Below are 72089 nucleotides of genomic sequence, written 5' to 3'. Positions count from 1 at the left end.
TCTCCCTCCCTTCCCCTCTTTCTAAAACCATTACGCATGTCCTCCACTGAGGATGAAAAAAAAATCTAAATATATCAGACATTTAAAAATCAGTTATTTGTTTACTATTTGGCTTAAAGTCACCTTTTATAAATTGTTCTCTTGGGATATCATCTCTCTCAGTATCATCCACTGCTTTACTCTTTTTCTTTTTAATATTTTTTATTTAAAAAAATATTTTATTATTATTTTATTTTTAGAGAGAGGGGAAGGGAAAGAGAAAGAGAGGGAGAGAGACATTAATGTGGGTTTGCCTCTTGCGCGCCCCCTACTGGAGACCTGGCCTGCAACCCAGGCATGTGCCCTGACTGGGAATCAAATCAGCGGCTTTTTAGTTCACAGGCTGGCACTCAATCCATTGAGGCATACCAGCGGGGGCGGTTTACTTGTTATTCTTGATATAGGCTGGTATTGTTCCAGTCACTAATTATTATGTTATAGAAATTAGACATAGAGTGAAGAGGTACTTAATTACTGAGAATCATGAATCTCTTTTTTTTAAATCTTAAATTCTGGAGAAAATCTTTGTTTTTAACCTGAAAAATCATAGAAATATAGGTTAACTTCTTTTTTTAAATATTTTATTTATTTATTTTCAGAGATGGAAGGGAGGGGGATAGAGAGAGAGAAACATCAGTGTGCAGTTGCTGGGGGTTATGGCCTGCAACCCAGGCATGTACCCTGGCTGGGAATCAAACCTGCTACACTTTGGTTCGCAGCCCGTGCTCAATCCACTGAGCTACGCCAGCCAGGGCTAGGTTAACTTCTTTGAACCATCAGGGCAGCAAGTAAATTTCGAATGTTTAGAAAAAGTTGATAGCAATAAATGAATTTATATAAAAAATAATTGCAAACAATTTAAAGTCACTTCTGACATTAAAGATGGGCCTTATTACTAGGAAGAAAATATGGTTATTGATCCTAACTTAATTGACTTTTAAATTGACATGTATATCTCATACAATCCAAATATCTGGGATCACTTTTTTCCAAATGATTTCCAATTAATGTATATATCATATAAATTTAATTATATGCACTGATTTTGAGGTTGTTAAAAGTCTGTGTCAGAAACTGTTATTTGTCTCCCAAATGCTCTTCTCTTCCTCTTTCATGTGGACCCCTGATTTTACCTTATCACTTTGCAACTTGCAGCAAAACTTCATTTTTTCGGGTTCAGTTGTAGCCAGGAAGACTCTGTGACTAAGCTGAGAAATTTAAGGTGGTTCTTCCTGGCTGTCTTCTTTAAAATGAATATATTCATGCCCTTCTTTTCGCCTTCCTTCTAGCTTCCTGGAATGCAAATGGAGCTCTGGTAGCCCTCTTAGATGAAGAGGTGAAGGCAGTTACTAGCATTAAGATTGTCAAAGAAGAGCTGGAAGGTACTTGGGTTGCAGAAGAGTTCATGAAGCAACTATCAGTCAGGACTTCCCACTTTTAGTTTTGTTGACAGAATAAAATCTTGTCTTTGTAAATCACTATTTTCCTGGTCTCTTTTAATTATAGCAAAATTTGACTCCTAATAGGTAAAATAAACACCATTCATTCTCATTTTGTTCATATGGCTTTTTATGAAAGTTTTCTTTTATTGACTACTCTTTTGAAACCTCCTTGTTTTTCTATAACATCTTAGGAAAACAAAAAAATTTGTGTTTTCCATTCCCCCTAACTTTATTAAGACACAAATGCCATATAATGTTGTATTAGTTTAATGTATATGACATAATAACTTGACATATGTGTGTATTATGAAATGATTTAAAATAATAAGTTTAACATCTAACACTACACATAGTTACAAATTTTTTTCTTGCAATGGGAACTTTTAAGACCTATACTCTTAGCAACTTAATATACACACAATACAATATTGTTAACTATAGTCACCATGCTGTACATTACATTGCTGGGGCTTATTTATCATAGAAGCAGAAGTTTATACTGTTTGAACACTTCCACTCATTTCTCCTACCCCCGCTTTTGGCAATCACCAATCTGTTTTTTGTTTTTATAAGTTCATTTTAAAAAGATTCTCTATATAAATAAGATTATACAGTATATATTTTTCTATGACTTATTTCCCTTAGCATAATGCCTTCATGGTCCATCCATGCTGTCTCACGTGGCAAAGTTTCTTTTTATGGAGACATATATCACATTTTCTTTATCCATTAATGGACATTTAAACTATTTCCAAGTCTTGGTTCTCGTAAGTAATGTTGCAATGAACACGGGGTGTGGTTATGTCTTTGAGGTAGTGACTTCATTTCCTTCAGATATATATTCAGAAGTGAAATTGCTGGAACACATGGTAGTTTTATTTTTAATATTTTGAGGAACCTCTCTGTTTAATATTTAATGTTTTCCACAGTGGCCGCACCAACTTGCATCCCATGGGGCATTGTTTTTATTCACAAGGTTTCTAGACTTGGTCTTCCACATCTATGACAGCAGTTCAATCTTATGCGATTAAGTAATAGCGCAAACAGTAGTTCTAAATGAGGATGAGGGTGGGGGAGTTGCAGAATCAGTGTGGGGAGGTTTTCCAAGCCAGGCATTCCTAGCTCCATTATCTGAGATGCTGATATTCTCCGACCAACTCCCATTTGAGAACCACTTATCTATAGCACATCCGCAAGTTTTTATTTGCTTCCAATTGGCAAAATTTAAACTAATACTTAAAAATCAAGAATTTTGCTAAGTGAAAAACTGGAGTGTTAGAATGTTGTATAAAAGAGGTATTTTGTTCTTTATATTTTGAAATTCACTTAGTGTTTCACAACCTTTTCACTTAACAGTATTTTGAGTCTTAGTTCAAGAAGCCCAGTCACGTATCCATAAGCAACTATAATTTTTTCTCCTCTAAGTTCTTCCTAGAGTCCCTTCTCCAGGAATATGGGGAGGGAGTATAGGGGGAGAAACTGTGCATGCATCTGTCAAACCACTGTTTTTCTTTTTTGCTCTCATGCTGTCAGTAATACTCACTAAATATTATGGCATGTGCTGCTGTGCTAGGCACTGTTTGCACTTGCCAATGGCAAAACACAATTATCTCTTGTTTCCATCCAAAGCTCTTCCAATACTCCGTGGGAGGAACCAGTGTCTTCTTTTTCACTTTCTTGGTGGGTGGCCTGTTGATTTGAGCTGACACCATGCACCATGTACTCATTTAGCTAAGCTGTAGTTAGCCCAAACCTGTGTTATTTCTTGCTTTGTCTAGAATAAGACTTAGTGATAGAGAAGGCAAAGAATTGATCACAAATCTGTCTGAAATATTTGATGGAGAAGTAATATGTTGGAAACAGTGAAAGCCCCTTGCAATAAAAGCAATCCAACAGGAAGCCAAACAGAGAGAAAGAGATCAGGGTTATATGTAATAAGGAATTAAGTTTAGCTCAAGCATATATTCAGTAGCAGCAGTACTGCAGATTTTAAAACCGAGGAAGAAGTTATATACTGCCTTGTGTCACTAGTTATATTTCTTCTCCAACTAGAGAGAAGACTCTTTGAGGTTCAGATGCAAAGATTACACTAGCTAGGCTTTTCCCCCTATTACTTAGCTTTAAGTAATGGCTTTGACAATCTTTGGAGAAAGAAGTCTAAGGCGGCCACAGGCAAGACTCTTTGTTTTCACAGGAGAATTCTTTTTTATCAGTAGCAACATTATTTTGATTTCGTCTTCACTGACTGCTCTACTCTCTGCAACTACACCATGTTGGCACTGTCTTTTTTAGGAAACATCCTGACTCTAGCTAGTGCCCAGCTCCTGGCAAATCTGGATTTCTCCGTGCATTCAGTAAGCAAGCATTGACCAGGCCCAGCAGGCTGAGCATGCAGTGCCTCACTTCTCCAGTAGGGGCACTGGTCACACTATGTTTGGTTTAATCAGAAATTCCCTTTGGGTCCAAGATTCAGTTTGTGAAGTTATTTCTGCATGAACTCACTCTTTTTTTTTTTAAAGATTTTATTTATTTATTTTTAGAGAGGGAAGGGAGGGAGAGAGAGAGAGAGAAACATCAATGTGTGGCTGCTGGGGGTCATGGCCTGCAACCCAGGCATATACCCTAACTGGGAATCGAACCTGCAACACTTTGGTTTGCAGCCCGCGCTCAATCCACTGAGCTACGCCAGCCAGGGCTGAACTCACTCTTTAATTGCACTTTTATTTTACATTAAATCCTTACTTTATTTATACCACAAACTTATTTTATATATAACACCCTTACAATAGTTAGCAGTTTTCACGTGAACAAAGTAGTTCTTAGGTTTCGAAGCTCTTTTTTATTTTTATTTTTATTTTTCCATCCCCTGCCCTGAAGTTCTTAACATATGATTCAAGATACAGGCCCTTCAGAATCAGACTAGTAATTCTTAAGAACTGTAGTCATCCTTGCCTAAGAATTTGTGGTTGCCCTGTTGGCCTGACTCTGCCTGCACCCCTCTATCTTTGCCCATTTTTAAAAGGGCATTTATATTTAATGTGTTATGAATGAAGCATTTTCCTTTCTTTTTTAGCCGAGGGAAGTACTGACATTACAATGAGGTTACCCATTATACACACAGCACCGGGTGGCCCTTCCCCCCTCCCACTGCCAACTCACTTGGTATGTATACAGTGGGCCGCCCAGGTATCCAAGGCTCATTAAATACACAGTGAGAAGCTGGGAAGGAGAAAAAAGACGTCAAAATCTATGTGAGCCCCTTCCAGGGAAGCTAAAAGGCAAAAAGGTCGAGGTTTCCTTGTGTGTGTTTAAAATTTTTTTTAAATGTAAGAAGACACTGTTTTTATGTTCTATGTGTCCAAGTGTTGTTAAAAGGATGAGAAACATTTTTTGTTCACACTCCTTTGCAACCTTGAACTGAGAATGTTGAAGTTCTTGCCTTAGTTTTTCATTGCGTCCCACAGAAAGGTTATTCCAAATTCACTTGGCAATATTCAGACAAGCTATTTCCTAATCCTCAAAATAGCTTTTGTTTTGAGTGTTTCCCAAAAGTCTTAAAATATGTTCATGAACTGTATATATACATCATTTACTAAGCTTTTGGATTTAAAATCCTTAAAGGAAAAATAAACCTTGAAGAACAAAGACTTTTAAATATTGTAAATCTGGATGAGCAGAAAAGGACATGCTTCCTAATAAATATAAAGTAGTATAAATTCATACTTAAAAGGGAATATCACCAATACTATGAAGTTTAATATTTCTTGTTCCTGCTGTGCTTAATACTAATTTTTAAAACTTTTAAACCACAGAATATTTTTATTTAAAATAAGATTACTTATTCAGTAACAAATAAGAAGCAGTATTATAAAGTGATTCACATTTGAAAACCTTTTTCCAAGGGTGTGGACTGTTCTCCCAAGGAAACATATTCTACTTTCTAAAATGGCAAACTCATTAATTTCCTCATTCAACACAAACCAGTTGAGCGCCAACTGGCATTGTGTTAACATTGGTAATACAACAGTAGAAGAAATAGACATGAATCCAATAATCACACACATGACTATACAATCACATATAGTGTTGTGTTAAGTGGGAAAAACATGGGGAGTCTTGAGGGACCTGATTTAGGCTGAGTGATGGGGAAGAACCTTGTTAAAGGCAAGCTGCGACAGCATGTGTGAGACCCTAAAAGAAGGTCAGTGTGTCCAGGACTGAGGAGTTGAGAGGAAGGAAATGTCCCACCAGAGAGGCTGGGTCCTGATCATGCAGGGTCTAAAATCTTGTTAAGGACTTTGATCTTGATGCTAAGGCCAGAGTAAGCTCCTTCTGTGTGTTAAGCAAACAGGTGGCAAGACCATATATGAACATTTAAAAAATCACTCCTGCTATATCGTGGAGGATACATTAGAGAGGGAAATAAGACTAGATGAGGAAAGATCTGGTAAGGGCTTATTAAAATGGCTCAAGTGAGAATTGATAGCTGTGGTGGTGGAAAGAGAGCAAAGTAGAGAGGTTCAAGGGCCTTCTAGAAGATAAAATCAATAGGAAAGTTCCTGGAGTTCTCATCCAGTGAACCTTAGAATTATGGGCAACAGCCCAAGCTGATGAGAAGCCCATCTTCTTTACTGTGGAGGGGCAATGGCATTTATGCGATGTGAGCCGAGGTGACTGCTGAAGAAGGTAGACAAGTAATAGGCCATCACATGGTAAATGTTTTAGTCAGAAACAGGAAAGCCAAAGTTTCTGCAAGATAGCAGCCAAGCTAAGGTCGCAGCAACAGCTGGGAGTTCTCTTGGGAAGGCTTGCTGAATGAAGCAACAAAGAATGACATTCAATACTGGTTATATATGGAGTGGCTCATGATTTCCCAGGCAGCTCTGCTTATGCCCCAAAGTAACCCGAGAAGCTAAATCGGCCAAGTCACCTGGCTTACCTTTATGGCAGTCCCCTATGTTCTCAAAACATCTCTCTCCTTTACAACACAATAGTCAAGGTTCCTCATCTTTCCTCCACTAAATAGAAGCTGGTGTTCTAGAAGGATTTTGGAATAAAGACTCAGAAGACCTGGGGCTAACTGCCGGCTCTGAACTTGTCTAGTGGTGTACATTTTAGAAGCACAGTTTCCCTCCTAATTAAAATATGCTTAATAACATCTACAGCCTTGCAGGGGTGTTGTGAAGATTAAGTGTGTACAGGTACTCCACAAATGGTAGCAACAACAATAACAAAAAGAACTTATTGTTAAATATCTTTTTCTCTTCCTCCTTTCTTTTATACAGTTTTTTGGAGACTTTTTTCACAACCGTAGCTTCAGCTCTACATGTATTTGATAAACATTGTAAATGTTTTAGGTGTCGAACACCAGAGAAAGTAATAGGTGTCGAACACCAGAGAAAGTAATGGAAATGAGAGGAGAGGACCAACGTTATCTCTGTCCTCACAGACCTTGAAGAGATAAAGGCTGGGTTTACCTTGTGGCAGAGACAGCCGGCTCTTCACCAAAAAGCTGCATCCTTTTTTTTTCTGAACACATGGTAGATTATATTTGTCAGCCCCCCTTTCAGGTGGCTGTGTGACTCCTTCATGGAATGTGAACGGAAGTAAGATGTGTCTCACTCTGGACCAAGGTTTCTAAGAGGTAGGTGTGATTTTTCTGGATGGACACAGATGATACTGAAGGATCACAGGAGAAAGGCAAAGTTGAAAGATGGTGGGAACCTAGGTCCCTAATTTACTGTAGAGGAGAGTCATTTTCTGCCCAGGAAAATTGACCTTAGACTGTTTTATAAACAATAATAACAAAAATACCTTCTATTGTGTTTGAGTCATTAATTTTTTTGTGTGCTTGTTATAGTAGTAAGCTGCTCTGCTACATTCTTCTTCAGTCCCAGTATTTTTGCTCTATTGTAATCAATGGCCTTAAGATATTTCTTTATTGTTGTCCAGAAAGCATCTTAATCTCAAAATGTCTAAAACTGAATTTATAATTTCCCAAAGAATTTCCTGACTTAAACCTCTTTCTGATAGTATGGCAGTGCCATTGTACAGGCTATTCAGGCACCACACAGAGGAGTGAGCTCTGACTTTCTTTCTTTTCTAAATGGGTAAGATTTCATTACTTACCCATTTCTGTACCTCTTCCCTTATGATCCATCTGAAATTTGACCCTTCCTTTCCGTTCCTTCCTGTACTATCAACAGCACTAAAAAAGGTGTCTCTGTCAAGAGGTAAAGAAGCCAAAATTCAGGTCCTGCACTCTGACACAACAAGGCTGTGTTCACCTGAAGGAAGGGGAGCTTTTTCGTAATTTGCATAACAATGTCAAAAATAGTGCTTCTTTCCTAATCTTCCATAATCTGTTTTTGAGGGTTAGAGAAGACCCTGGGTCTGACACATTTATTGAGCCTGTAGTGTTTCATGCTGAACCAATGACGAGCGTCTACTAATTTACAACATTCTCACCAGTCTCCTCCACTTCCAGTTCATCCAGAGAGCTTTTGCTATATTAACTTTCCCAAAACATTGATGTTGTTACCTCCTCCTTAAGGTTAGTGGCTCCTCTTTGTCTACAAGACTGCACTCTGTCATCTTGTATTCAAAGCTTACTGTGCTCTAGAATCAACTCACTTCTCCAACCCTTTCTTCTATAATTCTCTCCTGTACTTCTCAATACACACAATATTTGCCCTTTGGGAAGGAACATTCTTCATTGTACTATAATGTCTTAAGAATTACAGACCACTTAGCTACCCTGAATCCATCTGCTGAATGCCAGGAGAACCTTCCAGGCCTAGTGGCAACAACTGACATGTCCCTAAGTGCTGGAGGGACTGCTCTTGGTTGATAACTTCTAAATCTGCACCATCAACAAAAAACATGATGTATTTATTGAGAGTCTGTACCACTCTGTTTTTCTCTTATTCAACCTAATGACTCTCTTAGGTAAGTGCTATTTTTCTGATTTTATAAATGAGAAAACTTTGGCCCTGGGAAGTTAAATGATGTAATCAAATGATGTACATAGTTATTAGTGAAAGAAAGCTGGTTCAAAATGTACACTTGTATACTCCATCCAAACTGGGCTACTTGGTGCTCCCTAATATGCTTTGATCCTGATTTTTCTCATTCTGTGTATTATGAAAGAAACCCCAAGTTTCTTTCATAAAATTCTTTTTTTCAAGCACAGGTTGAGATACTGTCTCCTTCAGGAGCTCTTCTCTGATCACACTAACCAGGGATCACTTCTGAATTCCTGTGGTGCTTTCTCCTGTTGGTTGTTAGCTTATTTCCCAGTCTGCTTTGGACTGTTTTATGTGCATGTTCCTTCTCTCTCATGTTGGACCATATGCTTCCTAAGGACAGGGCTTTATTTTATTGTTGGCCATAATTTCTAGCACTGTTTCTTACATGTGGTTAAATGTGATAAACATACATGAAAAGGAAGAATAAAGGTCCAACAATATGGCTTAGTGGAAATAGCATGAGGTTTAGAGTTATTTTTAAATCCCAGCTATGCCATTTGCGGCTGTTGGCCTTGCATATGTAATATATGTTCCTGAACTTTCATTTATTTGTCTGTAAAATATACTAATAATATTGAACACAGTGGGTTGAAATAAGGAGTAAATAAGAATGTATAAAATGTTGAGTACATTGTAGGACAATTAATGGGAGCTATCAGTAAAAACAATAATGAAAGAGTTATATAGCAGACCTTTAAAACAATCAACAGGAACATATTTCAATGTTGACCTAGTCATTTGCCTGGAAGTTCAGGATTGCATTATCTATTTGTGACCATGCCTGGGGCTGGTGTTTATTAAATGGTTTTTGTTTGAACCCTCCCTTTTCTCATACCATTCATGTTGTTTCTGAGCCTGGGAAAGCTTAGAGATAGAGAGGAGGCTTTCCCTAATACTTCCCATTGAGCTTTTGTATAAAACTGGTTATCTAGACACTGGGAAAGTTGGGAGAGAAAAACAGTATGCTCATTCTGATCCTCAAGGACAAGAATCTCACTGGGTCATTGCACATATTACTACAACTATGAAAAATTGTGACATTAATACAACAACTATCCATTTATACATCCATATATCCACTTCTCCCCCCGCTCCCTGTCTCCGTCAATCCCTCCCTCCCTCCATCCATCCATCCATCTGACATTTTGAAGTACTATCAGTATATCCATGCTACACTAAGAAGATACTAGAGAGATAATGAAGAAGATAGTTTCTCACCTTAACAAAATCATAGTCAAAGAAGTCAGAGAGAGATGTAACAAATAAAATGAATGCAGTTATCAAGTCAATTAAATAAGCATGTATAAAATCCAAACTCTTCTTGGATCTTGATCTTTCTGAGTTGAGTACTACCTAAAGTCTTTTAAAAAACTGATAGAAAAGAGCTTGCTTTCTTTAATAAAATAAAGGCAAAACAGGACCGCCCATTGTGAAAGCTAATGGTAAAATTAGAATAGTCCACACAGGGTCACCTTCATTTCCGACACCAACTTCAAGTTTAGGGGTTTCCCAAAACTACCCTCAGGTTTGATGACTCACTAAAAGGGATCAGAGAACTCACTAAAAGCGTTTATGGCCATGGTTATGGTTCATTACAGGGAAAAGATACAGATTAAAATCAGCTACAAAAAGCAATGCATGGGGCAGAGTCCAGGAGTTTACCAAGCATGGAACTTCTACTTGTCTTTTCTCCATAGTATCTGGACAGAATTATACCCCCATATTGATATGTGACAGTCGACAGTAAGTTTGCCAGTGAGTGAAGCCCCTCTGATGGCGGTGTCCAGAGTTGGTACTGGGGGCTCCATCATGTACGAATGATTGATTGCCCACGTGGCTAATCTCAGGCTCCAGTCTCTCCAAAGGTCAACTGATACCACATGACCCAAAGCACCCACTCTAAATATATTATTACTTCATGGTGTGGCCAGCCACCACTCTAAATCACATTGTGAGACCATTCAGTGTGACTGAAGATCCAAAACAAACAAATACACTCATATCAAGGATGACATCCCAAGACCCTGGAGATTCCCTTTGAGTGGACAGAGGCAAAGGCCAGATCTCTCTTTGGATAAGGTGAAATTCTTTACTGTAAATCCATTTATAGTATTTTTAATGAAAAATTGTAGCATTTATAGTAACTTTTAAATTTTATTGACTACCCCAACCATCTATCTAAATGAGTTTTTGAAGCTCTGCTCAATAGTTGGGGATAAAGGGACTAAGATGAGTTTAGTAGATTATCAGGTATATTATTTGGGATGTTAGTTGTGTATAATAAAAATATACTAGGTCTGGCTTAAGCAACAAAAGGAGATTTATTTTGAGGATAAGGGGTAGTTCATGAAATTCAAGGTCAAGAATTTATCCCTCTTTGTGTATGTGCTTTTTTGTTCCTCAAGTCCAGAAGGAAAAAATTAGCTAATCAATGATTCAGGATATATATATATATCAATATCATTATAAAATAATATATATATATCATTTAAGTCAAGTAAAGCAGACATTGATGATTTCTTATTCAGTCTTGATTCCAATTTTTTTCCAGAATGAATCTGAGATGCTTAATTTGGAGGATCTACTTACCCCTGACCAATCAACTTTAACCAGGGGAGGAGGGTCTCAAAGTGCAAACATGTGGCTAGGAGCCGAGGGAAATATAGCAGGAGAAATATCCTACTAGCTGTTGAATATAGAGATCCATGTAGACTGCAACGGAAGACCATTTATTAAATGGAAAGTAAAGAAAGGGTTTATGATAAGCTTAAAAGAAAGGTAGTGGATAAGACTAATGAATAAATGTTGGGATTTCAAAAAGGCTGTTCACATTCTATTTAGTGACACATTTGCCGCATTGTATTATGTCCAATGATGCATTAGAGTTAGAAAGACATGGCATTTAGATACAGAGGAACTATGTCTTAGCCTCCTACTGATGTTGATGTGAAGTATCTTCTTGGAGTCTTTGTTAACTTAGTTATCAAATAGGGAAATTCCCCAATCATGAAGTTATAATGAATAACAAATGAGATCATGTATGTGAAAACACATTCTAAAATGTTGAGCACACATCAATTATTATTTTTGTAAATAACCCCCAAATTTTTATGTTTGTATAATTGAGAAAATATACACATTTAATCAAGCTATTGAGTGTTTTGAACTTAAAATTGTATATGGTTCTAAGTACGCAGATTAATTTTAACGCCACAGAAGTGTTTCTTAGGGAACTACAAGACTTCTTCAACAATGTCTCACCACTCCAGATGACAAATTGTTTTCAATGCTGAATAGGTAGTTAATTAGGGATACTGTAACATATTTTGACAATTTATTTAAAATGCCAGAATTTTTAAATTTGATTCTAAAAGTTGAGTGCTCATTATGTGCTAAGACTGAGAAAAAGGCAAATTGATTTAATACCATAATTCAGGAAGTTGAGCTACGTCTTTAATACTCCTCTGGTGTATTACAAAAGTTAGGCAGAATTTATTTAGAGTAACAAATGTAACTGATATATCTTATCTCACCTTGGAGTACATAGCATTTAAATTAGATGACCTTGAACACCAAGTCTACTCCTAAAAGAATGTCCTATGTCTTTCCCACGGTTCTTCTTCCATTGATAACCCCGACATCCTCAATGGGAGTTTTACGCAGTCCAGTGGGCCTTGGTCACTTGCTGTCATCCCAACGAGAGAACAGGAGAGCTCAGGAGTCCCATTCCTGTGACTTCCACTGAAGCTCGGATGTTTTCCTCTTTCCAATGGTAACCTCACTGCCTGTTGAAGAAAAACCTTTCCATGACTAATAGGCACCACTACCATGGCTGGTCCACTCACAGTGTCTCCAGATGTAAAGAAAATCCAGGGAGTCTGACTCCTCTGTGCTACTCTCACTGGACCTCACTGCACACTTACGAGGTCATTGTCTCTTGGGCAGATCTAGAAGGCCGAGAACGCTGGGTCTAAAGGGCTTGCCAGGCTCAGCGACGTGCTATGTCAGTCCTTTTGCAAACCTTCACATGCCAGCACTGGAATGTGTGACATCCAGTACAGAGGAAAAACTCCATCTTGTCACACAGAGACGGAGAAGACACTTTATTTCTTCATGGCAGTTGGAAGGTATATTTAGTATTATGTGGTATGCTTTAAAGCTAAAATAACTGTCCCATCTCATTCACAATGAACAAAAAGCACTGTGCTCTACAAATTCTTATTCTTTATTACTACTCATATCCTTACTTTCTCTTTGCAACTGTGACTATTCATACTTGGGACAGCTTGGTTACACAAAGAAGATAACGAATTCCGTGAAGAAACTCAGAAACGGAAAACTGACAAATAGAATAAACAAGTTTATCATATTTCCAAAGGGAAAACATGAGGAGTTTGCCAAAGGGACTGAAGGATTTACTAACTTCAGGCTATGTGAGTGTGTAAAATAGCTTCTAGGAATTTTGGTCATTTCCTCATACAACACTGCTGAGTTACACAGGGATCAGACAAACAAAACATTTACAAATAACTCAGTTCACATTTATAGGTCTTCTGCTTTATCTACCATCTTCATGATTGCTCCTCACCTCAATTTGTTCTTTATTTCCTGACAGAAGACTATTGTATCTCTTTATTATTTAATCCAGGCAGATTTCCTCTAAAGGCTACATTCTCACATATCTTCGTGATACAATGGATATACTGGTTTATTTCAAAACTGTGCAAGCAAAGCACAAGTAAAATAATGTAAAAAATATTAATCATATCACTAGCTATCTTAGACTCATTTGCCTGAATGGTTCTCTGTGTAAAAACTTATTTTGATTCTAACTAAATTTGATGTAGTTACAACTCCTTGGGACCCCCAAAAGTCTGACAAAATATAGTGCTGTGGTTTAATCTGCTCTTTCTGGAGTTCTTGAAATTGTTTTGAGTGCATGTTTTTTAAAAAAACAATATGTCAACAATTGGGAATCAAGTTGTGACATGCCTCATTAGTGAAACTTCCTGGATGAGAAGTTAAAAATATGAGAAACAAGACTTTAAATTGCTGGTGTTAATATCAAAGAGATTGTTTCATTTTGTCCATGTTATCTCTCTAGTGAATTCCATGCAGAACGAGAAGGCTATTTCACCTATAGATACGGGACTGGATTTGTCTCACCTCTGTCTAGGACAATAGAATACAATTCTGCTTTGAAGAGATTTCACATTTGTTACTCATATTATCTATCAGTCTACTTTCTTTTTTAAGGTGGGAAGAAGCACATTTTCTATGCATATGATTCAAGTGAGTGAATTGAGTCCTATGGTTACAACAAAGTACATATCAGTTTTGAACAATATTTCAAAGTGTTTCTTTAACATTCATATTTCTGGGGGAAGTAGTGGGCAGTCTGTGTCCAGGATTGCAATGGAAAGGTGGAGGAAAAGTGATCTTAACGAGGCCTCCTGCATTTCCCTGGTGTATCTGCTTTTCCCCTTTCTGAGAAAGCAAATTTATATCGTGTCTTCTGTCATCAAAATCTCAACTCCACCTTCCCCTTCTGCATTATCAGCTGGTGACCTCACTTATTATTTCACTGAGAAAATAGAAGCATTCAGACGAGAATGACCTCATCTTCCTAGAACCAAACTGACCAACCTTTACATATGCTTGTGTGTCAACTTCCCTCCTGTTACAAAGCTCAGCTCTGTCCTCCTATGCGGTCTCTGATCCCATCCTTCTCCTGCAGCTATCTCCCTTCCCTCCTGCATCATTGTTTTATCTCTCCCAACTAGATTATTCCCACAGACTTCAAGTATAACGGCCTCTGTCTTAAGTAAAAACAAACTTTCTCTTGTCTCCCCAGACACTTCTAGCTCATTTCTTTGTTCTTTAGCAAAATCTTTTGGATAATTTGTGTATGCTCAAAATATCCTTAGTATTTAGAATCTACTTCAGTAAGATTTTCACTTCACCACAAAAAATGCTCTTGTCCGCAGACCCACTGGTTTCCAACTTGCCACCCAACGGTTGGTTCCATGCACTGTTCCCCAACGCCCTGCTTGTGCTCCTAGCAGCGTTTGGCACTGTGGATGGCTCCCTCCATGAATATTTTTTTCTTTCAAGCATCTGTGTTTGTAAACTCAGTGCTCTTTCCCCTCTACTATCTCCTCCTCCCCAACCTGACCTCTACAGGTTAGCCCATCTTAGGTTTTAGGCCTCATTCCCCCCACCCCTTTTTTCCTATTTACACACTTTTTCTAGCTAATCTTATTTTGTATAACCACTTAAAACACCTTTAGTATGCTCAAGTTTGCATTCTTCAGCTACAATTTCCCTCCTGAGATTCAGACTTGTATATGTAACTGGTTATTTTAAATTTCCCCCTGGATGTCTAGTAGGCATCCCAAATGTAACATGTCCAAGATAGAATCCTTTGTATTCCCACCCACAAATCCTACCCCAGGTTTCTCCAATTGAATAAGTGGCATTCTATTTTGCTCAGGTCCTCACAGTAAGAATGATAATAGATTCCTATTTTTCTCCCACTCAACACCCACTCCACTGGTAAGTGCTGTTGGGTCTGCCTTCCTAAAATTCCTTGAACATGACCACTTCTCACCAGTGTCATTGCTCCCATCCTATTTGGAACAATTGACTGTCTGTCATGCTATATCTGGACTCTCATAATGGGCTCTTCAATGGGCTTCCTGCTCCTTCTGTGCTGTTCTTACAATCAGTTTCCCATTGGTTCCCATTTAGAATAAAATCCATTATTCTATATTATTTGGCCCTTGTAAAACTCTCCTATCACTTTCTTTCTGACTCTCTCCACTCAAGCCATGCTTGCCTTCTTGCTGTTCTTCAGACGTCAATAAGCCTTTACAAAGCTAATCCTTCAGTGCAGAATGCTCTTCTCTTACTCCTTCGCATAATCCTGGTCTGTGCTCAGATATCACCCCTTCAAAGAGAGCTTCTCTAACTGCATGATTACAAATATCTCCATACTTCTGTCATTATCTTTCCCTATACCAGTTTTATATTCTTTATAGCCTTTATTACCCTTTGATCTTATGTTATTTATTTAATTTTGATTGTTTATTTCTTGTCTCCTTCAATAAAACATCCATTCATTGTTATATTTTTAGTACTCTTTCCTTCTTAAAACACACTCTTCTTCTCGCACCTGGGACACCACTTTTTGACATTTCTTCTATCTTCCCCAATGTCACTTCAGACTTTGCACTGAATAACTCCGAGACAATGGCATGGGGCCAAGGAGTCTGAAGATGCTAGCCTTCTCGGTGGAAGTCAGGGAAAGCTGAAGTCATGGAGTCTAGTGCCACCGTAGGGAAGAACTGCAGATGAGAGTTCTGCTAGGAGAAACAACAAAAATGAATATTCAACGCAGATTTTAAAATTCAGTGGGTCATGCTTCTGCTGTTCTTTTGCTAGTCAGTTTACCTTGTTCATTAGAGTCCACATATGAGTGAGATCATATGGTATTTGTCAACAATAAAAAGAAAGGAAAAAATGGAATAGGTCAGACTTTACCAGCTGTGCTCCAGAGCAATCCTTCCTGATCTTACATGCAACATGCTGGAAGGGTAGATGAGGTGTTCAGACGAAGCCCGTTACTTTTATTTACCTATCTCTTTTGTCATCTTCTCCCCTTTTGTTGTCTGTTTTTTTTTCATTTTGTATGGCTTAATTTTAGTAAGTAGTAGCAGTTATAAATCATTGAATAGAATAACTGTGACAGGTTTTGCATGCAAGAACCTGAAAATAAAGTGATGAGCAAATAAAAAGATGTTTCTGGAGTCTACAGACTAATGTGAGAGACAGAATTTAATCACATATGTGCCCATACACATGCATACATACACACACACACACAGTTATAAATTGGAATAGAGTCATGGAAATAAAAGGATGACTGTGCAGTGAAATCATCCAATAACCTAAGAGGTCAGGGTTGGTTTCCTTGGAACTTACACTGGAAGATTAAGAGTTAAAAACTAATTTGTTAACTTGGTTCACATTGTTCCATATTTGCAAGTTGGTACTCTTGTTTGTACAGAGCTGAGTTAGGGTGCTTCCCTTTTAAATTATCTCTTTTTTAAAAAAAGATTTTATTTATTTATCTTTTAGAGAGGGAAGGGAGGGAGAAAGAGAGAGAAAGAGAAATATCAATGTGCGGTTGCTGGGGGCCGTGGCCTGCAACCCAGGCATGTACCCTGGCTGGGAATAGAACCTGCGACATTTTGGTTCGCAGCCTGTGCTCAATCCACTGAGCTACACCAGCCAGGAAATTATCTCTTTTTAAAAATTATTATTTTTTGTTAACTATATTTTATTGATTATACTATTACAGTTGTCCCATTTTTCCCCTTTGCACCCTCTACCCAGGACCCCCATTACCTCTAGCATTTCCCCCCTTAGTTCATGTCCATGGGTCATACATATAAGTTCTTTGGCTTCTCTGTTTCCCATACTATTCTTAACATACCCTATTTTGTCTATTTTGTATCTACCAATTATGCTTCCTAGTCCCTGTAACTTTTCCTACATTATTCTCCTTCTACCTCCCTACTGATAACCTTCTGTGTGATCTCCATTCTATGATACTGTTCTTGTTCTAGTTGTTTCCTTAGTTTGTTTTTGTTTTTTAGATTTTTTAGATTAGATTTAGTTGTTGATAGTTGTGAGCTTGTTGCCATTTTACTGTTCATAGTTTTGATTTTTTTTTCTTAGACAAGGCCCTTTAACATTTCATATTATAAGGGCTTGGTGATGATGAACTCCTTTAACTTTACCTGGTCTCAGAAGCACTTTATCTGTCTTTCAAAGATAAATGATAAGTTTTCAGAATAGAGTAATCTTGGATGTAGGCCCTTGCCTTTTATCACTCTGAATACCTCTTGCCATTCCTTTCTTGCTTGCAAGGTTTCTTTTGAGAAATCAGCTGATAATCTTATGGGAACTTCTTTGTAGATAACTCTCTTCTTTTCTCATGCTGATTTTAATATTCTCTATTTATCTTTAACCTTTGGCATTTTAATTATGATGTGTCTTAGTGTGGCTCTCTTTGGGTTTAACTTGTTTGGGATTCTCTGAGTTTCCTGGACTTGTATGTCTATTTCCTTCACCAAATTGGGGAAGTTTTCTTTCATTATTTTTTTGAATAAATTTTCAACTTCTTGCTGTTCATTTTCTCCTTCTGGCACCCCTATGATTCAGACATTGGAATGTTTGAAGTTGTCTCAGAGGTTCCTAAGCCTTCCCTCATTGTTTTCAATTCTTATTTCTTCTTTCCATTCCAGGTGAATGCTTATTTCTTCCTTTTGTTCCAAATTGTTGATTTGAATTCTGGTTTCTTTCCCTTCACTATATTCTTTCTTTATTCCTTCTTTCTTTATTTTGTGGCCCTATTCAATCATTTCTCTGCACATCCTGATTACCAATGTTTTGAATTCTGCCTCTGATAGATTGGCTATCTCCATGTCACTTAGTTCTTTTTCTGGAATTTTGATTTGTTGTTTCATCTGGGGCATAATTCTTTGTCTCCTCAATTTGGAAACTTCCCTGTGTTTCTGTGTATTAGGTAGAGCTGCTTTGATTCCCCTTGTTGGCCTACCTGTTATGTTTTAAGGAGTGGAGCCTTAGGTGTTCACTAGGGCAGGATGACTTGCGTGGATGCTTTGTGGTGTTGTTTATGGGGGAGGGGTCATAGAGGGAACAATTTTGCTTGCTCGGCTCTCACCCCATTTCCAGTCACTTTCCCCATTTTCCATAAGTGACTGGTTCCCTTCTAGCTGCTTCCCTAGTGTTGACTCCCTGAGTGGGTGGCTTTATGTACATTCTGGGACCCTGTGGTCCCTTTAAATGGACTCTCTTGAGAGACTGGCAGTTTCTTCCACCACCCCATCCCTCATTTTTTTACAGCCAGAAGTTATGAGGCTTTATTTTATTGGCACTGGAACTGAGCTGCACAGGCTGGCCTGGGGTTGGGATCACTCACTCCCCAGTTGTCCCTTCCAGTTTTTATCTACCACACGTGAATGTGGGACTCCCTGTTCCACCTGCAGTTGCTGCTGTTGCCTCTCCACTGCCACCACCTCACTGTACCACACTGTGTACTCTCTGCCCCCACTGCCCGTCTCTATTCCTCCTACTCATCTAGATGAATGTTTCTTTAAATCCTTGGTTGTTGGACCTCCATACTGTTCAATTTTTCAATTTTCTGGCAGTTCTGGTTGTTTTCTGTTTTTAGATTGGTTATTATCCTTTTTATGGTTGTGCAAGGAAGCAAAGCATGTCTACCTACACCTCCATCTTGGCCATTCTCTAAATTATTTCTTAAAATTTACTAATAGAGTTGACAACTATGAGTCCAAGGTCAAGTCTGCCAAAGCAACAGACAGAGGGCTGAAAGGAGCAGCATCTCTGTTGTTTTTAGATTATCAAATTGATACAAATGGTTAAGAGGTTAAGTCTGAGTTTCTATGGAGACAAAAGAACCATGTTGGGAAGCATCTTGTGTGGCGCAGTTTCAGGCCAGCTATTTTCCCCAAATGACCCAGGATATCAGTCTTAAATACCAAAGACATTCCTGGAGCCGTGATGGACACTACTAATCATTAATATCCTTATTTCCTGGCAAACCAGCATGGCCCAGAATCCTTCTCAAGAATGTGTTAGACCTCCTCTATCAATTGGCTGCAGTTGACATGAGAGACAAATATAATACTAACATTAGTGTAAGCGTATATAAGTTAGTAGTAGTATTTATTAATCATTTCAGTGTCTGAGTGCATTACATTCTGGTGAAGTTGTATTGTCACAACCACCAGATCCTGACATCTTAAGGCAGTAACTTTTAAACATCAAAACACAATCTCATACTTATTTTTTCCAATAAAAAATTTCAAAAGTGATATTGAGTCATAACTGCAACATATAAACCATATAACACAGGAATTAGTGGGCTTGCAGCTGGCTATAAAGCCTACCTCTTGGTCACTCTCTACAGAAAATCCTGGGGCATCTGTGGAACTCTACTACTAAGGTGCACATTCTGAAAATCACTGTCTCAGGTGATTGTCTTCCTGTTTTTTTAAAATCATAATTCATAATCCTGGGGTTCAAGAATAATAAGATCCAAGTTCAATGGGCAGCCTTGGGCCAGGATCTTCTAAGATTGCAAGGATGACCTTGGTCTGAAATCTTCTCATATCTTGAATCTTGGTGGATAAAGCCACTTGGCCACAAATCAACCAAGATTAAGACACTCCTTAAAAATCAAATGAAATCTATTTCAATTTCTTTAAAATAATGCACATGCATACACAGATCTATTATTTTTTTACATACAAGTAAAAAGGAATTACATACAAGTTTAAGGAATTTATAGAACTTCAGCAGCCCAAGGTTAAAAGCTTCTAATTTAAAGACAGAGTGAGTGTAGAAGATGGAGCTCACTGGGCATGTACAGGTAAAGAAAGAAGAACTTAGCCTGAATGAGACCAAGAGTATTAGGCAGGAACACAAGAATTCTCCGTATGGCAATGATGAGAATTTCTCTTCTTTTAAAGGACCAGAGCTTATCAGGGAAGGTCCTGGTGAATGTTCTTCATGTCCTAAATATTAATAGGAATTTGTCTCTGTTGTTTCTCCCCTCTCTTCTCTGTAGCCATTCCCATCTATAGCCATTAAAGATTGTTTTGAGAGGAACTTGGAAATTATACAATGAGGTAGCTATATGAAATGGAGGTTCTATTTGGAAATTGAACTTGTGCTAGATCCAAAGACAAAAGTGGTTCAGCAAATCCTTGGCCCTAACCACCTGGTTCACAAAGGCTGCCATTGACTGGTTAACCAGGCAGGCTTTATCCCAATACAATGAGATGGCATCCCTAAGACTGAGCTGTGGCCCCATGGGAATTGCTAAATCTTTCTATTTCCAGATTTTGAACACTCTCCTGTGCTTTTTCAGCTAAGGGGAACACTAGTACTTCAACTTAATAGAAAGGTCATAAAGTTTAAAATAACCAGAATTGAAATGCTGTGCTTCAAAGCTCTGATTCATTGTGATGGGAGGGGATTAGGCCCTTACATTGGGGCTAGGGAGTAGTCATGAACTGCTACACCCTGTAATGATAGTGTTTGGCAAGTAGCCTGCATTGGACAGTAACTGGCTGATGGTTGCTGCTGGTGAAGGACACACAGGTATGTATGTAGATGGAAGGAGGTTGGATAAGGTGATTCAGCTGGGGTGTGGTGACTAGACTTAGGAATGAGATCATGAAATTGGAGAGGAATAAAGAATAGAATTGGAGGGGAAGAAAGACAGAGAAGTTGTTAATAAAGAATCAATAATAGGAATAAAGTTGCACCTTTTCTGAATAAATGAACCCTTATGGAGTAACTTGAAGATGAATGGTAAGGCAAGTAGACAGGGAAAAGGCTCCCAAACCATGGAGCCATGTAAAATACTGATGAAGCCAAATGAGCAGTGAAGCAAGGGCTGAGGCATGGTCAAGAAAAACAGCTGGTGTTTCTTGTTGGTAGGCGAGGAGGTGCCTCAGCACAGCCTGCTTCAGAATCAGAGTTTTTTGCATAACCAAATGGTTCAGCATTTCCCAGGCAGCTTCTTGGCTCTTTCTGCACTTGGTTTTAAATGGGCCATTTCTTGGAGGACTCAAGGTTCTCCACTGACACCTCAGCACATGAGACCTCTGTAAATTGGCATGGAGGGAAGATTGAAGCCCTCTACAGAAAGAAACACCATTGGACATATGCTTAAGAAGTTAAACAACAGGTGAGAGAGCAAACTGGAACTTCATCCAAAGCAAGTTAACAGGTGTTAAGTATTGAAGGAAAGGAGAGGAAGGGAGAAATGTAAGTTTAAAGTGAAAAGACTAAAGAATAAGCACCTGCAATACTATGGGTTAGTGCCTTAGGTGCTTATATTCTTCAAATGGTGATGTACAAAGTTCACTTTTCAATAAAAATAGTTAACTTTTTAAAGGTTTACTTTTTAGTAAAATTCAAGTAAAATTTAGTAAAATTCAAGTAAATTTCTTAATAAAGTAGGACAAAAGAGGTCATTATCTCTGTGAGCTTTGGAAAATTCTATTTGTTCGAAGCAAAAGACATGAAGGCACCACCATCTACCTGGTAGCAGTGTGACTTAACATAACAACCTTCCTTTTTAAGTTCATAACAACCTTCCTTTTTAAGAAGGTAAACATGGGAACTGTGTTTCTTAGTGTTCAAAAAATATATTCACCCTCTTTTGTTCAATGAATATCTTCTGCCTTCAGGGCTAGCTATATAATTTGCAGGGGCCCAGCATAAAATGAAAATGCCAGGCCCTTTGTTCAGAGGGGAAAAATATGTTTTTCTTTCTTTATTATTTAATGCAAACCTTCCTGTGTACAGGAATACTCAGTGGACAAATGCAGACCCCCGTGGGCAGGGCATTGAAGGCCCTGCCTGCCCAGCTTCTCCTGAAACAATGGTGGCCACAGCTGCTGGTTAAGAGTTGGGTTCAGGCAGCTGACATGCCCTTACACCTGTTGGGGAAGCAGAGGTGGGAAGATGCATGATTGCCCAAAAGCTGAGACTCCAAACCCCTGACTCATCCTCCTTTGTCCCATCAGACTTCAAAACACAAATTCAAAGATAAAATTACTAAGATGGTGATTGCAGATCCTTGAGTCCTAAGTGCATGTGGGGATGGAGGTGGACCTTCTGAGCAGGTCCTGTCCAACTGCTCTAGTGAAATGCTCACAGAGCTGGCCCTGCCTCTCACGCTATCCAAAGTTCTTACATGTTCTCTTTAGTTAAAAATCACTTTATCAGTGTAGTGTGTTCTTCAGTGGGTTGGTCATCAAAACCATCTCCAGAGCTCTTTACTAGTAAAGATTCCCAAGTCACCTTACAGAGACTTCTGTTGCTTTATTTATTCATTCTTTCACATTTTTATTGGATACCAGCTAGGTTCTAGGCCTTGGAGTAGATGTTGTGAACAGGATGGAGAAGATAACAGTCAACATCTCTGTCCTCATGGGCCTCAGAGTCGCTGGTGGAGACTGAGCTTAAAGAAATAATAAAAGTCTAACTATGGATTGTGGAAAGGGTGGCGAAGGAAATAAACTAAGGTGAAGGAGTCACTGGGAAGGGTTCAGTCTAGAGTGGAAGATAGATAGTTAAAGCTTAGAGTGAAATTTATTCCAGAATACTTATTTCCAAGAACCTTCTCAAGTAATTCTTATTGCTAATTGTGTTTGAATTTAATTAAGAATCTAACTGCTGCCTATCCTTACCATGCTAGAGGAACTTGACAAATTCACCTTCTATAGTTTGTATTATGAAATCCATATGAAATACTATTACAGTAATGATACTACTAATAAATAATAATAAATATGTTTCCATATTATGAATTTCCTCTAGAGATGTTTCCATCTCTTAGCTATGAATCTGCAGGTCTATTTATTTTCCCAATACAGTGATGGCACATTTCATGGGCACCAAGAAATTGTATTGGGGGTCCAAGCAAGGCTGTAACATGTGACAGAAACATGACCTAAAAAAACCACATCCCTTAAATCTCAGTCAGTGACAGACCACAGATGTCATCACATGTCCCTAACACTTAATATCGAATAAGAAATACCTTTGTTGCCTTCATAGAATCACTTAAATCTATCACAGTATAATAAATGGTGGCTGTGCAAATTGGTTGGTTTGAGAGTAGACTGTTTAATTTCAATACCAAAAAGCTGGGGGAGACAGTGTCATTCTTCAAAATTCCCAGCAAAACCTAAACGCATATCTCAATTGATCCCTTCTTCTGTTTCATGACTTTTCTCACTATAGCCCCACGACCGTGCGAGAACATGAGTCATCGAGCCCCAAAGACTTTCCTCATGAAAGCTGGGGACAGGGATGATGGACTTGCCCTTCCACAGTGAGAAAGTAGAACATTTCAGGGCTACAATGTTCCCTGCTTCAGAGAGGATTTTTGTTTGCTTCTCTAGGTTAGCTAGGCTAGGCACTTACAGTCTAAAGACAACTCAGTCTAAGTTTGTGGATTTAGATAATTTTAAGCTGTAATAGTAAGTAAACTTGCAGTTCACCTTTCCTCCTAAGGCATAAGTGGAAACTTTCTGGATCCAATGCCAAACCTCAAGGGTTTATCATTGTTCTTCCTATTTGGGAGCTTTGAACTTCAATTTTTGTTCCATACTCCGAGTTTGTAAAGACCTCTGTTCCATTTCTCAGATTTTTCTAGTTTCTCACTTTAGAGTTTCCTGATGTCCCAGAGGAACACATAAGTGCTGGGCTCCATTCTTTGAATGTTTGGTTCTTTTCAATATTAAAGAGAGAATTAGTAAAATAAAAGAAGGATTTGAAGAAATCACCCAGAATGTGAGCAAGAGAAAAATAGTCATTGGAAATATAAAGGCTGATTAAGATTCCTGGAGCATAAAAGAGGACGTTCTAACAGGTACCTCATTAGAGTTCTGGAAATAGAGTGAATGATAGAAAGGTAGCATTCAAGCAGAACATGCTAACAACTTCCTAAATTAATGAAAGATGTGGATCATCAGTACATCCCCAATAGCGTGCATTAAAAAAATCAACATCTACATACGTTGTGTTAGAACACTGAAATAAAGAGACCTAACGTAATCAGACCAAACAGAAAGCAAGAAGAGGGAAAAAAGAACTATTGCCAAACCAGGAGATGTAGCACAAAATAAAATTGTAAAAATAAGCCCAGATTTGTTGGTACTAGTAATTACTACAAATTCAATAGACTTGTCAGTTAAAAGTCATATATTGCTAAATAGAATAAAAAAACTCCTAAAATATGAGTATGCAAAGAGCTCAAAAGTAAAAAATAAAAGTAAAAGATATATTAAGCCAATATCTACCAAAATAATAATAGAAAGATAGACTACTTTCCAGTCTTTGCTTCAAGCAAAACTTCTTTAGCTTTGAAGCAAAAACGTTATCAGGCGTAAAGGAGACTGCTACATGGTGATAAAAAATTTAATTCATCAGATCCAATCTGTGTAAACTTTGTAGCATAGCCTCAAAATGTCTAAGGGCATAATGGAAAAATTGACAGGAGTGTAAGAATTCACAAACTTCTCACAGTAATTGATAGACAAAGCACCAATTTTTCTATAAGTATATGAAAATTTGTATAACACTATTAACAAACTTTGCATGAAAGATAAATAACCCCAAGTAGAGACTACCTCTTATTCACATAAGAATATTATTCACCTCTCAATCACATAAGGAACAGTTGTCAAAACTGACTTCATCCTAAGACATAATTTCATAACATTTTTATCATCAAAACCATTTTTCATTAAGTTAGAAATTAGTATCAAATCGTTATGTGGAAAAATTCATACCTTTGAAAATTAACTTTTAAAAAGTGTTCTAAATAATTCTGTTAAAGATGAATAATAATAAATATGTTATTGTCCAAACTGTGAGATATAGCTAAAACACACTTTATAGTGAATTTATAGCTTTAAATGCTTATACAAAGAAAGAAGAAAGCTGGAAATAAATGAGCTAAGCAACTTTAGAAGTTAGAAGAACAACAAAATAAACACAAAGAAAGTTGAAGGAAGGAAACTATAAAGATAAGAGTGGAAATTAATCAAATGGAAAACAAATATACAGTAGAGAGAATCAACTAAGGCAAAAAGTTCATTAGTTCATTTTTTGAAAAAACTAATAAAATAGACATTTTTTTTAGGTTCTAAGAAAAGATGAAACAGTACAAATAAACAATACTAGAAATGGAGAAGAAGACAACTATAGATGTTGCTGAGACTAAAATATAAAACTATGAAATACATGTTTCAAAACACATAAAACTTAGATAAAATGAAAATTTCTTAGAAAAACTCCAACTTAACTTATTCAAGAAAAAATAAGATTCCTGATTTTTTTCCTAGTCATTAAATACATTAATCAAGGTTAGAAATTTACTCATTAAAAAGCCAGTTCCAGATGGTTTTAGAGGTAATTTAATTCAGAGTCAAGAACATTATTTCATTTTCATTCCAAATTTTCTGGAGGATCAAAAAGAAGAACACCCTCCAACTGCTTTTTTATGAAGCTAGTTTAACCTTGTTACCTAAATCAGACAAGGAAAATATTAGCTATGAAAATTATGGGCTAATTTTACTTATAATTATAGATGTAAATTACTAAATAAACTAAATAAAAATTAGATCAAGTTTAAACTGGGTTTTTGCAGAAATAAAAGATTATTGAACATTAAAGAATCTCTTCATTTAATTTTCATATTAAGAGGTGAATGAAGACCACCTTTTGAAATATGTCATCAATATTCATTAATCCAACAACTTGTGAATACACTGCTAGTAGAGGGTGTCTTAGTTTGAGTCCCCCAAGCAGCAGACACTGAGGCAGTGATTCCAGTGAAGTGTATTTGGTAGGTGATCCCAAGAAACATAGATGAATCCCATAGACAAAAGGTTTTAGCAAAACTATCTCTATCTATCTATCTATCTATCTATCTATCTATCTATCTATCTATCCATCCATCCATCCACCTATCGATCTGCTTGTTTTGCATATATTAAGCACTTATATAAACTTTACAAGTAGGCAAAACAGAACTATATACTGTACATGCTGCATATATGATAACAGTGTACAGAAATGACAGGGAATGATGCACACGAGGTTCAGAAGAGCATTTAGCTGTGGAGTTGCATGCCTAGGAGACATCCTTGAGGTGGAGTAAACCAGGGTCTGAACTCTATTAGTGAAGTTTGCTTTTCTAAGCTGGGTTGGGATATAAATATGTTCATATCATTCTTTATGCTTTCCAAAATAATGCCTTTAAAAAGTAAACAAGAAAGAAAAATGCACTAAAGATACATGTTAATATCAAAGAAATAGAGGACAAAACTATTAAAAAACAATATAGTAATATACCAAATATAACCAAAAGATTACTGAAATAGGCAAGAGTGGGGAAAACGGGATATGGTATTACATACAAAACAAATATCTATAGATAAAATAAACATAAAAATATAATTGAGAATTTATAAAGATTACACACTTATAAATTTGAAAAATTGTAGAAATACAAAATGTCAAAATTGACACTGGAAGACATTTTTGAAAACTTGACTATATTTATAACCATTAAAGAGATAGAAAGAAAACTTCCAGTAGAAAACTATTCCACACATTCCAATCATAAGCTCGAAGCCCAGAAAGTTTCTAGGTGAGATTTACTAAACTTCTCAAGTTTCTCCAGAAAGCAGAAAAAATAGCCATTTGCCTTTTGAAATGAAATTAATATAATCTGATTTCAAAATTGAATTAGAAGGGTAGTGCAATAAAATATAAATTATGGCCATATAAACTTATGAACATAGAAATAAACCTGCTGATTAAAATACTCAGTAACCAAATCCATGAAAGTTTTTAAAACAATACATTATAATAAAGTTGGAGTTGTCATTGGAATGCAAGAAGAATTTAATATCAGTACATCTATAATTTTCTCATCCATCATTTGATTACAGCAAAATTAAAAATCACTTTATGCAAAAAGATAGGCAATTACAGTGGAGAAAATATTTGTAATATGTATAGTAGACAAAGGATTATTATACAGACTATTGTAAAGATTAAGGAAAAAATGTTAAAATAGATAAACAGAAAATACTAATAGGTACCAACAAATCACCAAATAGCATTTGTGAATGCTAATTAACATGTAAAACATCAACCTCACATGTGTTCAGAAAATGCAAATTAAAAAAAAACACAATGAGCTATCATTTTCCAGTCATCACATTGAAAATAATTCTAGAATTTTTACAATATCGAGGCTTGGGTGAAGATACAGAAAAAACAGTATTGTCATGCAGTGTGGTGGTAATATACATTTATGAGGCCATTTTGAAGAACAATTTACAACAGTTTATGGTAGAATTAAAAGTGTTATACTATATGAACCAGCTATTTTACTTGTAAGTTTACACTTTAGAAAATCTTGTATATCTGTCTGCAAGACAATATGGAGAAAAATGTACATTGCTGCCTTGGTTGTAATAGGGAAGAATAAGAAACATCACATAGGAATGTTAATAATTAAAATGTGATGGTCAGACAATTTATTTAGCACTTGAAATAAATGACATTGATCTATACATATCAATATGACTCAAACTCAAAATGTAACGTTAAGTAACAAACAAAGCAATTAGCTAAATGATAGTAGGTATGTTATCAATATGATGAAATAAATCACAAGCATGAAATTCTTTCTAGCATGATCCTGGACACTTTCTGGCAGAGGAGATTGGGAGGTGGGATGGTGATTGTGGTCAAGGGGACTTTAATTCTATCTGTAATTCTTCAACATTACCTCTTTCCATTCTCTTTGGCTTTTTTCTGCTATCCCCACCCTTCTCTTTTTTCCTCCTCCTTTTTTCTTCCTTATCTCTATTTTTTCCTTTCTTCCCCTTACTCAAATCCATTGAGGAATATGAGATATCAATACAATTTTAATTTATATTAATAGTTAAAATTTCCTGTCTTAGATCCCCTGTGAATGAGCATGAGCAAATTAAATAATTCAATTTATCATGAATATATGTTCTCCTTTTCCAAAGAGATGTAGAGTTTTGGAGGAAACAGTCATATCTTTGATGTGATGTCTTACAATTTCCCACAGTGCATATAGTACAAATGATACATTACAAATGCTGACGTTCAGCAACCACAAACAAGTTTCATTTAATTACTTAGTAATAAAACATATGAGTCTAAATCAATACTTGCCTGGATGATACTGCATAAAAAATGTGTAATCTATTTGTAAATGTTTCTATTAGGCATTACTTTAATATTTTTTTCCTAGGGTTTCAACTTGTATTTTCGTCTCTAACATAGTCAGTCGTTTATTATCCTGGATGCAGGCTTTAGGATGCTATACTACAGGTAAACAGTATGATAAAAATAAATGTTATGTTGTACTGTGGCCTTGCACCTGAGGTAGAGAAGCAGTGTCAAAAGTCTAAATAATACTTTTTATTACTAAGTTTAAATGCTATTGTTCAAACACTTAACTGTATAAATATGTGGTTGATATTACTGCAAACACCGGCCAGAGCTAATATAGATACTGTTTTTCTGACACTTCACTTTGAATAATGTTCTTTATCTGGGCTACATTTCACTCCATATTAGTAGAAGGTGAATTATGAAGAAACTGGGTTAAATATACAAATCTATTTTAGTTTTAAAAGAGTGAAAAATGTGATCTGTCTATGGGCCAATTTAATAGCTAAAAAAGTAGTTTTATATCAGGTGTAGTGCTAGAAATCTTCGATGTGCTTGCATTTTTAAATCAGAAATAAACCATTGAAATTTGCCAAGATTGAAAATTCAGTCTTGTAAGCCCTGGACATTTGGACGTTTTTCTCATCATGTCTGAGTCATGTTAGTTCACATATCCAAGTTTGAGATGATTTCAAATTACTGATTTTTTCCCACTCTCTTTCAGATTTTAGTTTAGTCCAAATTGGCCTGAATACAACTTGGTGCTGCTGAAAAATAGTCTTAAAATTAAACTCCACAGAGATAAACATTTTTCACCTTCAATATTTTTTTAAGCAGGTGAAATGTGAAGTTTGAGGTTTGACTTTTTTTTGGAATTTTGAGTTTAGACACCCAAATTTTGACATGAACTTCTATACATAGTTTCCATTTTATTTAATGAAAAATCCATAATAAAAAACAAGACTCATAATAAATGTTAAAAATATTTCAATAAAAAATTGACCTAAAATTTTCTATCAAAAATACATTCTAAGAGAGTGAAGAGGACCTTACTCTTAAATAATAAGAAAAAAGACCTGTGACAGGTGATTTCCACATGTTTTAAGGACGTATGAAGAGCTGTCATTTTGATAGGTGGTATGTTTTAACAGCAAGACCTCTTATTACAAAGTTGAAAATCAAGTTGTGGTAATGGCATCATTGAGTACTGCCTGAACAATAAAGGCTATTAATGTCTTAGTGCAATTTCACTGCCAACAATTTTTAAATTTGTGTGGACCAGTGATTCAGGAAGGGTTTGGAGGGGTGAATCTTGTCTGGGTTCTGTCCTGCTACATAGTAGCTGGGGACTCAGTTGTTTGAAAGCTCAGCTGGGCTGGAGGTCCAAGGTGCTTCACTCACATAGCAGGTGACCGATGTCATCTCTTCACTGAGAGTGCATCTGGGGCTCTTGACTGAATGCCTGTGTATGGCCTTCCCCGCATGGTGGTTGTAGGGCAGTCAGACTTATTGCACAGTGTCTGGTGTCTTCCAGAGAGTGTCCCAAGGGTACCATACAGAAACTGTGTGGCCTTTTTTGACTTAGTTAGGGATATGACATCACTATACCTTACTCTCCTGGCTGGAGGAATCCTAATTCTCCCTGGTTACAAGGGGATGGAACACAGACCCCAACTTTTGGTAGAGGGAATGTCAAGGAATTTTGGGACCATGTATTAAATCTATCACGCTAGGGTAAACATATCAGCAAATTACCTTGATAGTCTCTTTATTTATTAATGTGACGGCAGAATAAATGGCTCACTTGAACAATGCCTTTCATGCCAGGTTGATTAAATTATTTCTGCAGCTGTGCCAAACGTGGGCAGCATAGCAGGCCATCTTCGCTTCTAACCATGGGATTGCTGAAAATGCTGGCTGCAAACTATTAGACTTGACATTTTGGCATAAGAAGACAGGGCTCTCAGCAAGGCATATCTAGTGACAAAAACAATTTTCAGAACTTTATCTCTCAATTTAGACATGTGGTTTACCCAATCGTTTTTTCTTAGTTTATTGAATAACCACAAGGGATACACCTAGACTCTGCCAGTTTTTCTTGTGTGGTGATGATGGGGTTTCAGGCGGCTCCGGCAGGAGGATGTCTTGGCTGGCCTAGCAAGTAACAGCCCTATATGTGTTTTACAAAGATAAGCAGCCAAATCAGAAGAATGCAGATTTGAGTTTTTCTTGTTGGGAAAAATGACTGGAGTCCACCATAAACAGCTATCTCTGTAACACATCAAAACTGTCATTGAATCCAGAGGTGACACTTGAGAAGCTTACTGGGAAACTAGTGGCTTTCAACCTGAATGGAGGAAGGTTTTGCAATTTTGCAGCCACTTTACTGCGCTTCTCATTAGGGCGGTTGGCACCACTGTTGCTTGGATTGGCATAGTGCCTTCACATACAGGGTAGAATTGCAGAACATCCAGAGTATTAAATTATTAAGTTAATGTGATATCAGAAAGGAATTTGAAGTGCTGAAAATTATTTCACTTAAGATAAAGATAAAAAGAAATCAGAGTCCCCTCGTCGTTAATCCTCCCCTACTCTTATCTCTGTCCAGGTCAGGCTTGTCCTTTCCCGGTGGTCTGGGGACGCACCCCTCCTCTGCCTGCTGGCTTTCCTCCCATTCATCTTCATTGAAATACCGGATCTCCTAATTCTTCCCCACGTCGTTGAGCTTTCTATAGTGTGCTCCCTTCCCTTCTCAACTTCACGGAAACATTAATTAGCTCTGCTGACGCTCCCTTCCTCAAACCTATCAGGAGGGGAGAGTGCGCATTCCTCTCTTCCCCAATCCTGGGGTTAGACGATTGAGCCAGATTTCTCCCAGCTCTCCTACTTCTCTATGATACGAGCATAAATATTTAATTTCTCCTTGAAACTCTATTCTCTGGGCTCTCAGTGTGTTACTCTTTTTAATTATATCTTTTCTTCACAGACTTTCTGTATTGGTTCATTCCTTTTGTCCTGTCCTGTTGGGGGTGTTTAGTATTCTTTTAGGTTTTTCCGTGTAGAAAGTCTTGTCCATAATCTCTAATTTTCTACATTTCTTTATCCCGTGCTTTCCCAATATGTTTATTCTTTTTTTGTTATCCTTGGTTTCGCTACCAGTGTATCCATCTATTTGGCCACCCAGCTGAAAATCTCAGAGCCATCCTTCACCCCAAGGTTTACTCAGTGTCCACATATGGTAGATGCTACCTCTACATATTTCTTGATTCAAATTTTATCACCTAAAAAGTGCCATTGTTGTAATTACGACATCACCTTCTCTAATCTGACCTCAAGGGTCTCCTACTTGATTTCACTCCTTTGTTGAGCTTTTTCTACTCTAGTACCCACATGGGAAATAGGAATAGAGGTCGAGGGGAAAAGAAATGGTTTTATTTTTTCCCCCGAAAGGAAATGCTATAGTCAGATTGCGCTCACGGCAGGAAGGAACACTTCAATGCCGATATTCGTGGGGATATGTGGATATTTCTAACACATATGGTTTAGAAAAGGATTGCGCTCAGCAGATCAGCAGATAATACTTTGTGGAATGTCACATCTGATAATGTAGCGAATGAGAACTAGACAAACACAAATACAAGATATTCTATGATTTATATTTTTCCAAGCTAATGGTATTTCTCAATATGTTAAGAAAGAAAATTCTGTGGATTTGATTAGTCTGCTTTACTATGTTGTTCACAACTCAGTCAAACCCTTCGGTCTTCTAAGTAGGAAGACAGGGTTGGGCAAAAGTAGGTCTCCTATTGTATGACAAATAAGACAGTAATTAATCCATCATAGCACAAAAATAAACTATGAGTTTCATGTACTCACAATTGTAAACCTACTTTTTTTTTCTTTACCCTGTTTTTATTCTGATATATTACTGGAAATTAAAGATGTAAAAAAAGTTTCAAAGTTCTTTAAAGCTTTAGAGTTTTTGGGTAGGTTGGTATTAAATTGTAAAATTTACAAAGTTCCAAATGGGTCAACATTTAAAAAAATTAGCTCTGGCTGGCATAGCTCAGTGGATTGAGCACGGACTGCGAACCAAAGTGTCGCAGGTTCGATTCCCAGTCAGGGCACATGCCTGGGTTGCAGGCCACGGCCCCCAGCAACCGCATATTGATGTTTCTCTCTCTCTCTCTCTCCCTCCCTTCCCTCTCTAAAAATAAATAAATAAAATCTTTAAAAAAATAAAAAAAAATTAGACTATGAAAGTATTCAAACACTGGTGAAAATTTAAAAAAAAGATATACAAAGTAAGCATGAACCTTGAAGGCATACCAGTAATATTTGTTGTACAGGACAAACCATGATTTTTTTAATAGGATATCTCAAAATTAGGTCAGGAACTCCTGGAATTTTAGAGAGGGGTTTGGAGAACATTCTGGGCCCAACTCCTAGTTGTAAAATGAGCAAGGGAGACAAAGAAGGGTAAGTGACTAACTACGGTCAAGGACAAAGCAGAATTAGAGCCAGTGACATTGCCAAGTTCTCTTTTTATTTGCACTATTGTCTATAAAATGAAACGAGTGCTTGATTATCAATGAAGGAACCAAACTACCCAGCTGATGAGCTCCGAGGACTGACAGCCAGTGTGCTTTGCTAAGGAAGGAGGGATTCACTCAAATTGTGTCTCGATCACTTTCCCTGGAAAGGGCCCCCTGAGGTCTAACACTGTAGAGCTAGAGGCATAAAATGTGATAAATACCCTGAAAGCATAGTTTGGGCCTCTAACATGAGGAGTTACAAGAAACATAACTTAGAGGCAATTAGGAAGGATGTGCTTATCTTAGGTTTTCCCAGATTATATATAACCTTGCATTCTAGTATAAAACTGCCAAAGCCAGTAATAGTTTGGTTTATTTTGGGGGGTAGAGAGGGCCAACATTCAGACAAGTCAATTAAGGAAGAAATTCTTGCTTAAGAATTATCTTTATGACTCGTAATTGTAAACTATTCTCTATTTTCTATTTATTAAATAAAAATTATTATTCATGGACTAGTCACTCCATTTCATGGCTCCAGCTTTAAGTTTTACTCCAAAGGAAAGAAGGATCTGCTTTAACTCAGAAGTTTTTGAAGTTTTCCAGAACCTGGGTCCTTGCCTTTCTCCCACCAGTACTTATCCAAAGCTGAGGTATCCGGCTCAGGGCTTTTTGAGAGAAAGCCCTTTGATTGTCCTGCATTTGGCCAACTTCCAGCTTTGCTGCATGATGATTAAGTGTGCTTTTACCCAAAAAAGTTCAGAAACGTTTAAATTATTCTTGAAAAACAGAAAGTGTTATCAGACTTTTTACACAATTGAAAGCTCGGATACTGACCAGCTTTTCCTACCTCTATATAGGTGCTGCTACAAAGAGACCAGTCACCAATGGCATGGAAGAGATACAGATCTGAAGCATGAAGTACAATGTGCATGACTGATGCTTTCGCCAGGTACCATTGCTTACCTTTACCGAGTGTCATTTCCCGCCCTTCTCTCTGGTCTTTCCAAATATCCAGATATTTATTTGAATTTTCAGTGAGCCAAGTCTGAGGCTTTATACTTTCCTTAGGGAGGAAAGGTGGCTGCGGCTCATTCGGTTTTGCCATCCACTTTATTTAAAACAAGGCGAGGACTCTGATAAACACCAGAAATAAATTAGCACAGTAAAAGAATTAAATAACATTTAGGTGCAAAGTAGAAGATAGGGAAAAAGAAACTATTTCAATGTAGGAGATGATAAAAGTAGGTTCTTACATTCCTTTGAAGTATATGAGGGGGAAACCCTCACAAAACAGATTTTATTTATGAAAAATTGTGTATTTATTCTTACAAGTTTAAACTTCAGTCACCTTCAAAGTATTTTCCATTTGATGCAATACACCTATCAAGATGTTTTTTCTACTGCTCAAAACAGTGTTTGGCCCTGGCTGGTGTCAGGCTCAGTGGATTGAATGCTGGCTTGTGAACCAAAAGGCCTCCAGTTTGATTCCCAGCCAGGGCACAAGCCTGGGTTGTGGGCCAGGTCCCCAGTAGGGGGTGTGTGAGAGGCAACCACATGTTTCCCTCTCTTTTTCCCTCCTTTTCCCTCTTGCTAAAAATAAATAAATAAAAATCTTTAAAACAAAACAATTTTTGAACTCATCAATTTTGATGTCTTTTAGTGCTTCTGTTGTTTTTTGTTTCACCTCTTCCTCATCGGCCGAGGGGGAAAAAAACAGTCACTCAGGCAAGACGAGGTGAATAGGGAGAGTAGGGCATGGGGACCATGCTGGTTTTGGTCAAAACTGCTGAACACTCAGCATGGTGTGGGCAGGTGTGCTCATAAATCACCCATCATGAAACAGACAAATGCTTTGAAAAGAGTCTTCAAAAAATTTACTGAAGCTGAACACAGCTTCTCACAACAATGCCAGTTGGTACACTGATACAGATGGGTTCCTAGATCACTCACCTAGCAGGGAAGCCTGAATTACAAGGGGCCTGCTCCCCAGAAGATAATTCCAGTATTTTTAGGTCTCCCTTTGTATAGTATATAGTACTTTATGGAGTAAATTATAAGTTGCTCTTTATTATAATAGGTGTCTCATATTTAGGTATTTTCTTTCAGTAGAGAAATAAAAACTAATTTCTTATATTTCTCCAAATCAAATAATTTTCTCGTAGCTTTCTTGATTGTCTTTTTCCCAACCTTCATATTCAAGCTTTTTTCTATGTAGGAGTCACACTCTGGACCCCAGCTGTGAAGACAACCTTCCCCAGTTCTAAATGGCACTCAGTTTCTTGGTTTCCGAGAACCCACTTGGCCATATTCATGCACACAAAACACCTGGCCAGCCACAAGCCTGATTTTGCTTGGAGTTTGATTGATTAATGCTGAGAGAACCTCAGCTACTCTAGTGGTTTGCTCATGGAGCTGGTACTTGACCCTCATTTGACTCATCTACTGTTTTGTATTAGCCTTTTCATCTCCCTTTATTATTTGTCCAGCCGGTAAGATTCATTTAATTATTAATTTGCTAATATACGCCAGCAAAGGGATATAAAAAGAATGTGATGGATGTGTTCTGCTCTTTGGAGCTCAAGGTCTATTTGGGAATGCAAAAAAGTAAACAGGCAATTAAACCTCTCTAAGTTCTGGGAAAGAGGAAGGACAATGTGTTAGGAAGTCACCAAGGGAGGATGCTCAATCCAGCTGTGATGGTCAGGGGGGCTTCCCAGAAAATGTGGTATGGAAGGAGAGAACTATAGGATGAGTTGGATTAAGAAAAGCAAAATCTAGAGAAAGTGCTTCAGACAGAGAAAACACCGCGGGTGAAAGTCTGGAGAAGAGAGGGTGTATTGTATCTTTGGAGAGGAAAGTTATTCAACATTAGTGAAACATAGAGTGTGTTTAGTAGGAGAAAGTGGAGTTGGGAGGCAGGGTGGGGAAGAATAGAGGCTGGAGAGGGTTTGTGAAGAACAAGAATCGGTATGAACTTTACCTGAAGGGTCTTGAGAAGACCCTGGAAGAGTGACATGGTTGAATTTGTGTTTTTAATCCTGATGGCTAAAGGAGGGTGAATGGACTGGTGGGGCACCGTTAGGAGGCTGCTGCACTAGCCCAGGCAGGAGGATGCAGGAAAGTAAGCAGGCAGGAGCGAGGTTTAGGAGGCACAATTGATGGACTTGGTGACTGATAAGATGCTGGGACTGAGGGAGTGGAAGGAAGCATACAGGATAACTCAGTTTCTGGGTTGAACTGCCGAATGAACTACAATGCCTTTTCCTGTGCTAGAAAAGAAAGAGCAGTTGGTTCTCCTAGTTCCCCGTTACCAATCATAATTTCTTAACAGTTCTTCTTACCCTAACTGGTCTTACCTTTCCCCCATTTCCCTATGTTTCTTCCAGCTGTGGTTAACCTTACCTTAAATAGCTCCTGGCTCTGTTCCCTTTTAATGGTGCTTAATTTTTCTCATATGGAAAACTTGGCCCCATAAAGTTCATGCATTTTTATCTACTTTCTTTGCTGTTATAAATGTTCCCCACCCTTTACTACTCAGGCAAACTTTGCCAATCCGTTTACGCCCAGATCAGCTATGAACACCTCAGGGAAGCCATTCCAAGCTCCAACAGGTGGCCTGTGTGGTTCCACTCCGTTCTCCACACTCCTTGTTCACATTTGCACAGTAGGACTTACTCCCCAGTGTGTCGTCTGTTTCATTCCTCTTCTCCTTCTCGCCATCCTATCACCTCACACAGGATTATTGTTGGCTCCCTAAAGCCAGCTAGTTATATGTCTTATTCATATTTCTATCGTTATCACCAAAGGGAGGGCATTGCAATATTAGTGTTCATAAGAGTTTAGTGATGAAATATGAATGAACTGCCCTATGCTTTTCTTTACAAATTGCTTCCAAGGTCCATTTCCTTCAAAAAAATATTCCCAGCTAATCTTATTCATTAGTCTATTTGCCCATAGGTACTTTTTTTTAAAATCCACATTCAAAGACATTTCTTCATTGGTTTTTAGAGAGAAAGGGAGACAGGAACGGGGAGAGAGAAACACCGATTGGTTGCCTCTTGTATGTGCCTGGACTGGGGACTGAACCCACTACTTAGGTGTGTGCCCTGATGGGGATTTGAACCCTCAAGGTTTTGGTTGCGGGATGACGCTCCAACTGAGCCACACCAGCCAGATCAATAATTGTCTTTTTAAATGAGTAATTAAGCTGACTCTATGGCACTACTGAGTTTGTGTGAAACATTAAGTTCCCTAGGAACAGACGTGTTGTGTATGTGTACTGTTGACCGCGATTCTGTAATTACCAAAGACTAAAGAAACATGGGGGTAGCTGTGATGTCTCAGCCAAATTAAACCTTCTTAAGTCTTGTTTTCCTCAGACATAAAATGGTAATAATCCCTATCCTATTAATTTGTTACAAGAATTAGTTGAGCAAATGCATTTAGAGCACTTAGTATAGTAGCTGGAGCAATAAAACTGCGCAGTAAATGCCACCTATTCTTGCTCTCTGCTCTCCCTGTAATTTTTTAAACTGCGTATAAATTTTTTATTCTAACAGACTGGTGATTGTGTGTCTATTTATATGTGTGTGCATGTATGTGTGCGTTTAACAGATGTTGATAAATTCATTAAAAAGCATCACGTAGTAAATGCATCACATTTGTCAAGCAAGCTCTCATGGTCTGTACATTTGCGTTTAGCATGAATTTGTGAAATCTCTTACTTTGCTAATTTGTCATTCACATTTTGCTTTATCTATCTCTTTTTGCTCCTGTGGGAATCATATCTTCTATTTCTTTGGATCTTTAAAGTGCTAAATACTATGTTTTGTGCTTTTTAGGTCTTTGATAAACATCTGAATGACTCTAGCCTTGCAGCCTTGACCTGGAAATATAGGAGAAATCGTTCAATTTATTTAGTTGTGTACAAAGAGCCATAAGCCTCCGGAGGGAGAGAGAAAGATGTCAAGAATGATGATTTCCCACCAGTAGAGAGAGCTTTGAGGACCCTCTTGGCTGTTTGTTTCTCCGAAGTTGGAGGGAGTACTTTTTCCTTTCCAGTGCTCTCTGTGCAGCGCTGAGCGTGAATTCTGGGGGGACAAAGGGAAGATGGAAGCTGATCTGAGGTCCCTACAGTCAACTCTATGGCTGTAGGATTCAGAGACCAACCTGTGGGTTCAGAAATCACAAAGTGCCTTTATTAAAGATTCATATGGTTACTGGGGTGTGTTCCCTAGTCTGGCAATCCATAGACTCCTATGAGTACAAATTCTAAAAAGGCAAAGCATGTTCCCTTCCTGCCTTCCTTTCTTCTTTCCATCCTTCCTTCCTTTCCTCACTTTCTCCCTCCCTCCTTCCTTTCTTTTCTTCTTTTTATTTTTCTCTTTGGGATTGTTTTTACTATTTTTAATGATGAATTCTTATTACAAAAAATTTTTTAAAGATTTTATTTATTTATTTTTAGAGAGGGAAGGGAGGGAGAAAGAGAGAGAGAGAAACATCAATGTGCAGTTGCTGGAGCTCATGGCCTGCAACCCAGGCATGTGCCCTGACTGGGAATTGAACCTGCAACACTTTGGTTCACAGCCCATGCTCAATCCACTGAGCTATGCCAGCCAGGGCTTATTAAAAAAATTTTTAAGCAGTGTAGTAAAAGTATATTTCATTTATTTTAGATTGTTTTCCTGAATTTCATTAGGATCACCCTTTTAGGACTAGAATGAGATATCTTATGTTTATGGTTCCTACATGCAAAACAAGTGATACATTTCTGATAGACAGGGTCATTCAGGCTGGCTTCAGAAGCTTCTCCATGCCACAGGGTTACCTGTGCTGGAACCTCAAGGCAACCTTGCTGAGATCTTCATGGTAAGATTTTGTTATCTCAAGATCTCTTCCTCCCTTTATTGAAAAAAATTTACCCAGATGGGCTATGACAGATCTATAACATTTATTGATCCCTTGGTCTCATTCTTTGTCCCTCTCAGCCCTCCATGTGTCCCTGGGGCTGTGTGATAGCAAGACATTCCAAGAAAAGCACAGGCCATCATTCCAGATTATATGCATGGATGTAGTTCCCCAATCCAGTCCTTAAGCTATCTTGGAAAAGGTACTTCTAAGAAAGTACAAGGAGTTTTATGTACCTGTATAAATTTTGTTTCTCCTTTTCTTTCAAAATTTATATACAAACCCTAATTAAAAGAAACAGCTCTCTTAAGTTTAATTAAATAAAATACCCATGGTACCACTAGAGTTTGGATCTCAAAGTGTTGTTCATCTCTTCTTGGTATGGGTTATGTTGCCACTTTAGTTTATGGAAAGTATCATAGGAACCTCTGCTTTTGGATGGCAGAGGAAACCTGTACTTTATGGAGAAGTATGGTTGGGCGTATATAGTATAGGTTGAAAGTTACTTGAATGTTCAGGAGAAGGTCCTATTGCTCTAAAAGTGCAGATATTATTTTAGGGACCTCAAAGCTCAGTGAATATTAATATTAACAAAATCATTAGAGGATTAATTTAGGAACATTAAGCTATTAAACTCTGAGTTATTCATTTTATATGTTTTACTAATATGATCCCATTGTCATTAGGAAATTGAGGAAATTAAACTCAGAATAAGTCTGTCACAGCACTTGGCTTATATTATTTGTTTACTTGTTTACTAAACATTGGCTGAATTGATAAGTAAATGATTGAATGTATTGGCACCACCCAAAATATGAGATCTGTCCAGAAGGTATCCAACCATGTAATATGAAAAATAGAGACATTTATTGAAGAAGATACAAGATACAAGAAACATTGTATGTAGGACAATGAGGCCCCAGTCCTTTCCAAACTAGTTACCTTGGGACCTCACACAGTTCTCCCAATTGCCATCAGTTGCCCCATTGTATTTTCCTGAATCTCATCAGTGGTCTGAAATCTCTTCCCTTTTCAAAGCTGATTTTAGTTTTGGGAAAGTCAGAAGTTGCAGGGTGCCAAATATGGGCTATAGTGGGGCTGAGTCAGCCAGTTGATTGGATGTTTCACCAAAAAACTCTGCACAAGACGCGATGCATGAGTGGGCGTGCTGTTGTGATGAAGCTGCCAACCACCAGTTGCCCATAGTTGTGGCCTTCTGAAAAATCTGACTAGTTTCTGCAGAGGAATGTTCAAGTTTAATGCAAAATTTGATGCAGATTTGTTCTACTTGCTTAGTTATTTTGAATGTGATGGCCACACAGTACAAATGCTAACTCAATGGCGTCTACTGCCCCAACTGACTAGAATAGCGAAGTGACATTGTTCACACATATGTATTCTAGTCCACTGTCCTTGACTACCAGGTTACATCAATGTCACCCAAACCATTCTTGTCGTATTAACAATGGCTGGACTTTTTCTAGACAGACCTTGTCATATATCCCTTTTCTGTCAACTTACCCCAAGATCTACATATTTTTCTCAGTAATCCCGGCACTTTATTTATCATTTAAATTTAGATTAAATTGTGTGTACTTCAGGGGAATGTTATAATAACATTACAGTTTATTATTATTATTATTATTTTACAGCATTTACTGAACAAGTGGCATTCAATCCTATGAAACCCAAAGTCAAGCAAACATTTCTGAAAACCATTAACCGTAAGCACTAATATTTTAAGAACTTTATATTTTATGCTGAAAAGGTGTATGTAAATGAAATATTTTTTAAATGACTCACTTGCTTTGCAAATTTAAACAAAGAGAGATTTGGACTATTCCTTAGGATTTGCATGGAAAATCAGTGGTAGGTGAAACCTAGAAACTTGGGAATTTACTTCTCCATCCCGTGCTTAACCGTTTGGAGACAGGCCGTCTGCAGACTGTATTTTCTTTTTAATGGCTATAAAGTGAATGAACTCAAAGAACAGTCGGGGTCCTGTTGAGATTGATATGGAAAAGGACAGGGGAAGAAAAGATTCCTCATTAATGGATTTATATTCCAGTGATAGGGCTGGGGGGTGGAAAGGTCATTTTGGAAAGCAACGTGAAATATAGAGCATGCAGAAAAATTATCTCGTTATCTGGCTTAGAGACATGAGGCTGCACGTTATCCTCTGTTCGTTTATTTTTTTCTCCTAGTTTCCCTTTTATTTTTAGATAAATGTGAGTCAGATGAGACAAGAGTAATTTTTAGAAACTCGTTTTCTGTGCAAGCTTTTGGGAACAGAGTTTTACTTTCTTTATGGTCTGTTTGGAAGTGCCTTTTGATTATAAAGGAAGAACACACAGAAGCAGGCATTAAATTGAGAACAACTAAAATATCTTATTAAAAGTTGAGTATATTAGGCTGTAATTAGACAAAATTTAAAACTTAATTTGAAAATTGAAATTGAAGTTCTCTTCAGATAATCAAGAAAGAAAAAGAAAATAAAAAGATGTTGTAGCTCTGAAAGGCTTTCTTAGTTCAACAAGGAGAGTGGCATTAGATGATAATTATTTTAGTGACTGTGTTCTTAATGTCATGTTCCTTGTATATAAACAATTTAATTTTCAGCAATTCCTTGTCCAGGAATGTTTTATTTAAAAATATGTGAATGAGTCCCTGCTGAAGTTTACTGATGACATTCTGAATAAAATCCACATCCAGGGTGGAGTCCGAGATGCGGATCAGTGGGCATGTCTGCTTCTGCCCCGGGAAGGACACAGTTTTGCTCAGGAAGCTGGTCAGTGTCTGCAAGGTCATTGACCAGTACACTGTGGCTGCACAGCAAGGTGAGCGAGACCCTGGCTGGGGGCATTCTCCCTGGACCACTGCGGAGATGCCAGTCTGGGCTTTGGTTTCAATTCTGACACTGGTCAGTATGTCCAATGAAGCTTTTGGGTTGACCACCTTCTCAATGAAAGGCAGGATCAGGGTGACATTTATGGTCAGCCTCGACTGAAGCAGCCTCCCATGAAGGCCTTTTTTGCCTTTAGGAGTCAGTTCAGCTTTGACATCCAGGATGGGGGAATTACTGGTTCTCAGCACCAAAGTTTTATCCTTAACTGAAAGGATGTTAGAAAGGGCATCATTCGCCAACTTTCAGCTTGCTGGACTTTCTGCTTGGCCAGCTGCCACACCGTGGGTTCCCGAAGAGAGCAGAGGAGGAGGACCTGCTATGATGTCCCCAGCTGATTAATTCCTGATTGTTGACTGTGTCTCCTCATAGTATCACCCCTCTGGGAAGACGCTGCCACCACCCAGCTGGAGTGAAAGTCCAGCCAGAGGACCCTTCTCAGCCACTCCTTGCCTTCACAGTCGGGACAGCGGTCTCTATGCTCGTCACCCTCCATGCCCAGCAATACAGGCCACTTCTGCATCAAAAAGAAAGGGAGACGAGGATCGTTAGGGTCTAAAATATTATTTATTATTTCAGTTATAGACTGGCAGAGACCAGGATTCAAACTGAGTTTTCTCTGGCTCTAAACCTCTGCTCTTAACCCTGCCTGAAAGTTCTCCTGTGGTGTCCACTCATTTCAAGCATTGGGGACACAGATAAGTAAGACACCTTGTGTCCCAGTGACCTCAAACTAGACACACACGGATGGTGAGATGTACCTTGTGACTCGGTTATATCACATATACTGGAATCCCAGTCTGAGCACAAAGGAGGAAATAATCAGCTCTGCTGTGGTCGAGATGGGGCAGGTCAGCCAAGATTTCATGGAGGAGGAGGAAAAAGTCCATCGAGCTGGGTCTTCCATGTTGACAAAGCACAGGAGGTCATCTGAGTTGGAGGGGAAAACCTGTGCAAAATGTCTCAAAACAATGGCATAGAAGGTGTGTTTTTAGAATTGCTAGATGAAACACAGGATGCCCACTTAAATTAGAATTTCAGATAAACAACAAACAATGTGTTAGTGTAAGTATAGTCTATGCAATATTTGGAATGTATTTATACTAAATCGTTTCTTGTTATTTATCTTAAATTCAAATTTGACTGGGCATTCTGTAAATTTGTTTGATAAATGTGGCCATGCTATGCCTTTGGACCTCGCTGGAGTGCCGTGTGTAAGGCTGGGAGCGCCAGGAGGCGAGTTGAGAAAGTGAAAATTTGAGGGTTAAAGACAGAGAAACTGGTCTTTGCCATCCATGGGATAAGCAGGGTTAAAACCAGGATTCCCCACTAATGAGTGTCTGTTTTTCCTATGACTGGGGTGATTTATGCCACTTAGTCGAAAACAACAAACAACTGGACAAAGCATTGTCTCTAATGAAAAGGGCTTCTCTGTTGAAAGAGTCATATAATAAAATGACTTCCAACAAACTTTCAAATAAACTACCAGTACCTTACTCTTTTCTGCAAAAATGAAAAGAGAAAATGAAGAAATGTTTGGGATAGAAAAGAAAGAATGAAATAAAACAAGTAGAGTCCATTTATATCACATATATGGTGCAGTTTTCTGTTTAATTTTTAAGTGGGGAAAAAAGGCAGATGGAATTGTATTATCCCCACACAAATCCTATCTAAACTAAACCAAAGCTGCTGTTCCCTGATGCAATAGCATGGAATTCTTCCCGGAATCACAGAAGACATAGCTACTGAGGACAATTAGGAATTAATTACCCTGTGGTAGGCAGGTAGCATTTTACATTTATTTAGATTTTCAGTAGACATTAAAAAAGCTGTTTTGTCACAGTATCTTGGTTTAACAGTGTGCAGTGTGTCTGTGACATGGGATTGAGTAGCACGTCTTCTACGTTGGGTGCGGTCACTGGAAGGAGGCGTCCAGACATTCCAAATTAACATTTAAAAAAAAATCTTTGGTGAGAGCAGTGACTGCCAACCAATTTAGAGTTTTCTCTCCCACCTTTTGTCTTTTATTTACATTTCTCCTTGCTCCAGAAAGGATTTAAGGCCGCTCATAAATATGTGTGAGACCGATCACTCCTACACACGTGGCTGCTCAAGCATTGCGATGATTGTACATTTCAAAGTTAAATGCAAAGACTTCCTTCCCTATGATTAGTGTGCGTGTGCTTCTGGGGAAAGTTAATACTAATTGTTCCATTTTACAAACAACATTGCTTTACTTTTATTACTTTATAGTGTCTAGTGAACAAAGGCATAAATCCTATGAGAACCATACTTAAATAAGCATATTTTGAAAACTGTTAAATATAAAACTTCTATTTGATTTGGATAATTTGTGTTGGTTTCACTTTTACTTAATGGGGATTTCACCGGCCTTTGCTGAAGCCTGTCTTCACTCTGAGTGAGGCTAAGGAAAGACAAAACTCTAACTGCAGTAAACACAGTCTGAGTTTCATCATCAACACTTTCGTATAAAGGCCAGATAAATAACCAAAAGTAGATGTTGGTCATAATGAATAACTTTAATTCACTGTGCTCTCTGGATTATTTTTACCTTATTAGGCATGATACTCTGGGTTTAAAATGAAGTGCAATTAGTAATCATGGATATGAGTTGATAGAAGTCTAATTTTAAAGCTTGGCCTATTTGAGATCTTGCCTTACCTGGGAAAGGATTTAAACTACAGCAAGAATGGTTTTAGGGGCAGCCCTTACCATACTGGAATGGATAGACTTCCTGATGTGATTTTCAATGGCTTGGTGGGCATTTTGGCAAGTGAGCTGTGCTTTTACTGCGTCTAATGGTGACAATAGCAAGCTCCAAATGAGCTTGGCCAGCTGGGCAAATGGCTGAATCTAATAGAATGAAGCTGAGTAGGAATAAACAATAAATACATAGCTCTGTACCTGGGTTCAGAAAACCAACTGGGAAGATGGTTCATGCTAAAAATTCTGGGTAAAAACAGCCCAGAGCTTTTAGGTAATAGCAAGTTCAATACACGTCAACAGGGTGGTAGGGCTGCCATAAATCTAACAGGATTTAGGTCAGTTTTACAGAAACTTTCTAGCTAAGGAGGATGTGATAACCCTGCTTAACATTCCACAGTTGTCACAACATACTTTTAAATTCCAAGTTTATATCAAGGCACCACACTCTAAAGAGAGCATGCTTTCTAAAATTTGTTTTTAAATTTTACTATGTATTGGTTTTCAATGGAAAGCTTAGAGGTTAGACAGTCATAGAGTTTCCATAGTGTTGTTTCCCTTGATATTTCCAGTACCCCAACTGCCACCATACAGTTATTACAATGTTATTGACTATTTCCTATGCTGTACTTTATATCCCCATAATTATTTTATAACTACCAATTTGTATTTCATGGTCCCTTCACCTCTTTCACTCAGTGTCCCAACACCCCCACCCCCACTCCTGGCAAGAGAGAGAGCATGGTTTTAAAAAACAAAAGATGTACTTGACGAGAGGTTAGATATAAAGCCATGTCGAAAGAAGAAAAACTACCAAAACACAAGATGTTTTATCTGGAAGAAAGAAGAGCTTTATTGTTAAAGAAGAAAAAGTTTATTCTGTCTGCTGTCAAAAGTATACAAGGACCAATAAATAGGAGTTTCCATTTAAGGAGGCACTGACTCATAGGCAGTCTCGGGTAGAAAGGATGGGCTGTTTTAGGGGACAGCACCTCTTATCTGTTGGAGAGGCTGGAGAGAGATGACTTACACATCCAACCTAGATCTGGACCTTTGTAGTTAGCCCCTTCTTAATCTGGTATTCTACAATCCTAAGGATGTTTAGAATATTTACACATTTTTCTGGGTGTGCCTACCTTCTACAGCAATCAAGTCTTTCAAGGAATTTAGTGATATTATAAAACTAAAATCAAAAACACCAAACTAGGCTTTGTTATTAACATAGACAAAGCAACTTGTTGATTGACTGGAAAATTCAATGTGATATTCAGGTATCTCGGAGATATGACTTGTTTTTCTGGTTATCGGGTCATCTTGTCTACATCCATGACTTTCAATTTATTTCTCAATATAAACAGGCAAAATGAATCACTACAAACACACATTAAACCACCATTAAAACAGTTTGTAAAGTATATTATCTGTAAAATTCCATTACAAGTAGAAATTTTCTGTTGGTTGGTTGCATTCATGTATCATTGTTTCCTTCTAGTCTTTTAACATTCAGTGAAAAATCTCTAGATGACAAATGCTTGTGTTGTCCCAGCCAATAGTTCACTTTCTTCCAAGAATATTTGATATAAAATACCCATATGACAAAATAACTCAGTCCCTTAGCGTTTGTTTTAATAAGATTCATAAAATAAATTCCATGATTTTTTTTACCTTCCTATCAACAACCCCCTGGTTTATATTTGTTAGTCACCAGCTGGCTTTTTTCCCCCACCACAAATGACTTTAAACTGCAAGATAATTCTACAAAAAAAAAAAGATTCTCTCCAAAAGTTTCATGGAACCAACTATGTCAGCAATGGAAAGAACTAGTACACTTTGTTTTGGAAATAATAAAAAAAAAATCCTAGATCCGGCCATTGGCCTACTTAACTCCAAAATACTCTTGACTCCAGAATTTTAAGTGAAGAAGTTTACCTTTTCCTTTTTTCATTTATTTCTAAAACTATGGGGTAAAAATTTGGGACATCTTTAAACAGCATCCCTTATATTTGTAAATTACATGAAAATGTAAAATGTTGAATATTCCATTATAGCAAAATAGAGTCTAGATTTAGTCAACTAAATTAGATGTTTAGTCACCTAAATTAGTCACCATGGCTAGATGTTGTTGAACTTTTTGTAACTAAGAGTCAAAATCATGACAAGAGTTTTGACATATTCCTTAGTTAAAAACATCCTTGTGTTAAATCTCATTAACATATATTTTTCTTTTTTGTTGTAGTTTGATTACAGTTGTACCCATTTCCCCCCGTTACTCTCCCCTGCCCTACTCACCCCTTCAATCTTCCTCCTGTTGCTTTTGTCTGTGGGTCCTTTATACATGTTCCTTGACTTGACCCTTCTCCTTCTTCCCTCATTATCTCCTTCCCCCTTTAATATCTTGCTTTTGTTCATTTTTCATATCTTAATATTATTACAAGGTACACTTTGTTCCTGAATTTAGAAATCAATTACAGAACTGACAACTAGATGTGTCCTGCTAGGGACTTTTAGGCAGAAAATTAGATGACACAGTGTCTTCACTGGCTTATTTTCTCAGTAAATACAAGGTAGTTCAATCTACTGCTTTGCAAGAGTGGTATGTATTACTCTGTAGTAACCCAGTGCCTTAAGACTCAGGGACTTGACAAATTCATGAAGGTTGAAAAATCATGTTGAAAGAACTTTAGATCTTTAGTTCTCCAGGAGACAAAGAGAGAGGCTGCCTATTATCCTGTGTTCCGACAAAGTGCTACCATATTAAAGTCTTACTTGAAAGCATTTCAGTGTGTACTGTGTTGTCTAATCAAAGAACACATTTGTACACTTGGGACGTGCAGTTTTGCAAAACAAAGCGCTGCTAAATATGAGTTCTCATGGTTGCATATCATTTTAATAGAGCCACCACCCCTAAACACCATAACTTTTAATTCATGACAAAGAGCTTAAAGCCTGCATGTTGAATAGTTCCATCTTAATTACTTTCTCAGAAAAGCCTGTGGAAAATTAGATGCACCCCCCTAGGCAATAAATATAGCAAACCAAACAAAACTTAAGCTAGAGAACAATCAACCCCTTTACTTTGTTCTTTCAAAGGAGAAGTGGATTAGACCTTTTAAAAAAAAGATCAAGAGCATTTTATGGGAAATTCAGAAAGAAAACTATTTGGACTAAAATCAAAATGTTATGAATGGTACTTTTAAAGTAATGACACATATCAGCAGTATTTGTAACCATAAGAACAATGTGATAAATTTTAATCACTGGGGACTCCAGCTCTGTGGGAAGTGCTTACAACACAGACATCATTTATAGGTTTCCAGTTATGACCTATGTCTAAAAGACATTTTAATGATAACTAGAGAAAGTAGATAGATTGTCTTCCTAGAGTGTTGAAGTTCCTGCTTGTTGTCATCCTCAGCTCTATTAAAGAGCAGAGGCTTTCAAAGGTACTCGTCAGTCTAGCAATCCGGCTGCAAGACCAAAGGGATGGAGCTAACTAAGATAAAATATGCCAGAAATGCACACTCCTCAGGATTTCCTGTGGGAGTCTGACCAAAATAAAGCAATATTAATAAATATAAATTTTGGAACACTATCATCAATAGAAACAGGGTCCTGAAATGTACCCTGCAAGGGTACATTTGCAAGGGCCCTTGCAATTCTTTTAGTTTCCTCAAGCAGGTCGACTATCTCAATGAAACAGTGCAAAATTGTGCCTACGGGGGCAATTACTTTAAATTATATTAAAAACTCAAAGACTCTAATAGACATGCTAAGAAGGAGTTTAATTTATTGAACACTCTAAATCATTGAGCTCACCCAGGATTCTTTGGCCCCTTGACCTTAAAAACATTTTGAGACAAAAAGAGTAATTTCATTGTATCTCCAACATATCAGAATGCAATTGTCAATTTTGGTTTGGTTCTTATCTATCCCCTTGGCTTTACTGCATCTGTTTGCAAAGATGCTTAGGTGATGCAAATGGACTAAAAGAGAAAATAAACCATCAGGGAGGGTAAGACTTGTGATCTTCAACCGTAAAGAATTGTCACTCCTGGTCAGATTTCATCCTGATAATTTGAAAAACACCCCTTTGAAAGTAGCTCAGAGTCAAGTCATATTTTCTGGTCCAAGTTTTCTCAGGAGGCAAGACCTTTCAGAGCTTGAGTTTTTGGCCTCTCTGGACTTCCACAGCATGCCAGGCATGTGAATCACCCCTCATAGTCAGGAAGACACTGCTTTTAATTATTTCCCTCTCCTAGCTTTTGGCCACCAACAATGTGGGAGAATGAAATGACCACTGGCTCTTTTCTTTCTTGCTGCATTCTGGTTTTAAAGTATTTTACCCTGCAGGATATAATTTTCCTTAGTTAGAGTTAAAGAAGCCGTCAAATATAAAACCCCATTCACAATGAGCAATTTGACAACTGGTTGGCAAAAATCTTGTTTCACAAGGTCATTTGCCCAGTGGAAGTAATTGCGAATGTGCTTGACTGCTCCTGCAGCTTTTGGTGAAATCAGTAGCTACTAGAATCAGAGAACACTAGGAATAGAAGACGGGGCAGTAATCGCTCCTCTTGCCTTAAAGAGTAAATAGATATAAGGAACCTGAAGGGACTTACGCATATATTTTCTAGTTGATAAAATTCTAAAGTTTGTTCTTTCAAAAGGTTACTCCTTTAAAGGCATGGCTAATCCAAGTGGAAGTATATCAAAGGTCATCACCAAATGGAATCACCAAACATGCCATTAGAGCCATATTTCAGACCTTCAAGGACCCTCAATGTCACTTTTTTTATTGTTTCCATATTAAAATGGTAGATCTAGTGTTAAGTCAACAAAATAAAGTGCTCAGAATCCAGGTAGGTTAGTGGACACATTAAAACACCAGGATTCATTGTATTTTGTATTTTTTACTTCTAAGGATGAGGTTAGAGCGTAGTGGTTTTAATTATACCACACTCAGCTCTGGCTCAGTTCATTGAACGACTGGCCCTTCCTCAACCAGGCTGAGCTGCAAGGACCAATGAAGGGGCTCGAGTTAAACTGAGGTATTTAAGTCGTGGAATTTTCTCATTTTCAGTGGCCTTAACAGTTTGGACACTTTCTTACTCCTCTCATCCCACCAATGAGTGAGTGGTTCAATGACCTGCCTAATCTACCAGCTAGGTATTCTGATTCAGTGGCTTATATTTTTTCTTTTGCTTTTAGAAACCCACAATTCTGGTTGATTTTTATTGTTGTTATTGTTCTTTTTCTATTCTTTTTCCTTGCTTTTAATTTGTTTAAGGAAAAAGCTCTTTATCTTAATGGAAAGTCATGTTGGTGGAAATGTTTTTCTAAATGCTTTTTATTTTCACTAAAGATACTCTTTCAAGAACGCTTATCTTATGAGAAAAGGCTCTATCATGAACTGAGTGTCTGTAGAGCTGTTGACAATACTAAATGATTGCAATACAGCAGAAGAATGATATTCAACACCAACTTCTTCGTTAGGTTAACTGATTATGCTTTTTGTGATTAATAAACTACCCTATAGATTGATAGTGAGAACTAGTTATTTAATCATAGCTGTCGCTTAGCATAAATGTGATAAGCTATCTACTCAAAAAGTCTTTTGAACTGTAGAATATTTTCAGAGTTTTCATTTCAATGGAAACACTGTCATTCTAGCCTTTTCTCTGTTCCCTATTTTTATGGCTATGGATAAAGTGTAGATAAAGGAGCTCTTCAATTATGTGTTTAATTCAAATCTTTGTGAGGCAGGAAAATTCCAGTGCATGACAAATGGTACTATTTCAGTTCACAAGACCTTTATGGCAGATCCTCAAGTTCAAGCTAACAAAGATATAATGATAATAATCAACTATCATACAGGATAAGAAGAAATTAGTAGACAGAAGAAGGTATATTATAGTTGATGGATAAATGATATCTCATAAATGACAGAGGTTTGTATCTGATCCTGAAGACTAGCATATTTATTAATTGCTTTTGACTTTTCCATTCACAGGGATGTTTATTGTTGAACAGTCAATCTGAACCGCACTGTACTTTTGAACTTCCCATTCTAATGGGAAGGCCTCGTCAGAGAGAAATCGGAATTTGCACAGATTTGAGAAGTGATGTAAGATAACACATACTGTGTTTCACGGGCTTTGAAGCTCGGGCCCTCCCCGCATATAACACACACATCATTCCAACACTCATGAAGCATAGCTGTGATGAACAGCCCCACAGAGACTGCAATTACTCAAGCAGCGTCTCAGCCCCTGCTTCACCAAAAACCTCCTCCATGAACAGGCCACTTTGAAGGGAAGAGATGTGGCCACACCAGGGGTTGGGAATCAGTCTGATTACCCACATTATTATTGACTGGGAACTGGATCTGCCAGTGCTTCTAAGTCCGTTAGGGCACAATGTCCGTTTTCATAACATTTGTTCTCAATTAAGGGACAACTTTTTCCTTATTTCATATCCACATGAGAACATTTGACTTGGTTAGGGTTCTGTGTATCATAGATCGTCATGTGAAATGAAATTTCTATTATTCAAAAAACAGGAAGCTTCCATAAAATTTCTATCCCCATATTCCTCTTCCTTCAATTTGTTCAGTCTGTCAAAAACAAAGCATGGCTCAACAGAGGGTTAATAGGATGCTGCTTTAGAAATAACATCTTTGTCTTCCCTTCTTTAACATAAGGATGTCTTACATTGCTGGCTACTTCCTTCAATTTTCGTGGAGTAGCCACTAATTGACCCCTGATTTTAGTTCTAAGATAACACATCAAAATGTGAAAGGTCTTCCTTATCTTCAGAGTGGAAAGATTGCTATAACAAAGCACAGAATTTCATTTTTAATTAAGACAGTTTGAGCTCTCTGTTATTAATGACTGCACTTAAAACAACAACAACAACAACAAACCACTCAGATATTTTTCCAAGACTCACAATCTGAATCCTTCCCATTTTGCCAAACCTCCCACTAGACAAGTAGGAAAGAAAAACAAAGCAATAGACCCCAGGGTTGTCTACACTGACAAGACTGCAGACCTCGGGATTAGAATGCTTCATCCCCGTATCCAATGTCTCCCAGAAGGACATAAAGTAGGAGGAAAGAGGAAGCATGAGGTTAGGAACTTAGGAAGATTAGGCAGATTGTCAAAATGCTGGATAGATGAGGCAGCCTGTAATTCATTTAGTAGAGTGTCTCCCAGGGGCCCCACAGACATCCTACAACAGAAAAGACAGCAAAAGTCCTCTGACAGTTGAGGCTTGCATCATGCCTACACCCACTGCCAGCCAGGGTGCTGTTCTAGGTGTGCTGGAGAGAGTCCAGGACAGGCCGAAAGTATAGAAGCCTTAAATCAACATTTGCTGAACTGAAGACGTGGTGAAGCATATCATTGCCGTGATTGCTTTCACACAAGAGTCAGAGAGAGAATGGGAAGAGGAGAAAATGTATATCGTGACATTTCAAATGGTTAAAATTGATTTGATGAGTAAGTGACTGCTGAGCCGGTGTAGGGTACCAGGGCATGCTTTAGGACAGTTAAGGGAAAAGCCCTATGCTTTTAGTGAGAACTTTACTGAAAAAAATCTAAGGATTTCATGCTTATATTTACCCCAAGGGTAAATATCCTCAGGATGAATAGAATTCTGTTGGTAATAGATGAATTTGTTTTGACATTGCTCTTTCAGTACACTAAGAAATAATTTACTAATCTCTGGCTGCATATGTTAAAAAAATAGTGCACGAAGCTTCTGAATGTTCAAAAGGGGGACACATCTGAGCCCCAGACTCTCTGACGTCAGCAGGATGTCAGCAGGTTTGATCTGGAAGGGCCTTGGGGATCGTCTCCCCGAGCGGTTCTCAACCCCAGCAGACTCAGTGCCTCTTTGAATTATAAATATTTTGTACCATCCTCTTTATTAGCTGAAATAAAATTCACAGGTAGTTTCCCAATGGCACACGTCACTTTAAAAACTTTAATAAATACTCTAATTATAATAAAAAACAAAACTAAAAGAAAAAAGTAATTTATAATAAAACAATGTGCACAACTATAGAAGATGCTATGAGGCAATCTGAAGCTTGCTCCTACTCAGAATGAATGAGTGTGGATGTAAATGGAGATAATATTCAAGTGCATATTGTCAATGCCTTCTTTTATATCGGCATTTTGAAATATGGGCTACAAAATAATGTTTGTAAAAATACTTAGACTTGTCATGAATGTGACAATGTAAAATATAGTGATATAGTTGTACTTTATTAGCAACTCAAACACCATAAGAGCTTTCCATTTTTAGGGAAAGCAATTATAGTAAAATTTGATTAACACATTTTATATGGGCACACAAAACAGAATTGGCTTCTAGACTCAGATAATAATACCTAGGTGCCATCCCCCCACAGGCAGGGGACATTTTCAGGTGGGACTGTCCCATGTGTAACAGAACACCAGGTGCCCCAGGTAGGTCTATGAGAGGCAGCATCACCTGCTTATCTGAAATCTTTGTGGAAGTCATAGTTGCTCCTTTATCATTTTCTGAATATTTCTGTAGCCAGGTGCTGAGAGCTACTTTTCTATTTTAGTCTCCTCGATCTACAGGTTTTAAAATCGAGGCACCTGAGAGGTTCAGGTCTTTGGTCAGTTTCACACAAACTGGTTTGTGCCGGAATCAGGGCTACTTATTACGCTCATGGATTAACTGCCGCCTAATCTGTTGTTTTCAAAGTCTCTGTGAACCCTGTGCCAGGGCTTGAACCCTTGCACTCACACCCCATCCCACTTTGTTTTTTTAAATCCTGCAGTCTTCCCCTTGGGCCCAACCTGTACCCTCACTGCCCCCCAGACACGTCATCAGTTTGCCACTTTGCCACTTTGGTATCATTTCTCACACTTTCCATGATCCAAGTGTCTTCTCTGATCATCACTTTTTCACGTGTACTCCATTTTCTCACACGGAAACCTGAAATGGTTAACTGTGATAGACTTCCTTGCCTGGCCCTGGTCCTGTCCCTCAGGGACTTGCACTGCCTCCAGAGTGGGATCACCCAGCAAACATTGTGATGGCAGAGCCCGGGCCTCAGGCTTCTTTGTGTTCTGCCCGCTTCAAATTGGCTCTCAGTTTTTGTTGTGGAGTCACTGCAGAGTGCGTACTCCTGAACCAAAGGAATACTTACCATTGACGTGAACGCGTCCCGTTCACCCTGGACAGGGCGGAGCACAGCTTTGAGCAACATGGCCGTGCTGGGGAACATCTGGGAAGAAACAGCAGAGACATCGGTCTGGCTTGCAGTGGTCAGGAAATGAAGTGGTTCATTCCTAGCAACGGTCCATTCTGTACTTTGGAGGCAGAGATATAAACAATGGCAGGCTCTGTGAAAAGCAGCTGCAGTCACAAATCTCCCAACAAGCTTCGTATGTGCACACTACAGGAAGGAGTCCCGGTACCATATTGGGCTTCTCAGTCACACACGGGGAATGGAGCAATCACTGTCAGCAGTGTCATCTTTGAATACAACGCAACACAACACGTTCATATCCCCCTCGCCATGTGAGTGAAGGTGGAAGAGAAATGGGTTAGGGTCGCTGACACCAGCTGGCCGTTTGTGAGGCTGTTTATTAACCCTCTGCAAAACCTGAACTGAGATTTCATCCTTGAACAAAAAAAAAATAAGTTTAAGCAGAAAGTAGTCCTCAAATTAAATCATCACCGATTTTATATTATCTCTAATGTCAGGTTTCATTTTTTCGAAGTGTCTGCTGACTTCTTGTCAGGCTGTTTGGGTTATCGCCTTCTCATCTGAACATTTTATTGTGAAAGTGCAAAATGTGAGATCTCACATGATGTATTAGGCATATAAGGAATCAGGGGAAAGCTAGTTAAGCCCATGTATTCTTCGGAAATATGCACAAATATTTACAAATTATAGAGTTACAGCCAACTTTTTTGGTAAATGAAATATATCACATTTTTTTTTGCAAATGAAAAACATCAAATTTTGGAAAGCAGTAGGACAGCAAAGCAAAAACATTGAGAAAATTGATTCACAACCCCAATAAAGCAATTTCACATAATTTTCATATTTTCTCTTGTTGTAACACCCTTATAGACTTACACATCTCAAATGCCTATTTTATACTTGTACACAGTTACAGTAAGAAGTCTGATAATTAGCTGTGCATCCGGACAGAGGTGATTTCAAGTCAATGCTTTCTTACATGTTAATGACACTCACTATTCATCATATTTCTGGCTTCCTGGGTCTGTGATTCATAGTTCATAATACTAAATTTCCAAGTAGTTTAATTTTTTATGTTTTTCAAAATTTTGCTCTCCCCACAATTTGCTTTCAATATACGTAAACGAAAGCAGAGCTTGTCTGTGTGGACAATGGCTGACCCGGTGGGCGTGAGCCTCTCTGGACTGGCCCGGGGATCACAGCGCTTTTACCATGACTGCTCTGTGTGCCTTGGTTAAATAGCAAACTCTGTTTGGAGGAGATACTTTTAATTTAAAAGAGACATATTTAAAATAATTGTATGTGACTCTTGCATAGCTTTAGTAAGGCTTTGCATTAACTGACCAATCATCTAAAACACCAGAGAAAATGATACACAGGATGGATAAACTTAAATTGGACAAGGGCAGGAAGAAGAAACATTATATCACGAGTATGGAGGGTGAGCTCTACAAATAATTTAAAAAATGGTTTTGTGTTGTTCTTAATTAGAAGACTAAGGTTAAACATGATTGCTAATTATTTTTGCGTAGGCCTCATTCCCATTTCAGGTGTTAGCTGAAGGGATCTACATCGAGCCCTCAGTGACAGATCTGTGCCGTAATAACAACATGCCACGCTTGTCTGGTTCCGCTGAGCTGCCTGTGAAGGGGCAGCACACAGCGGTTTCTCTAGGTGAATGTTAAGAATCCTTTCCACAGTCAGACACAAACTCGATGGGCAACTTTGATTGAATTGCTTGATTCCATAAAAATAGGCAGACACTGTGTATTTTTTAAAAAGTAACATGAATTCTTTTTTGACCTGAAAGAACTGGTCCTTTTAATCAATATAGGCAAACCACGTGTATATTTGGGTGAACATTCATAGAAGCAGACCTGTGGGTTCTGAAGGGAGTGTCTACAGAGATCAGTGGAGACAGATTCCTACGGCTCTGGTGCCTCATGGTCTGTCTCCAGGCAATTAGGTCCTGGACCCCTGTGCCTGAGCTGACTTTCAAGAGCAACATGTACACACTCCAGAAAATAGTAACTTATAGGAATATTATGTGGTATGAAAAAGAAAAAAAGAGAGAGTCAATTGTCATTTATTTACCAATAACATTGGCCAAAGCAAAGGAACCGGTGCTCATACTCCTCTGACCTAATGTTTCAATACAGATCTTCACAATGATTTCCATGGGAAGAAATTGTATCAAGGAAGCTTAGTGACAACACTTCATACTCATAAAGTACCTAGGTCAGTCTCTGTGACTATCAGATGCAGGGGACTGTACCAGGCTCAGAACCCTTTACAATGCTCCAGGAACTTGGCCCATCACCGAGGGTCAAACACATTTCCCAGGCCTTGCTCCAGGTGACACAGCAGTGTGAAAAGTGTTCTTATTGATTCATTCAGACTCCAAATTAGGCTAGAGAGGGCTACATACTGTTTTGTAGTCCAACGTACCTTTCAGCTTTGTATTTGACACAATTCTATGTCTGCCCCTCTTCCAGTTGAGCTTACCTCTCTCTACTCACCCTCTGGCATTTTTTGCCTGCCCAAGTCTTCCATTCAAATTCCACTTATCCTTTCAGACCTCTCAAATGTCACCTTTATCAAGAAGGTGACCTTCCAACTAAATTTATCATGTTCTCTTCAATGTAGTTATGCTTGACACACTCAAAAGTATACAGACATTTCAGGGAAGAAGGAAGATACAAATAGTTTTATTATGTACTCAAGATTTTTAACAGTACTTAACATTAACATGTATTGCTTCGTGGACTAACAATATATATTGTTGAAAATGAAGGGAGGTTTGTTATTGCTTGCTGTGCCGGCTGTGCCCTCTTCCCACCTCATAGCCATGCCTCACAAAACTGAGGAACCGAGGACTTCCTACTCACAGCCAGGCGCAAGGATGCCAGCTCTGTCAAGATCAAGAACAATAAGGACAATGTGAAGTTCAAAGTCCGATGCAGCAGATACCCTTATACCTTGGTCATCACAGACAAAGAGAAGACCAAGAAACCAAGCAGTCCTGCTCCCGGGTTTGGCAGTGAGGGGACTGAAATGAACCAGCTGCTCTGATCTGTATTAAAATGTTAAAAATTTAAAAAATGAAAAGAATAATAATTCTGCAAATAATTTAGTGTATATCCTTCCATCACATTTATCTATGTGTGTGTGTACATATCTAGTTATATAACATTTTTTACACAAATGAGATTACATGATAAAACAGTCTTTCAACTGTTTATTTTTGGTTTATTGATATAGACTATATAGCTACACATTTTTAATAAAAACTTTTCAGTGGTCACACAGTATTTTATTGCATGGAGGTAGCAAAGTTAATTTAATGCTTTATTTTGGGGCATGTCAGTTGTTTGCATCTTTTGCTATTATAAGTGTCTTATAACAAAAATATATTTACACATCCCTTCAAAAATATTAGCTGCCTGTTTTGTTCTAGGCATTTTGTGAAAGTCATGCTGTGCTATGTTATTTTCTCTGGATAAATTAATAAAATTGTAATAATCTGGGTCAATGTATATGACTACATTAAAGTATTGATTTCCCAATATCCTCTTCTAATTAGAATACATACTGATTTTTACACCTTTGCAGACAGGTTGGGAATACCATTTTACATGTATTTGATTTCCAATGGGATTTTACATTTAAAAATGTGTTTGGGCATTTTATTTAAATTTTTTTCTTTTAAAAATCAACAGTTATTGTTCTTTTTACATTTGAAGTATCAAATGTTAATCTTATTTTTATTGACTGTGGAAAGTTTTTTGTATGTTAAACAGATTAACCATTGTCTACCATTATACAGTATTGCAAATATTTTTCTAAAATTTTTATTTTTTTTTAAATTGCTTACATTTGGATTTTGTTGTTGTTTTGTAAACAGATGAAGTAAACAGATGAAGTATTGTTTTGTAAACAATAATACCTTCTATTTTATTTTATAATATTTGCAAATGTTTATTTCCATATACAAACAATGCTAGTCTGCTTAGGTTTTTAGCAGTAAATTTTCACTTAATTAGCTAGCATGGATAAACTAGTGAGAATGCGGTCTGTTTTTCTGGTAAAATTATGTAATTGATGTCAACCAGTGTTTTTCTAGGAGGCTGGACCAATTAGTAGTTGTAATTAAAGCCAAATACAATTGGATATGAAAATTTAGATTTTCTTATCATTTGCATTTAATTTGTGTGATGAAACTTGTGTCATGAAACAGGATTATAAAAAAGTGATGGAAAAGAAATATGGATAAATGCTGTACTTTACATCCTCATGAACATAAATCTCAAGCTAGCTTTTCCCAGGTGATGGAAGAACCTGGTGCCTGGTCTTCCAGGGTCTTGGGAGCCAAGTTTTCATGCCGGAGGAGGTGAGGTTGGTGTAGCACCCCTGAGTGTGAGAGGCAGAGAGCTAGAGTATCTGAAGATTTAGCTGTGTGTGTGTGTGTGTGTGTGTGTGTGCGCTCACGTGCATGTGTGGAGTGAGTGTTGACAGTGGACAGAGGCTAGTCTCGAGTTAACTGCAAAATAATAGATCATATTACTTGTCTCTCCTTCCCTTTCCTTTTGCTCTTCCTACATTACATTGCAATCAGTGTAGGAGCAGCTTGGGTGGTAATTAGGCCGTCTGCGTCCACATTAAAAGCTGCTGCAGGGGGACTGAGCTATCGTATAACCCTTGTTTAGACCTCCCCAGTACGGGATTTGATGCTAAGCCTTCTAATGGACAACTAATAAACCCTCTTGGGAAGAGTCCTTTTTCTTACCATTACTACAGCTTGAGGAGTTTTTATTTCGTCCTTCAAAAATGACTCTTATTCACATGACCTCTATATCCAAAGCCACAGCTCACCAGACTAGGGTCTTTTTTCAGAAAAAGAATGACAATTTTTCACTGAAGCAATTGATCCTCCTCTATCCCAAAGTCATTGACCGTCCAAGCCAGTCAGTCTTTTCCCTCTCAGCCTCTCTCAGCACCGGATGATCGGAGGGGAGCAGCGCCTGGTGTCTTTGCATTTACTGTCCCAGGAGTCTTAATAATAAATGTGTCCAAAAAACTTGTTAGGTGATTAAATTCCCTTAACTACTTTGCCCATACTCACTGGTCTGAGAAAAAATATGAGTAGAATTTGTCTAAATAATCCATTTAAAAATGGATTGGATAATTATACAAGAAAATTCTCCTGCAGGTTTATTTCATATAAACTGTGTATGGCTATGTCTCACCCTAAGCACCACCGTAAAATGGGCAAAGATTTTTGGGATTACCCAAGAGTCTGGTGGCAGGAGCCGGCCCAAATATTCATATGGCTGATAATTCAGTTCTCACAACACCAAGGTTACAGTTACATTTCTTCACCTGTTTTCTTATCACCTCCAGGATTTTTACAAGAACCCCTGGTTGCTTCTTATCATCAAAAAAAAAAAAAAAGAATGGAAAAAATGACAAAGAGGATGCTAATAGCGCATGGGAATGAATGACTGACTGAAACATGTTGACGTTCAGATGTTAGGGAGAGTTCAGCGTGAGACATGTGAGAAAAAGGGGGTTTCCTCAGAGCTCCTAAACTGGCCGTGTGGATGTCTGCCTGTATGTGGGGCCTGCTTTGTGTACTGTAGTAACTCTCTCCCCACAACCTTATCCATGGTTTTGCTTTCTGTGATTTGCTAGCTGTGATCAAACATGGTCTGAAAATATTAAATGGAAAATTCCAGAAATAAACAACGTATAAGTTTTAAATTGTGTGCCATTTTTAGTACCATGATGAAATCTCATACCATCCCCTGCATCCTGCCTGGGACGTGAATTATCCTTCTGCCTAGTGTATCCACACTGTAGACACTCTCATCTGTTAATCTCTTAGCTGTCTTGCTTTTCAGATTGGCTGTCATAGTATTGCAGTGCTTGTGGTCAAGTAACCCTTATTTTACTTAACAATGGCTCCAAAGTACAAAATTAGTGATGCTGGCAATTTGGATACACCAAAGAGAAACCATACAGTGCTTCCTGTAAGCGAGAAGTTGCATAATTTTGATTTAAGAGAAGAAGAAAAATCACACACTGAGGTTGCTGAGATCTACAATAAAAACAAATCCTCTACCCATGAAATTGCCTAACTTGTAAATTAAACTTTATTATAGGTATGCATTTATAGAAAAAAACATAGTATATATAAGGTTTGGTACCATCCATGGTTTTAGGCATTCACTGGAGGTTTTCAGCCATGGGTAAGGGGGTATTACTGTACTGAAATAAGAAATAAGAAATTGGCATTCCCCCCATGATTATAGCATAAAATTTTTAATGAGTTTTGACTTTTGACATGCATTACAGAAGTCTGTTTTATTGCTGTTTCAGTTGTAATAGGCACGCTTGACTAATTTCTTCTGCTCTTAGTCAAGCTGAGCATGGGAAGCAGGTCCCACATGAACAGCACCAAGTCCCACTGGTGGACATGAAGCTAAGGTGCCCACTCACCTTCGTGCCTGCTCATGCTCACATATCTCCGATGCCTTAAGAAGCATCATGGGTCAAGAAAGATTTCAGAAATAATCTGAATGGTGACTTTCAAGCAAGGGAGTCAGGAAGCCCCAAACCATAAGTATGAAATATCATATTTTAAAAATCTATTTTAGAAAGGTTGACAGATGCCCTTATACTGCATTTTTAGTGCTTCCATAATAGAGAAGTAGAGTCCTTTTGAGAAGAAAAGAATTGATATTTTCTCGCAGAGCAAGACTGTAAGCTAATCAGACTTATTAATGAGAATGGAAACCCTCAGTATTTTTGCAAATGCTAATGAGAAAGCATCAGAGACACTGCTTTCATTTTTGTATTCTTCCTTCTTCCTTTACTTATCATCTAGATATTTCATAATATCTAACAGACAACAGCTAAACATTTTAACAACTGTTGATTCTCATAACATATGTATTAAATAAAATAGTTTAATGCAAGTGCTATAGATAATGTTTGGGAGGTCAGAAAATATTTCCCTTTTAAGAATGGTCTCAAATAAATTAGTTATTTTAAATATTAAATGATGAATACTATACTTGCACTAAAAATGGATTAATTCTTAATCTTCATGTGAAGCCATTCTTATCTGAGGTGGAACTACCTGCAGTAGTGTTTTATGATGATGAAGCAAAATTAAGTTCTTCAGTTACATTTGGACAGAGACATAAATATCTGCACATGGTTATAACATCAGGAAAATTCTAGAATATTTCTAATGTAGTCACTGTAAAGCATAAGAATATCAATTCCCTTGGAAAGGGAGAATGCAAACATTAATCATTATCAAATATATTCATGAGGAACTGAATGAAAAATGTTCTGGAAAAAGAGTAAAAGTGAGGAAGCCACGTAGTGATATAGTACAAAGAAAAATAAGGGTTGCCAGACACAGGATGCATTCACATTCTAGGATTTGTGAAACAGAGTAAAGAAGGAGTTAGCAGTGGAAGTAAGGTGGCAAATGAGAAAGAAAAGGAAGTCACAGAGAAATAAATGTATCCACTAAAAAGCACCACTCAATCCTAATTCATGACATTTGCAAAATAATTTGAAAGCTATAGTAAATTCCAAGTGAGTGAAAAATAATTCAAGCAACTGAGGAGCAGGAGAGCAGACACCAGTGTGAGGTAGAGCCTAACATATTATGGAAACAGAATAAGAGCACTAATATGCTTATCCCCATTCATTTGCTTTTCTAAGGAATGGTGACACAGTTAACATCCCTAGAATTTCAGAAAAATAATAAAATATGTTGAAGGTCTTGGTTAACAAGCATTGATATGCATTCAGATTATTCACAGCCTTACCAAGTGCTGTCTGTCCTAACATGTGGTGGAGGTGGGCTTGTTACCAGATCCTATGGATGCCTAACAGAATTGGTTGGATAACCACAATAAGCTTAATTTTTCTGATTTTTTGAGAGGAATAAAATAATAGAAAGAAAAAAACTGTAAGAAAAACAAAAGCATAGTTTGACCCTAGAAAGAGTAGTTTCCTATAATAAAAGATATAATAGAAGATTCTATGAATAAAATATATGGAGATAGGCTCAATTTTGTTTTGTAGCTTCTTAAGCCCATGTGACTAATAAAAATTAATATAGACTGACAAAAATTACTAGTAAGAGTCAAAACATGTGAGAGGCTTCAGAAATTTAGTAGTTCAGAAGAGAGTAGAACAAAGAGAAAATTATAAATATAAAAAGATTACTGTATTTTTAATTATGTGTTTGAAGAGAAAATGAAAATATTTCATTGGATTATGAAGAAGTGAACAGCACTAACTGGTAGCATTTAATATATAAAAGTATACCCCAATTTAAGCAAAAGTTCAAAATATAAAAATTAGAGGTGAATAATTACATTGCAAAAAGATTTTTCTCTTAATAAACTTTCATCAAGGAACTTCTTAAAAGAGGCAGATTTTAAGTATTTAAGCAGCATTCAATTTCTAAAAATTAACTTACTTATAATTATCAATAAATCATAGCTTAAATTAAGAAAATAGAAGATTGAGGTCAAAACACTAAGATTGTTGAGCACTGAGCAGTCAGGAACTGTCACATGTCACATTATTTTATTAAATCATCCTAATACATATATAACTGAGGTGTTATTGATATGTTTTATGGATGAGAAACTGAAAATCAGCAAGTTAAACTAACCATCCAAGTCCAATATAGCCAGTAGATGGCAAGTTAGTGATTTAAACACGAGTCTTGTTTACTCTTTGCATTAATTAGACTACAATCTATTGTTTATAATTACAGTGAGCAGGTTCACAGAAAGTGAATAGTATCTTCTATAAGGAAAATACACCTGATACTCCTTCTTTAATGAGTATTTCTTGGGATCTGCAGCCATGTTCCTCACCCCATTATCCTCACACCTCCTCTTCACGCCCCAGCTTTCTACAGTGTTTCCTGTGTTTCTAAAACACAGTTCCTTTAAGTGTCATTTCGGTGAATTGTTCCTCGAACACCTGTCCCTTCAGTTTATGCCAAGCAGTCTTCCTCTGTATTTCCATGGTGGTGATTTTCAAACGGTGTGCCACAAGAATCTTTAAAACATTCAATCCCTGACTATTTAGCCAAGGACACTGGTCTTTTTGAGTATCAAAATAAATAAATAAATAAATAACAACAGCCAATACAATAATAGCCATCCAGTGTAAATGTAAAATATATTTTTTGGTGTGTGGTAAGATATTCATGATTAGCTTATGAGTGCCATGAGATGAAAAAGATTGGACATTGCTGCTTTATGGTACGGAACAATTTCCTGTCCCTGCATCATATGGTATTGAAATTGTGTGCTTGCTTGCCTGTGTCTCATGGAAATTTAAGATTCAAGAAGACAGAGACCTGTTCTATTAACCATCTTCTCCTAGGACCTATCATAAAGTAGGTACTCTCTCTATATAAACTTATTTAATGAATAAATTTCATAATGTTATAGAAATTATTTTTAAAATAAATTTTATTAAATTATTGGATGACATTGACTAATAACATAGGAGTTTCAAGTGTACAATTCTATACCACGGCATCTGCATATTGCATTGTGTATTCACCACCAAAAGTCAAGTCCCTCATTACCCTTTTTAACTGCCCTCCTTTTCCTTTTGTAACCACCATACTGTTTATGAGTTTTTGTTTGTTTGTTCATTTCTCATTTTCAGTTTTATATTCCACATACTAGTGAAAGTTGGATCTTGACTTTTTCCATCTGACTTATTTTTCTTAGATGTTAAAGAAAACAATTTCTCCAGAGAGGCTGTGGCTATCAGGCACAAACATACTTTATTGTCTAATTCTTTCTTAAATCTCCTGCAAGTTTTTCTCATTGCCTCTCTCTTCAGAACTGATCTCAGGCTAGACCAGAACCTGCATTTGTTTGTCAATGGATGGAAGTATAGTTCCCTGAATACTTTCAAATACTGAGGGATTACTCAAGCCTCTTTGAGATCCCATCTTTCTCCACCACTTTGCCATGTATTTACTTTCCATTTATTCTTTTTCAAGTTGTTTGGGCAAGAAGAAAAGATGGAGTGGGGATTTCTGCTTTTCCTTCATTGTTTCCAGAGTGATTTCACTTGCCTTCCCACTTCTCAAAGCATTTTCATAAAAATGACATAAAATACCTATCACTATATATTAGTAATTTTATAATTGAGAATATGCTTTGACTGCTAAGCCAGCAGACTGATTTTTTAAATTTGTGAGGTTAGTAGAGGTTCCAGCCACTTGCCCTATTACATCTTTGTGCCACTTTATAATAATAAACTGCCTCAGTCTAAGTGAGGGTCCTAGACTCATGTTTAGATTTGTAAGGTAATAAGTTCAAGGAAATCTTAGCTGAGGTCTTTATACCCAAACCACTCTGCCTCAATGTTTACACTTCATACTAAACATGTCTAATATTATACGCTTTATACTTCTACATTTTTACAATGTTTTAATGACAAAGAATGCCATATTGGCATATCTGAACGTGGACCTTATTTCCTTGCATGTAGGATAAATAGACTTTTTATGATACTTTTGTGTATTTAATTAGTTTTGGCATATCAAAATTCATCCTCTTTAATTGAATATGTCAATATTTGGAGACTATGGGTCAAGCAGTGGTTCTAATTCGAATATTTGTGTGTGTGATAAAAACCTTTCCAACAGGAATAAAGAGATGTCAACTTCGGTTTACAAGCCAGGTAAATATTAACTGCTAGAGGTCTGTAATGTTTCAAAGTATTATTGCTAGAATATTAGAAAGGCAATTTTACATATTACCCACTTGTTTTAAATTTATAGTTCTTTGCATTGGCATTGACTTTCTTGCCTCCTTCACATATAAGTGAAGTGGAGACTGCTTCAATATATCCTGTTTTTTTTTTTAATGAACAAAAGAATTCAGCCAGTCTATAAGAATCTAGTTCCTTTCCTTTGCATGTACAATCTAGAAAAAAATGGAGCAAATCCCATCTGGATTTATTGTCAGAAATGAGTTAAGTCCTATTAAGGTAGCCTTCAGTTAATACTGAGTTTTCAAAGGAACGGCCTCCCAGCTTCTCAAATTAGAACTGTCTTGCACAGGTGACTATTGTTGCTACCAACACTCAAGTATGGGGGTGGGGTGGAGGAGGTGGGAGAGAAGGCTTTTCTTTGTAGTACTCTAAATTCATTTTGTCAGATTTCCACTCCTAATATGGCTCAGTGATCTCCTACTGGATCTGATTTTCTCAAAGATAACAATTGTAAATTCTCATCAACTTACATTCAACAACAAGCATAACAACCTGAAGGCACTGATGAGTGACTTCTGGAGGGGAGTCAACACTAGGGAAAAGGGAGCAGCATGGGGTGAGTTGCCTACTTGATATAGCTTTTATCTTGGAGGCAGACCAAAAGATAGTGGTGGACTTGGTAGCTTAAATGTCGATACATACACTAACTTAAAAGCTTCTTCATAGCAAAGAAAACAATAGAGTAACAAGGCAACCAATAGAATGGGAGAAAATATTTGCAAACCATGTATTTTATAAGGTGCTAGTTTCCAAAATATATGAAGAATTCTTATAATTTGATAGCAAAGAAAACTAATAATGTGACTAAAAATGTACAAAGAAGACAAAAATGTCCAACAAGTATAGGGAAAGATATTCAATATGATTAAACAACTGGGAAATAAATGTAAATCAAAACTACAAGGAGATATGGCCTCACACTTATTAGGATGGCTGTGACCAAAAAAAGAAAAGGCAAGTGCTGGTGTAGATGCGAGAAATTGACCCCTGTACACTGTTAGTGGGAGTGCAAAATAATGAAACTGCTAAAAAAAAACAAGATAGTAATTTTTAAAAAAAGAAAATTACCATATGATTCAGTAATCTCACTTCTGGGTTTTTATCCAAAAGAATTGAAATCAGGATCTTGAAGAGATATTAGAACTATGAACTATGTTCATTTCAGAAGTATTCACAATAGCCAAGATAGAGAAACAATGTAAAGTACATCAACAAATGAATGGATAAAGAAAGTGTGATATAAACATACAGTAGAATACCATTAAGCCTTAAAATAAGGAAATCCTGTCATATGTGATAACATGGATGAATCTTGAGAATATTATGCTAAATTAAATGTCAGTAACAAAAGAAAAATACTGCATGGTTCCACTTACATGAATTATCTAAAGCAATCAAACTCATAGAAGCAGAGAGTAGAATTGTGGTCTCTAGGGACTGAGGGGAGGGAGGAAAAAAATAGGGAGTTAAGTTTCATTTATGCAAGATAAATATGTTCTTAGACATCTGCTACATAACATTGTGCCTACGACAGCACTGCAGTGCACACTTACACATTTAATATCCTGTTAAGTGTTTTTAACATACACACACACACACACACACACACACACATTACGGTAGAAAACCAAAAGTCTGTCCTGCCTTAAGAGTCCGAGGGCAGAGTTCAGACCAAGCACAGCTACCAGAAAGTGAATGAGTGAGGTGGAAGTCCTGAAAAGGAGAGAGGCAGAGAAAACATCTTATTCTGGGTATAAATTCTTCCCCAGTCTGTTACTGATTTCTGAACTATGAATACATAAGACAGATTCAAAACTTGTCAAGTAAGGATAAAAGGACTGAACAGGGTTTTGGGGTGTCCTTTGTAGTTTGGGTTCAACCAAGTTAACTGCTTGCCAAAACAAACAAACAAACAAACAAACAAACATCTTCTTTAGAAGATTATAACAGAATCTAGGTTCCCTATAATAGAACCTTAACGATGGACAGAATAAAATAAAAAAATTATTCAACACATATAAAACTAGGAAAATGTGACTCACTCTCAAGAGAAAAGATAATCAATAGAGATCTACTTTGAGTGACTCCAATGTTGAAATTTGTTTGGCAAGGACTTCAAACAACTATTTTAATGTGTTTATAATTAGCAAAAAGTTAGGAATTTTCAGTGGATAAATAGAAAATATTACAAAGAATCACATGGAAATTGTAGAACTGAACATGTGATGCCTAAAAAAATCAGCAAATGAACTTACAAGAAAAATGGAGATGACAGATGAAAAATTTAATGAATTATGAAATAGGTCAATAGAAATTATCTACTGTGAACAACAGAGAGAATAAAATGGAATAAATAAAATCTCAAAAACTTGTGCAATATTATCAAAAGGTCTATAATATGTGTAATAGAAGTTATGAAAGAATAAGTAGAGAGAATGGGGGTAAAAAATTAATGGCAGAAAAATTTCCCAAATTTACACATTTAAGAGGCTCAGCATAGTGCATAAAGATGAAAAAAAAAACATGCCCGGGCAAATCATACACTGCTTAAAACTAAAGTTAAGTAGAAAACATAGAGCTATCAGGACAAAACAACACACTTCACACAGGAGAAAAATGATTCAATTAGACAGTGGAGAAACATCTTCAAATCCCTGAAACATAAACTGACAACCTCAGAGTGCCATATCCAATGAAAATATCTTCCATAAATGCAAGCAAAATAAAGATGTTTTCAGATGGTAAAATTAACTAATTTTACCCACCAGCAGACTTGTATTAAATGAAACACTTGTACTTGCAAGTAAGATGGTGCTGTGACTTCTATTGATACTTTACCAAAAGTTCATGATAGTGGGAGGAAATTAAAACAGAAAATAATTTACACTATTTCAAAGTTCTAGACTTACTGTAGGGCAAAGATTGACTAAGTATGCCCTGTGAACCATATCTGACCTGCAGCTTACTTTTGTAAATAAAGTTTTATTGTTACAGCCCTGCCCATTTGTTTACATATTGTCTATTGCTTCTTTTGCACTACAATGGGGAAGTTGATTAGTTACCGTAGAGACCATACTCCCATTAAAACTTAAAGTATTTACTTTAAAGTATTTAGTTCCTTGCAGAAAAAAAATTAATCTCTCTTCTAGAGTCCTTGACTCCACTAACTTCTCAGTCTGTCTTCCCACCAGGGTGAGCCACTGAGTCTCCCTTAACCCTGAGCCTTGGCTACTTGACGGTGAGGTCCAGAGAGGAGCTTTATTCTCACTCGGAACTAGGGTGCACCTGCTGCATACTTGTCTTGGACTCCTGTACTTACCTAGTCTTAGGTTGATATAAACAAGAACTTTCTCTCCCTTGAGGGAAAACACACCTTTCCCCTTGGAATGTGCGTGGCCCTCATAGAACAGTCACACGTTTTCACACCCGAGGCCTCCCCGAGTCTGGTGTGTTTGAGCCTGAACAACACTCTGCTGGTTTATCAACTCTCAGACAAGATGAGGTCACTCAGACTTCAGCCTAGTCCTTTTTCAGTCTCTCCTCCTCCCAGATTCAAAAATTCTTGGAGTCAAGATTCACTCAGAGCTCACTTGCTCTAAATACAAAAGTGCACCCTTACACTCACAAAGTCACACTGCTTTATCTTTACTCTATAGAAGCTACTCACTGAAATAAACTTGTTCACACAAAAAGTTACATACATTATTCAGTTACACCTACAATGGGAGACTTGAGGTAGCTCTCAAGTAGGCTCAGGTGCATTGCTAACTACTTGGCTAGGATGGTGGGCCTCTGTTATTTTCCCACATGCAGCTAGGCTGTCATCTGCGTTGCTCTCATTATGTTTGTCATTTTACAATGCTGAACATGGTGGCCACTGTCACTGCCCAGCCCCCCAAGCTGCTGCACACAGGGATTGTGGTCTTTATTCTATGTGCCTCTCCTTTACCATATACCTGGTATGAATGCATGGGTCTGTTACAGTTACATGGTATATCTCAGCCCCAGAATAGCTGAAGGTAGTTTTGTGTAGAAGGAACTAATGTTTTCACACATTCCTTGAATTCCTTTACCATGGAGACTGTTCATCTTCTCAAATCTACTCCAACTTAGCAGAACCACCTTCACCCATTCATCTTTGTATCCTTGGAAAATAGCAAAAGTACACTAATTAGAAACACTATTTTTCTTTTGGTTCTCAGGGAGTATGTAGTTGCATTAAACATATTTCTCAGTTCATGGCAGCCTCTTACCCTGTGGGTTTCTATATTATTTTATTTTATTTTTCCTTTTTCCACAACTGGCATTTTGTGTATGAAAAATGTCTTTGGATATATATGTGTATTTTTATAAAATACATATTATTTTTGTATGCATGAGTTTTTTTTATTCTTACCTGGATATTTATTTTCTCATTGCTTTTGAGGGAGAGGAAAGGAGAAAGAAAAAAGAGAGAGAAAGAGAGAGAGAAACATCAATGTGAGAGAGAGACACTGATGGGTCCCCCTCTCACACATTCTCCAACCAGGGATCAAAACTGCAACCTGTGTGCTATGTGCCCTTTTGGTCCATGGGATGATGCTCTGATCAACAGAGCCACACCAGCCAGTGCTACAGACAATGTTTTAAAATAGCTATCCATTTATGATGGATACATTTAGTAATGGCCTTTCTAATTGCTGCATAAATCACATACTATGTATGCATCTAGCATATTTACATCCAGTTTCCTTAGTTATGAACAGTTAAGATGTCCCTGAACAACACCTGATAAATACTTTCATTTAATTCTTTTAGGTGTGTAACTCAGAGTAGAATTCTTGGGACCTGAAATCAACCGAAATTGTTCTCATGTGGGGTCTCACCAGCAAGCAGTTCATGAAATTTCTTGTTTCCAAATTTCTAAATTGTATAATCTGTTGGTAAAAAGTAATATCATTATTCTTTTGATTTATTTTTCTCTGATATCTAGTAGGCTAAAAATCTCTATACATTGAATGTTTATATTTTACCTTCTGAGAATTGCCAATTTATATAATTTGTTTATTTTTCTTTTGCATTTCTTTCTTTTGTATGTATTAAACCCTTTTTAGTTTTAGATTTTTGCAAATATTTTTTATGGTGTCTAGATTATGTGTGTCATGCTGAATTGAAAAACTTATTTACAATGAATTTGATAGATGACTGTTTTTCCAATGTAAAGTCTATGTTTTTGGAGTCTTAACTTACGTTTTTCTATGTACCAAGGTTACAGATATTACCCATGTTTAAAGTTTCATAGATTTAACTTTCACAGTTAGGTATTTAATCTACCTTGAATTCATCTTTGCAATGTGGTATAAAATTGAAATCCACCTGTTTTTTCCTCCAAAAGGAAGCCAATTTCCCAAGCCCTCAACAATGCGATCCATTCTTCCTCACTGATTTGTAGTGTAGTCCCCAAAACACAGAGAGCTTCCACAAACACACGAGGCTGTTGGCGTGTCTTCTGTTCTACTCACCTGTCTATTGGTTCCTGGACCAGTATCTTACTGTGTTCATTATGTCTTTCCAATACATGCTAATATCCCATAGGCTGAGTGTTCCCTCTCCCCCACTTGCTGTTTTTGCTCAAATTCACTCAGACCTTTTTGGATAGTTATTCCTATATAATTACTAGTATAGATATGTCAGATTCTTCAAAATATTCATTTCAAATTTTGATTAGGATTGTAAAGAATTTATAGATTAATTTGGGGACAGATTAATTAATTATTGTTCTTGGTTTAAGTAATACCATTCATGAACAGAATGTCCTTTCTTTATTTATTGAGGTCTGTATGAGCTGTAACACTTCTCCATGTAATTCTTGTGCATTTTTTTGGTCACGCATAAATCCTTTCTGTTTGCTTGTTTTTGTTACTGTAATGAATGTTGTCTGCTGTAGCCTGCTGTGCATTACTTTGGTCAAGGTGGAACTGTGTTTCCAAGATTCCTTCCTCTGTGTGGTTCTAAGTTGGCTAGCGCTGGTCTAAAGAGGAATTTGTGTGAGGTTTGGAAGACTGGAGTGAAGAGCAGCAGTTACTCTGAAAGTTATTGTCGTTAGATGAAATGACAGAGGCAAAGGTGTTGTTGAGCTCCAGCTTATTTTTAGCCTTGTCTGCTTCAAGTCCAGGTCTTGCAACCACCGACCCCATTGACCAATGACGGCGATACTTGGCAGAACATCTGCAGAAGTGGTGGCACCACAAAGGTGTAGCTTCTCCTAGGCCTCAGGAGCCTTCTATTCGGTCTTATTTAGATGGTGGGACATTTTAGGCTTGTCAGATTGATTGAATGTGTTGTGAGAGAATGCAGAGAAAAAGGTGGACTCAAGAATTTAGCCTTCCTAGCAACAGGAAAAGAAGTTGTTGATGTCACAGTGAAGAAGACTACAAGAAGAGAAAGTGTGGGGATGAGGGTAGGGATTTTGTTTCTAGATGTGCTACGTATGAGATTCCAAGCAGACCTCCAAAGGAAACTAATGAGTTGGTGGTTTAGGTACACAAATTGAGGACTGTGGAGAGTAGTCTTGGCTGATGATGGAAATTTGGGAGCTATTAGCTTATAAATGATATTTAAAGACTTGGGTCAGAGTGACATTGTCAAGAGAATGAGTGCAGAGGAGAGAAAAGTTTTGAAGTCTGAGCTCTGGAGCACCAGAATGTTAACATGCCTGGACAGTGAGGGGGACCCTGTGCCAGTGGTCAAGGACAGGTAAATGGAATGAAAGGAAAGTTGGAAGTTTGCAGTGTCCCCAAGGAAATGCTTCCATTGTACCTATTGTTCTGGATAAGCCAAGTGAGCTTTGATTAACTGGTTTATCACGTTATCAAGACTCCTTTCTATAACATTATTATGTATGTATATATTTTCACATACTTTATTTTTCACCATCCTTTGGCTAAGTCAAATTCTCTTACTGATTTGATATATGAGCTTTTATTTCTGTTTTTCTGTTTAGTGTGATAACTTATGAAACATTTTTAGTATGATAACCTTTAAGACACGGATGGTGAACACAAGGCCCTCAGGACGAATCCGGCACTCCACCCTGTTTTGTCCTGCCCGGCACCTTGTTTCTACCTGAGCTCCTTGCCCCTGGTTAAGGAGTAGTTACATTTACACAGTCCTAAAATTACATTGGGCCCTTTGAAGGCAACCGCGAGGCTGATGTGGCCTCTGGTGAAAGAGAGCTTGACACCCCTGCTTTAAGATACAATTTGGATAGAACAAAATGGGCCCATATTAATGTACTTTTTGATGAGTTTTGACAACTTTGAACGATTGTGTCGCCATCAACACAATCAAAACATTAAGCTGTTACATCTTCCCAAAACTTGTGCTCCTTCCTGTTCGATTCTGCCGCTGCCCTCCCCAGCCTTCCGCCACCCTTAACGTGTACAGCCCTTCCACCCCAGAGAGTCACACGCCAGTTTTCTCTTACCTTAGATTAGATTGATTTTGGTGGCAGGGGGTTAATATAAATAACATAATAAATCATGTTGCTTTTTGTGTTAGGCTTTTTTTTGCACAGTATGG

The sequence above is a fragment of the Phyllostomus hastatus genome, unplaced genomic scaffold (genome assembly GCF_019186645.2).
Source record: "Phyllostomus hastatus isolate PE091 unplaced genomic scaffold, TTU_PhHast_1.1 phas_contig_40, whole genome shotgun sequence".
In the NCBI taxonomy this organism is placed as follows: Eukaryota; Metazoa; Chordata; class Mammalia; order Chiroptera; family Phyllostomidae; genus Phyllostomus; species Phyllostomus hastatus.
This window is presented reverse-complemented; position numbering follows the sequence as displayed.